This window comes from Odontesthes bonariensis, chromosome 15 (genome assembly GCF_027942865.1).
Source record: "Odontesthes bonariensis isolate fOdoBon6 chromosome 15, fOdoBon6.hap1, whole genome shotgun sequence".
Classification (NCBI taxonomy): domain Eukaryota; kingdom Metazoa; phylum Chordata; class Actinopteri; order Atheriniformes; family Atherinopsidae; genus Odontesthes; species Odontesthes bonariensis.
This window is the reverse complement of record NC_134520.1, coordinates 28,491,805-28,563,893: the sequence shown is the minus strand read 5'-3', so window position 1 is coordinate 28,563,893 and position 72,089 is coordinate 28,491,805. Positions and strand designations below refer to the sequence as shown.

The window sequence follows — 72,089 nt, the reverse complement described above, 5'->3', positions numbered from 1 at the left end:
AACAGAGTCATCTCTCAGGCCACAGGGATTTTCACGGATAGGTGATAAGGTAAGATTTTAAATAAACATGGGGCTTGCAGAGGAGAGAGCTTTGACAGTAATATTAAGTAATAATTCTATAACTGAATGCAATCATCACTGAATAATGCATGCAAATGTCCAAATGTGATAGAAAATCAAGTCTATTTCACATGCTCAAAAACCATTTATGCCAATATATTCTCTTGATTTTTCATGAGCATTCTGAAAGAATCTAGAAGCTTCACCTATATTACAAATATGATATAGATTTTAGAACAGTAGATGTTGTTACTTAATTTTTCATACATTGCAGTTATAGAATGCTGCTGCAGTGCAAGGCAGTTCTTCCTCAGTGTGGCAGAATCATGTTAGCAAAGTGTTTACTTGTCAATGAATCGAACCGTCCGAGAGGCAAGTCACAGCAACCAAACTAACAACTGAATGAAGAAGATTATTGTGCTACGAACCTGTGTAATTTGAGATTACATTTGCAGCAACTGCAAAATGTACGTGCGAACCCAAATGATGTGTTTGTTTTCATGTGATTTTACTGCAGACTTGCTTTTTATAACTGCTCAGGTTGCAGTTACTGCACTATGACCAGGTAATCTGTGTGCTGTAAGGCTCATCAGCAAACTCATAGGTAAAAGGTAGCCTAACTACACACCTGAAGTCAGGTTGAATAAAGCAAAGCTATAGAAACAGAGGTAGCAAACCGAAGCAAAATGTATATTTGAACTTACATTCTGGTTTATTCAGTTTATTTTTGGAGGAAGAAACCAAGGCACACCAGAAGTTTCGAGGTGCAGGTAGCGGGTACTTGTTCACTTCAAAGGGGAAGATACCGCACACTCTTGTCCATCATGCTGAATTTTATTTCACAAACAACGTTTCGGCCAGTGTGGCCTTTCTCAAGTTTTTACACAAGTTTGTGTAAAATTCAGCATGATGGACAAGAGTGTGCGGTATCTTCCCCTTTGAAGTTATTCAGTTTATTTCACAGCTAAATAAAAAAGCAGACATACCAGTTTATAAGTGATAAAAAAAACATCAAAAGATCAAATGTACTGCAAATGGCTATCCTACCAAAAGCTTTCATGAACTAATGTATCAAAAATAATCAGACAAACAAAGAAAACACAGTTTGCAGGTCAGTTCCTCAAAGATAAATCAGAGGCAGACTGCAACATTGTTTTAAAGCCATTATGTGTGTTTTCTGTCAATGATTTGCTTGAGTAAAATAATAAATCAAACATTTAAGCATTAACTTTGAACATTTTCTGCAACTGCCTATTACTTCAACACAGTTTATTTTTAGCAAGAACAAAATGGCAACAGATTTATGTGAGGAATGGGATTTTCTATAAGCATGGATTGTATAATGGATACTTCGCTGCTTGTAGCAAATACTGACCCATAAATGAGCTGCCACCTGCTGTCGCTCACCACTCATGGATCACAATTGCACACTATGCTGTACATTGTACAAAGCAAACAATCAGATCTATACTATTTATCTAATATAAAAGACATCAGTTTTAAATGTTAGTTTGTGGTCGTGATGCAAGTTAAAGGTAGGTTTTTATAAGCGCTAAACAAAGCAGGGTTTCTTTCTTCCTGGATTCTTGATGCTTCTCTACTGACACTTACTCTGGAGCTGAAAGGCAAAAACCAAACATTTGACAGCACCACACTTAAACTATTAAGACCTTGCATCGGTTAAACAAGAAAAGTGCAATAACGTTTTTTTCTCAACGGGTGTGGTGTTCATACTGAAATACTTACAGTATCGGAGTTGAAACATCACACACATTAACAATGTCTCTGCTAGCTTTAATCAACTGTTCAGTTAGATCCTATGCCTATTATCCTTGACAAACATTGGCATGGCTTGACTCCTCCACTAATTTCAAAGAAAGAGAAAAATATAGAACTTGGCAGTGAGATAAGAGGGAAAGAAGGGAGACATGCTGCTCTGTGGCTTGTGAGGATGAGACTGCCCGTGAACATTTCTAAAGTATGGGTATCTGTGACTATTGTAGTCAGGGAAAGAAAAATGTGTTTTGTTTGATTACTATTTTCAATTTGTGAAAAGTAGTTGTTAAAATTGGTATGTTTTTTTTTCATGTTTTATTTAAGCTTCTTGCTTGAACAAAATGACAAAAGTTTAACATAAAATTCTGCAGTATAATCAAATTTGAAACCATAAAACTGCTTACAGGGAGTGTGTCGGCTCAAAGCAGTCAGATCACACTCCATGAGCAGAATAGGATTTTTAATTCAGCTTGATGACAGAACATTTCTTACCCTCTGGCCATTAGTTTCTATAAAATGACACTCGGCTCAAAATTTGGAGCAACGAAACATATTATGACTGAGACAAACTTCCTTCTTGCTTTGATAATCATATTCAACCATAGATGAATGCAGATAATGATGCAAATGTAGACTTTTACACATGTAGGTTGACTCACAAGCACAGACTACAGCAGCAGCGTACATCAACACAACCACATCTGAAACACATATTTCTGTCTCTCATGGCTTACGGTCCCGCTCCGCCTGGTGTGTATATTTTGTTGTGCTTTGCCTATGTGAGGACAGAACAGGAAGAGATAAAGGCGGTACTGTTGGCTTGTTTACAGCTAACACTGCTGGAGAGAATAGCTTGAGAAGATGAAGGGGAAGTGTGTAATGGCTGGTGCTGAGCAGCTGGACCACCTCTTGCTTTGAAAAATCACCTCAGAGCCAAGAAAGTGAGCATGAGTTACAGAAATCTTAAACATGCCTAAGAAAGCAACAACCACATTTTCTGGATCGAAAGAAGTCATAAATTAAAGACAGGAAAAACATTGAAGTATTTGACAAGTCATATGTCGTTGATTTAAACCTTTCTTTTTTACATTTCAGAGCTTCATTATCCTGCTGCTGCAAAAGCCAAGCAATTAAGACATTTAATTAAGCTGAAAGACATTTTCCCAATAGAGACCCTGTTTCAATGTGAGCCTATTCTTCTCGTTCCATTAAAAAAAAAACTTTTACACTAAAACAAGCATGTGTGGGTAATTCAAACGTGGTTAAACTTATTAATCCAAGGCCCTCTTCTTCTGTTGTTAAAAGTATCAAGTTTACCCTGAGTGTAATGGTGTATACATTCCATACTACTGAAATAGATGATAATGGAAGGCATTTGACTATCCATATAACGGTAGTTCAAAACAACCTTTTCATAGTTATGATATTTTATCTGTATATTTATTTTCACTCCCACACCAAGAATGGGTTAACGCGGTTTAACGTAGTTAACAGAACTATGTTTGAAGCGTCGCTTTTAGCTGGCATTAAGCAAGAGGCAGACGTGTCACCAGTCCATCACACATGCAACCTCCATACAGAAAAGGTTACGGCTGGGATTAGAACCAGGAACCCCTTACTGTCAGGTAAAAGTGCTAAACACCACACCATAGGCAGTCCTTATTTTAATGTTAGCTTTTAAAAACTTAAACTGATTCTGAATGGTCTATCAATTGCTGTCTGACTCTTACTGTACATCTCGTCCGTGTTCCTATAGTACGCACAATGCATGCAACCAGAGAAAAAGCCCTTTAAGCTACGTTGTCCTTCTATGACCTCACCAGTCCACTGGCAAAATAGGTTTTAGTTTGACCTTGGAGAAAGCGGTTTGAGTCCCTTGTGAGTCATCTATAAGGGCATTGTATTTCAGTGCTGCTCCTTTTCACTATTTGGTTTAGTTTTGGCAACAAAATTTCTTGGTCACGCTTAGGACCAAGTAATAATGTCAAACAGAGCTAGTCTGTCTAGACTCAGACCTATCTGTTGTTCTTCCATTTCTTCTCTCCACACGGACATGTTGTTCTTAATGTGTTGCTCATTTTACAGAAATGAAGGCAACACATCATAAGAGATTGTGTGTGATATGTTAAAGTTATCCATTATCTTTCTGATGACTCATGCATGCAAATTTCTGGCAAATTTGCAAATAACATTACATAAAGGTCCTCTTTCCTGCAAGCACGAGCTACTGTGGATGACAATATTTGCATTCAGAAAGACACTAACGTCATTATGTCCGATAATACACAATTCATTTGAAACGCAACATCAGGTTGTTGAATCCATATAAAAATTTATTCTATGCAAGCGTGAAGCTATATCTGACAGCAGGTTATAGAATATTAGGACAAAAGTTAGCTTGGCTGTGTCTGAGAGAAAAATGACTTTCTCTTGTTTGTTTAATACACTCTAAATATGCGTGTATGTTTTTTCTTTTGCTTTTTTTGTGTATGTTTGGTCAGTATGGTAAATCAAACAAGATTCAAGATCGTGTTTGAATTTGTGATCTTTGGTAGAGGGAGTTTTGTGATCTTTCTACAAAGCAAGTTAAGCTGTTCCTGTTTCTAGACTTTGTGTTAATCCAAACAAATGTAAGATCCCATAGTACCATTTTGTTTCTAGTATTTTATGGCCTTGCCCATCTGCCCTACTTTGATATGAGATTATCCTCAAACACTTCTACATTTGTTGTTGCAAACAGAAAAATGCCTGCACGCTTTCTTCTATTGTCCTTTGAGTATAACACTGTCTGCAGCATCTATGTTGTAGAAAATTGTGAAATATACTGTCAGATTCTTTCACAAAGTTGTGATTTTGCCAGTATTTTGTTTTCAGCTAGAACTAAGGAAGGTTCTACAGTATGTGGGACTTCCTGTTTGAAACACACTTTCCTGTTGTGGATGAGCTCTTCACAACTCATACTCAATGCTGACTTTTAGAGTCAAGGGACGCCGCAGCTTCCATTTCCATAGCCTCTCTTTATAGATACAAATTGAACCATTTAGGTAATTTGATTGTTGATGTTCTTTCTATGTGGCTCGCTTATGAAATATGCATTGATTGGCAAAACCAATTCAAAGGAATTCCCAGCAACAATGCTAATGAAATTAGAAGTGTTGCATTTTCATTGAGAATTTTAAAAAAAGAAAAAAACTTAGAGGCAAGTGTATAAAATACACAGACTTTTACTAATCTTAGCTTTTTATTTCTGTCTCCCATTTGCTACAAGGCTTTATTGTACTGTTGACAGAGGAACTGGATTGCATACGACTACCGCCTGCGACTGGGGAGATGCCTGCCCTTCAACATTTCCTCCAAGACCAATTGAGCTTTTATCCACTGAAGATAATATAATAAATTCCAGCTAGAGAACGTAATGAACACGAGAAAATCAAGGTTCTTCTGGATCTTGTAGTAAGAAAGTGACACATTTCTATTGACACCAACAATCTGGTGGTTTCATGCGAGAGTTAATGGTACCTATACATCAAAGAACAGGTTTCATTAAGAAGCAGAAAACTTAAAAACCCTTCCAGCGAAATAATATCAAAGTCAGATGGAATCATCAACAAATGAGCCAACTACACAAACATCAACAAAAAATGGTAGGAGTTCTTCATTTTTATTCAGTCAAACTGATTTTCTTCTCCAATTCTGCTCTAAAGACTCTCCAAAGAGATATGTGGTCCACCTGCATTTAGTTTTTATTTGGCTCCCTGAAGGCATCAAGGAGTTTTTCCACACATTAACTGCTTCAAAATTACAACAACCTTTAAAGGAGACCTATGGAAATACAGCTTTTTATTTCTGTTCTTGAGGACATATATTTGGGTGTCTGAGGTCACTACCAACTCAAAAACATTTTGGGTTTTGGGGCAAATATATCTTAGAATATGACATTCAGTGAGCCGCTCAGATTTTTAGCAGTCACTGTGCAAGGTTAGCAAGCCTCCATCTTCTTCTCTGCCCAGTTGCTTTCTTTTTTTAATGATCTTTTGGGCATTTTTTGCCTTTAATGGACAGATCAGTGGAGAGAGACAGGAAAGATGAGCACAGTCAGGACTTGAACTGGTGATTGCTGCAAAATGGGCATTGTTAATATGGGATGTGCTCCTTACCACTCGACCACCAAGCACCCCCTCCATCTAGCTTCAACATCAAATGATGCTCCATTCGCTGTACATTGGTGGTGGAAAGCTGAAACGCTTTTGTTGTTATTTTTTGCTTTACTATTTACATCAAATCTCATCATTGGTTGTAATTGGTGTTCTTTCTTTTTTTTTTGTTTTGAAGTGTCAGAAGTTAGAAATGAAAATGTCTCATTTTTAGTTGAATTCACCATCAGTACAGCACCAGAAGCTGCTGATAAACAAACAAACATCGTTTTTTAATGTCCAGAGTCTATGGAACCCATATGTTAGGGAGGAATTTTGGCGTGATTTCTCACTGGTGTTATGAACCAGCCAGTGGTTCTGTGGTGCATGTTTTGATTACTTAGGTTGTTCCACATGATTTGTGATGAGATTGCACCTAAAAGTTGGATTAGTGGCCTACAAACTGTCCATAGTCAAACTGCAGAGGAGTGCAATTTAAATATTTTAGAATAAAATTGACAGTCAAGTATTTTTCAGTTCACTTTGCCGTGTGGTCTAAGCTCTCAGGCTAATCATTGTAGCTCTCTTAAAAGTGATAATGTGCTCCAAAGTTTATTAAGTACTATGGATGGAGAGACCCTGAGGAAGAGATTGGCAGAGTGGAGCAGGTCACTCCATCCAGTAAAACAATCCAGCAGAATAAAGGTGTTAATAATTGAAAGATAAAGGAGTTGAAGTGTCTGATTTATTTTGACCAAAGTATGTCACAAGCATTTCAATAAAAACTCAGAAAATTGTGTCAGCTTGTGAAAAAAGGGCATAATGATAATGATTTTTTTTTTGTGAAACTTTCTTACAGACACAATCACCGACCAGCCAGTGAGATATACCAGTCATAACTGGGAGTTCATGGTGGCTGTTCTGGTCACAGCCATCTCTGTTTCCATTATCATCACTCTTCTGGCTAAATGCCAGGTGATTCGGCGCTACCTGGCCAGCTACAGACACACACGACTGAGAGAGGCAGACACTGTCAGCCAGAGTGAACCATCAGGTTTGTGTTTTCCAGGAAATCTTACAGATTACTTCATTTTAGTTTTTGCGGCAACGTTGTTTTCGTAAAGTGCAACAATCAACATGCAGTGACAAGCTCAGTGCCTGTTACATTCAGCCAGAGCTATCAACTGCTTTTTTTGTTTCCCTTTGCACGTAATAAAACAAAAATGATTAAAAAAAAGTTCAGATAAATTATCAACATAGACTGAGTGCTGAACATTGCAGATAACTTGGTATAAAAATTATCCCTCATTAGTGAACTGAGACCAAATCAGAGTAAAACAGTGAGTGACTTATATCCATCAAGTAGACAGAAATACAATTCTGTCATGTTCCGAGTGTGTACACAGTGCATTGATGGAAGGTTGTGCCAAATGTTGTTTTCTGTGTTTATGCTGCTCCCAAGTGGCCAAAAATATGAATCGAGGAAGTTAACAAAAATCATTGCAACTAAAAGGTTTCCTGTACTTTTCCTGCCTGCAGGTTTAGATGTGGAATTTGACATACGTAGGGGACGTGAAATGAACCCTCACTCTCTCTCCCCTGTGTGCGAGGAGGATGATGATGGCTTCATTGAAGACAACTACATCCCAGCAAGTGAGAGAGCCAGGGCTGAGAGAGCCGCAGAAAGCTTTGACATAGAGACAGAGGAAGAGCTGGATGAGATTGAATTTTCTATCTCTTAGTGGGAGTGTCTCGAGACACATTATACTGAGAATTTGTTGGTTGAGCCACCAATTCCACTCCTTTTTTTTCCCTTTTGTGTATGTTTAAAAATGTTTTCTCTCACAAAATGGACAATTGTTTAACATTGGTTCAAGTGTAGGAAAGGTACATTTTAATAGAATAAATTAATACAGGTTCTAATTATAACATCAATAGTTCTTAATGTGGGCCTGATGACCCACAACAACACTCTTAATGATTAACTGCTGCATATTCTTTGGGGATTTTACAGTCATGTGTTAAAAGTGAATAATTGGCTTTTTTTGTTATATTTGGACATGCAAACACTTGATCCTATTAAAAATAAAATCTGAGAGATCCAGCTCAAGCCATCAGGGACAGTTAGCCATTTTTGGGTAGGTCATGCAAGAAAGGTATATTAACAGACAGATACTATCCTGACATTATACTGCCTCAGAAGCCAGTAATGCCCAGCAAACAAAAACAAAAAAATTCCTGTTACATCAGCTAAATGACTCCTCTTAATATCTGTCATACATCCTGTAGGGTTCCCTTATAGTTACAGGGACATCATTTGTGAGACATTCAAAATCTGAACATTAAAGGATAGCCCTGGCCAACTCTCTGAGGATGTGTGCACAAAAATACGTTCTCATATGTAACCACTCTTCTGTGCAAAACTCCCCCAGCTGGAAGTTGTTTGAGGGTTTCTTGCTTGTGTTGCCTTCTTCAAATATCCCAACAGTTTCATTGGAATTTAGATTTCAGGCTTTAACTTGGCTATGAGACATTAGTTCCTCATTTGCTTGTGTTTATTCTAATATGATGGCGCTGAAAGGTCCATTTGTTAAGACAGACAGCATCACAAAATGTTCAAATACTCTTTAATATGGTGCGGAATTCAGATTCAAATCAGTGACATCAAGCTGCTCAGTCCCTCAGGCAGCAAAGCAACACCAAACCATCACATCGCCACCGCCATTCTTCACTGTTGGCTTGAAGTTTTTCCTTCTGTATTTGATCTGCAGAAAAAACGTCTGAGGCCAAACAACTAAAATCAAGATGAATCTTTTCCAAGCACATTATTCCACAAAGCCAGTGGTCTGGACTTACAATCAGTTTTGACCCTAAGTATGACCTATGCAAAAAAAACACACGAGTCATTAGTAATAATAACCTTGTTTTGATGAGAAGTATCCTATCTTTAACCAGAGGGGAACTGCAGTTCTGGATGCAGTTTTGGATGCATGTCCATCAAAGTCTTTGGTGAACTTCTCATGAGCTTTATGAGGACTGTAAGAAGAATGATCAATTAACAGTGTGAGGAATGAAAGTGAGTTCTCATGTGTGGCTAAGTCTGCCCATTTGACTTTATCATCAACGAGACCATTATTATCAACAATCACATGTGTTTGGCTCAGTTTGTCAGTTCACTGTTTAATCTGAGGAATAACACATGTTGACTGACTTTATTCTCCTCTATCAACACTGCAATTTCACAAATTAGCATTAGCTTATCTCTTTCAGTTCACAGCTGTTCCTGACAAAAAACCTAGTTTGCACTGCCATAATAAGAGAGGGAATCAAAAAGCATGCTGTCAATTTGAGCTGATTTCAAATTCTGTACATAAACCACAAGTGCATGTAAATATCAACCCCTCAGACTCGCCTTCTTCTATAAATCAATAGTAAGCCAACTGTCAGAAATGATAAGTTCCAGAGAAATATTAAACTATTAATAATGAGGCTTTTGATGATTAAATGAATACTGGAAAGAGCAGATCTTGTGATGAATTTGCATGGTTCATGTTGATTTCGTTTTTCATTTGATGGTTTGCTCTTGGGATGAATCACCTTTGGCAATAGGTGCAGTTTAAAAGAGGATCCAGTGTCTGCTTGTTGATATACAGTGAAAAAGTAAAACACCTCAGTTGGATGTTCGTGTTTCATTTTTTTTGTTTTCCTTTTTTAAGATATCAATTGTTTTATGGCAGTTTGTTTTGCTAATGAATGTCTAATAATCACAGGGAGGTTATTTTGACATGAAAGGCTGAAGTGGTTTGTAAGGAGCAAAAAATATATTTGAATCTATTGACAGTATTGGGCTGAGGTCATTAACTAACTGATTTGTTGAGTTGAATGCACCACACTGAGAAAAAAAAAATCCCACATGGTGAGAGCACATTATATTAAAACCAAAGTTATGTTACATTTAAGCATGACTTCCGTTAGGAAAAACATTTCTTTGCGAAGCCATTTTTGTTGAATGGTTCATGTGTGAATATTTGTGGATGCATAATATTTCAAACTAATCTGTGCTTTTAATATAATTTGTACAACTGTTTAATACGACAAGCAGCAACAAAAACAAGAACATGTCATACCCTTAATGTTGATTTCTTTTGATTTTAGGAAGATAAACTACAATGTATAATAAAAGAGAAAACTAAGACGAGTCTGAGGTAGCCTAACATCTCAGAGAAACAGTTTCTCCAAGTCGTTCGCCTCGTTGAGAACTAACTGGAACCCTAACAGTAGCTTTTTCTTTTTAAACTTTGCAACGATGGTATAAACAACGGTAATTAAGCCTGGCACTGTGTCTTGGGAAGTGGCCTGGGGAGTCTCGGATCCTGTGAGACTACAGAGCTGATGAAAGCGGTCTGACAGGTTTATGTGAAGCTGTCAGGCGAGGCTTTGCCCGGAAACAAGGCGCGTAAAGTTCACACCAAAGCCGGAACGAAGGCGATCCTGTCTTCAGAATAAAAGCAAAGAATTGAACTTCATTAAGGCTACATTACAAGAGTTTCATGTGCTTCAGAATAACAACCATAAACTTGATGAATGGATTTTTTTTTTAAATAATTTAACCCATGATATCACGTCGAAAATAGTTGACAGATTAAAAATGTTTAAAATAAGTAATTTTCCTACAGCAGTGCAATCCTCAGAAATGTGTTAAACTATGAAGTTTTTTATTCTGCTTTGTCCTCCTCTTCTTCTCCATATTATTATTATTATTATTATTAGTGGTAGTACTAGTTGTAGAAGTAGTGGTATGATCAAGGTGTAGTAAGTTAATGTAGTACTAATTTTATATTGTTTATTAGATTCATCTTTAATAAGACAATCTTATCTAAACCTGGTCATCACAGAATTTGGATGGAAAGAAAAAGGAGGTGAAAATGGGGGAAATATTGTAAATCTAGTAGTATTTAATGTGAAACTGTTCAGTGTTGAAGAACAAGCAATAAAATAGTCTGATCAGAAATAATGACACAAGGCTACCATGATCTCTTCTATATAAGTAGATCATTACATTTATCACATGGCCAATCTGTCCCTGCAGTTCACTGGCTGGAACCAGTTGCCTTCATTGAGTCCGTTAGATTGATGCATCTGATTTAGGGCACGTTGTACTGATGCTTACTCCCTAATGTAAAGTAACAGAAGAAAAGTGACAATGTGCATGCGCTATTGAGCCATTTTTGGTCAACTAAATATATACTAAGTACTCACTATATGTCACTCATTCATGACACAGGACATTCATCTTTTGCTGGACTGGCTGCTAAAAGAAATTTGAAATAAACAGTAAACCCACAACTACAGGCATCAAAACACCACTGTTCATAGTTATTTTATTCTATATCAAGAATGATCTTTTATTAGTTGATCATGTATAAAATATTTTCAGAAATTACTCTGGCTACCTTAAAGATATTAGTTAGTGGAGGGCCTGGAAGCCTCACAGCAAGAGGGTTCTGATTCGGATCCGAGCAGGGGCCTCTCTGTGTGTAGGTTTTATTTTCTCTCCGTGCAAGAAATGAGTTTTAGTGAGTATAGTTGTGTCATTTGTGTCTCTGTTGGCCCTGCAATGGACCATGCCTTTAGCCCGATGGCAGCCGGGACCCTGAATTGGATTGAGAACGTATAGAAAATGGATGGAGGGCCTGTGATCAAGTCTAACTGACTCAGTAAGTCTGGGGTCCTCAGGTACAAGATCTTCACCCTATCATGTTACTGTATTAATGTCCTGTTGCCAACCAGCCTAATGAGCTCCACAACGTTAAACAGCTTTTACAATCTTTCAATTTTCATTCTTAAAAAAAAGGACAAGCCCCCCCCCCCCCCTAAAATATTTTAAGAATAATTCATAAACAGACAGAAAAGAAATAAAGGTATATTAAATGTTAAAAAGAACAGGGAGGAAGGAGGCGCAGTCGCCTGACAACCGGAAGTTGCACTTCCGTGATCATGGTGAGTTTGACCGGTCCGGAAAGGCAGCGAGTTGCAGCGAAACGCTTCGACTAAAAGAGAGTGGAGGGGAGGAGAAAGGAGCATGATGGGAGCGACTTTTATCCTATTTATGTGACCCATATCTTACAGTGGACCCAGATATTATCTTGCCTACTTCTTGTTCTCGAGGATTTTTCTCCACCAAGATGTCGGCATCAGCGATATTCATCCTCGATCTAAAGGGAAAGGTAAGTTTGTGACGACTTGTTGGTGGGAAGTTGACATTATCCAGGAAGCACCTGCCACAAGGAAGAGTATGTCAACTTAAGAGAGCGTCATTATTGAAAGATATTTTCCATTTTTGTCGACATGCGCTGTCGCTCCCCGTCAAATGCCCGCATAGTTGTGTTTCTTGACAACAACTTGCTGCTGAATGAGGCAGGAAAAGAAACTCAACTTGCCAAACTCGTTCACTGATGTTCAGTAAACACAGCGTGCTTGTTCTTGTGCAGCGATGCAGCCCTCATTGTACGCCATGGGTCCCATTTCAAAGAGTTTATCACTCTTTGTAGCCATAACAAGCTACCCAATAAAAGTGTTTTATCTAAAGCGATGAAGAAATTGCGTGGAGGATGGAGTGCATTGGAAAAGCGGTTTAAGAGACTGTAGCCTATTGTGTGTATGCATGAGTAAACTAATATGCCATTTTCCTTGATTTGACAGTTAATATTTCAGAATGTACAAAATATTAGAAACCATCCCTTTCCTCATATCAGCAGTGTGTTTGGCCAACGGTTCAAAACCCAACACTGCTTTTGTTTATAATCATCAAAACATGGAAAAACCTGGTAAAAATTCCCATGAATGAGACTGTGAACGTTCAATTTTTCTATTGGTACCGTTGACCGATTTTTCTAATTAGTTTCTAATAGCTTTAATGTGGATCAGTTTAGAAGGATAGCCGTACTACCTGATCCAACTCTAATGTTGAGTTAACAAAACCTTTGAATATGTCATTCATGGAATTCTTACAAATGCATTTTTGCAATTTTTCTGATATTTAAAGCCCTCGTGAAGGTAAGCGTCTGTTTAATCAATGATCAAGCATTTCTGGAGTCACTAGGAGGGCAACATAAGGAATTGCAGAAGAATCTTTATCTGCTTGACAACAATACCCATCAGGGAGAAAGATTCGTCTCTCACAGCCTGGATGTCTGATTGTGCAGATTAAAGGTTTTTTTTCTCCAGCTCTCTTGCTATCTATTTATCTCTGCCTGGGGCAAGTCGGTAGAGCTTCACCTGCGATTCTCACCCTGCCCCTGCCTCTATCCCGACCAGGCTAGGTCCTCTATTACAGAAATAAAAGGAGAAATTAAAATTGTATTACTAAAGTGCAAAAAGTGTGGAATGGAGTTGAAATATTCAAAATGATATCGCACATAAAACTATTCGTTTGGGCTGGCTTGGAGACAGTAATGCAAACCAATCATGTATAAAGAGACAGGCCACTTCAGCACTCAGAGACACACTTGAAAACACACGGGCCACCTCCGCCCTTTACTCCTCCTCCATCGGGCCTGCCCCTTTCCCTCACACCTCCTGGGCACCCGACTACACATGGCTGGCCTCTGGGACCTGCTGCGCAGACCAAAATGTCAGGCTATTGAAATCAGCATGGTGTCATTTGTTCCAAGTGGTTCCCGATAGAATTTTTAAGATGTGAACATGGAGGTTTTGGATTGTCCAGAGAAATGGCTTCAGTGTCGTCAGCTGCAGCCTAAAATGTGATCACAAGTCAAGCTTGACATCATCAGATTTTGTTTTAATGAGCGATAAGTAATCATCAAATAATTGCATTTGACACTTTGTTTTTTATTATGTACTTTTCAACCACAATGAGTTTAAGTTTGATGACATAAGCACATTCACAGCCACCTTTTTTCTTCATATCTAGCAGTTCACCTCCTCAAAGTTACCAGGCTCTTACCTCACTCTGTGAGGTAGTGCTTTTGCTAAAAGTAAGTCTCGGATATAACCTAATCAGTTATGTATTAGTAATGCAGTCAAATGGACAATTTCAAAGTGTTTTTAAATGGAGCTCATACATTTTTGTGGAACACTGTTGCTTCTAGTGGAACAATCTAGTCTGTGGCATTGTGGATAGGCTAATGGTTTTATCCTAAACGATCTTCATGTGATTTTTTTTATTTATTTTTTTTTGGCATGGTCGTCCACTCCTAATGCTAACAATGAAGGCTAAGAAGAACACGTTAAAGAACAGCATGTTAGATCACTGTAAGCATGCTAACATTCTCCAAGTGAAGCCCCAAAGAGCTGCATGTGTGAGTGTAGACTCCTGTTGACTCTGAATCTCAAACTGTTGAGAAAATGAGACACTGTGACCACTCACAAAGTTGAATGGTTCCAAATGATGGATCAACTCTGTGGCATCTTTTCAGTGGGCCATTATCTCATCCACAAGTAAGCTACAGTTAATCCTGACAGCTCTGTCTCTTCACGTCCATTAATCAGGCTGATACTGGACTGACTCGGCGAGATTTGCACTGTGATTGTTTCCCAAAGTGTTGATGGATGATTCAGAGTGACATTAGCTTTGCTGAGATTTTTTTCTGGTCATGCTTGCCTTCGGGATATACACTCCAATGAGGGTTTCCCAGTTGCTGTTTGCCTTTAAAGGTCAGCAGTGAGTGGATCCTATCGATTTCACACACTGAAAAACAGTCACTCGTTGCCGTGTGAATCCCATTAACTACATTCCTCTAAATCCTGACTGTGATTGCATTTGTTTTTCTTTTTTAAAGGCCATCAATAGCTTAAATTTGAACTGATTTAAGCAGCAACGGATCACCACAGTGAGAAAATGCCTTGGAGATAAAATGCAGTTTTGAGTAGCCTATCTTCTTGTACTGGCCTTCACAGGACTTTTTGGAAAAAATGTGTCTGTATTTCAAACCATACTTTAATTAATCTATTTTTTTTTTATTTTGCTGCTAAAACAGTTGATAATTTTGATATTTAAACTCTCTTTTTTTCCTTTTTCATGAAAGGAATTTTATGACATTTATGAATGTCAACTATATTTGTTCAGTGACACTAAAGTCAGAAGGATGCTTTAGAATATTGTTCTTCTGAACATCAGCCTGTTAGCATGCTCACAGGCGTGACCTCAGGATAATTCCATTGAGAAGCCAACAGAGCTCACATTGATAAAGTGTGTTTTTAATAGACAGTGGAGTGACTTGCTCAGATGTAACATATGCGCACTAGATGTTAATGTGACCTGCATTATTAAGTGGCTCTGTTTCGCTTTCAGGAATAGTTATACTGTTTGTGTGAGGTGTTCTTTTTCATGTGTCCTGCTTTGCTGAAATCTCTACACTGTCTGGTGTTTTCTTTTTTTATATGACACACATTTTAACCAGCAAGACACCACAGATGTTTTGACTCTCGCATAAATTTTACTTGAAACGGCAGCCTTTTAAAATCTCCTTTTTGATTGCCGCTATCTACGCTGTAATTGTCACAATGAAGACACTTGTCACATTCGTATTGTCCAACTGAAATGTCTCTCAAAAGCAAGCTGCTGTTTGGCAAATGGCACGTTACATGCAAACAATTATACAGTGGGGAATTAGAAACTGTGAAATGGGGAATAAAGCAGTCAAACCTTTCAAGGCTCATCATAAAAGATGTGTTTGATTAAATTCCAGGGACCGATTGGAGTGAAAGTGTTACTTAATCATTGATCTGCGAATTGTTTCAAAGATTAATGAACTGCACCATGACTGTGTTAGTTATCATTTTTCCTTCCAACTCTTTGCAGCGCTCTTCATGCCCTCACTAAAGGCTGCACGAGTTGAGCATTTTGCGTTTTAGACCAGTTATTTTAGTTTAGTTCTATTTATTTTGTCAACGCATCAGTACAAACACAATTTCTAAAATGGACCACAGCTGATTCATTCATTTAAGTTTTGGTTAATTGATTCAGTCTTTCATTTCTAATGGTAATATTACCTATTTTGTCCATATTGATGCCCAGTTATCTAGAACAGAAGACAAAGCAGCTAATCATCCCATTTGGGAAACACATTTGATTAATGCCTTTGAATGGTCATTGCCAGTGTTATTAATAATTGCTAGCTTTCTAACTGATGGATATTCTACACATTTAAACCAACATTAAACACTGATCCTACATGGATGGATGCATCGTACTGGCAAAGTAAGCCTGCTGGTCTCGTCTCCTTTGTGTATTGAAAGGCACTTACGCATCGGGCTGTCACTCGGCCGCAGGGAACATCTGGAGCGTCTGCATCCGTCTCTCTTGACTTTTTTGGTGTGTAGCCCACTGCCTGCACTGTTGGACCTCGACATCTTTTTTTCAGCTAATGCAGCTCTTTGAATCAGTTTAGCGTCTATCAGTGAAACAGATTAGTCCGACTGGGTTTTTTTTGTCTCTGTTTATGCACACAAATTTCTTTGGCGAGCAAATGAACAAGCAACGTGATAAAAAAGCAAACGCTGTTTTGTTTACATTTTTTTTTTTATCTACATAATGCTCTGGGATTTCTCGTGGAATATTGTTCATAAACTACTGCCCCCTTCTGTGCTGGAGAGATAAGTCAATTTGTGCAGGCGTAGATGGTGCGTTCTAATTGGCTGTTGGACGCCGGCTCTGCAGTGTGTTTGAGGGCTGTTTCTTTGCTCAGACACTTATGACACCACTTTTGCCTTCACAGTTTGGTATATAAGAAGCCCAAACACTGTTTTATCGAGGACAGTTTCCTCAAAGATTCTTTCTGATGGAATAACTAAGCACAACACCGGAGAATGGACCTGCTGTTCAGACTAGTTTGAGGAATACTTTGTTGATGGTTACTTTTATCTATCAAGGTTTAGTTTCAGAACTACAAAGTGAATCACTGGGCACTTTTTTTTTTTTTTTTTCCAGGGCCTTCAATATTGCAGCTCTTTTTGATACAAGGATGTGTCTATCTCATTCTCTTCATCCAGTGACCTCTGAACTATTCGCTCTGTGGTTTCCATCGCTTCACAGTACCTGAGCAGTGGCCTGTCCATATCCCTTTTCTCCCCCAGATTACTTTACTTTGCTGGAATGTCCCTTTTTTATTTCTTATTTCCTCCTGCCTTTGTTGCATCTGCCCCGTGTGACCCCTATGCAACAGACTCCTCTATTAAAGAAGGAGGTATGCATTGTGTGTATGTGTGAGAGAGAGAGTGTCATTGAGACCCCTCAAGCATAGAAGCATTTTCCGAAGTCTGGTAAGATCGCTGACTCATCTAGGCGTGTGCATGTAAGATTGTGTTTCTATTTAAATGAAGAATTTTTTTTCTTTCTCTGAGCCAAATTATGCATAGACTGTCAAAAAAATAAAGCATTGGTCAAACATAATGGACATATCCGAGTGTTTTTTTGCAAATATATACTGTTAGAGTGCCATAAAGTCACACAGGCTTTGACGTACGAAGTGACGTAGTTTTCAGAATTTACAAGGCGCAGGTAAACGCACCATGAAGATATACTTCCAGTTGGCACCTTCAACTCTGCACAGTGTCATTTTCAGCCGACAGAGCTTCACGTTTTTTAGTTTTGACATGGCGATAGATTCATCTCCACATTACTCACAGTCACATGTACTGCTGTGCTGTGAGTGAGAACAATTATTCACACTGCCATGGCTTTAGGGGAAATTGGCCGTTTCATCCTTACCTCAGTATTGTCAGATTATATATAGTTAAAGAATATCAATATGAATGAAAACGGTTTTGTACTGCCCAGCTCTACAGCCCAGTGTCAGTCACGAATGAGGATCAGACCAAAGAATGATGTTATTGCCATCATTCACTTCCATGACAAACGGCTTTGCTAATAAATGTGCCCTGTTTTATTTTACAAAGATTATTTATTTAAAAATCCAACTATTTGGAATTTATTTAAACCATAAATTTAATTTCAAATACACGACTAAGTTAGACAAACTTGCAACACATCAGAAACATGACTGAAAATGAAAAGAGTATGTCAGACGGGCTGAGTCTTTCACATGTTAGGACGGGGAGGGGCTGATCTCTCTGTGAACCTAAGTGAGAATCAACATTTCAAGAATAACATTTTCCAGTTTAAAATTGCAAAGACTTTGGGGATTTCGTTATCAAGGCCGAACAAGGCTGAAAACTAACAAGGGAACAAGGCTCACCGTGCTCCTTAGGCGCTGGGTGTCAAAGTGATCCGGTAAAGGGCCGGTGTGGCTGCAGGTTTTTGTTCCAACCCTGCAGCAGCACAGCTGACTTGTTTCATTCAATCAACTGAACTGGTTAAGACCTTCAGTGCAGACAGTTCAGTTGATTGAATGAAACAAATCAGCTGTGCTGCTGCAGGGTTGGAACAAAAACCTGCAGCCACACCGGCCCTTTACCGGATCACTTTGACACCTGTGCGCTAAGGTGCCACCGCTTTAACGGACACCATTTTGTGGTGGAAAATATTGCACGGGCACAGGAACCCTTCTGAAAGCCATTGTCAGTGAACAAAGTTCTTCACTGAATTCACAAATGGAAATCAGATTTCACAGAACTACCTGTGGTGACACTGGTCCCCAAATAACACAATGCATGTTTTATAAGAAGATCCATTTTCAGTAGTTTATTTAGCAGTGTTAACATCGACATGTCCTAATGTAGCTGACCATCCCACAGCTTGTTTTTATTTCAAATCTTCAATTATTTCATGTTTTTTTTAAGAATTGTTGTGGAAAGCAATTTTGGATGAAATCCCAGAGAAGAAGATGATTTGATGCACATGCCGATATTTACATTTTCTAATTTGCAACTACGACAAAGAACCTCTGAGGAAAGAAATGCAACTGGCCTTTGAGCTGTGGTGCTGGACAAATAGAAATTGTGAAATAATGAGAAATATTTCAGTAATTGATCATGATGGGAAAGCAATTAATGTTGGCACATTGAAATCATGGATCATCCCATTGTCATTTCCCATTCTTAATGTCAGTAGTGAAGTAACCAACCAACCAAGCATCTGCCACGCCGTACGATTACACAACTAGAGTTACGAAGAATAATAGCATTTGCTTTGTTTGACTGCAAGCAAAATACAAAATGGACTGAATATAAGAAGTAGATGTGTTTTACAGAGTAAATTCATCTACATGTTTTCTTTGTACTAATATTATCCAGAACAATCTTTTGCTATTTTGTCTTTATTTGCCTGTTGACCACAAGGGAGAAAATAGAACATGGTTAGGCCAGGGGCAAGACATTAGGGTAGTTACATTTCTCAACTATTACCCTGTATTTTTGTGGCATTGGGCATCACATGGTGTGTTAGATTTCTCAGAGTAATAACCTTATGGACCTGGATAGAGTCGGCTCCAATTCCTCTCTCATATTGAGAAGCTGGTCATTCATCTTTCATGATAAAGTACCTATCAGTCCATTAAGCTACAAAGAAGAGGTTCCAAGCTTGAAACACAGTTTGCACATTTACTTTGGAGCTGAGCTTGGAGAGGTTTTTATTTTCTTTGGTTCCTGAAGCATCTTTAAGCTGGAGTGCAGGTTTTGTATCCAAGCCAAAACCTTTGAATCTTTAATGACTGTCGTTCCTCCGTAATATTGCATTCTGCCTCAGTATTTTCTGTCTTCATGTTATCTATCTAGGTCCTGATTTGCCGCAACTACATGGGGAACATGGACATGAATCAGATTGACCACTTTATGCCCATCCTGATGAAGAGGGAGGAAGATGCTGAGATGACACCACTGGTCAGCCACGGCTCATCACACTTCATGTGGATCAAACACAGCAACCTTTACTGTATCCAAAGAGAGCTCATTTCTGAATTGTGTCCTTTAACGTGTCTGTGCGAAAACAAGCGTTCTCTGCAGATGCTCTGAACCAATTTACCACATATACTTTAGTACAACAGTAAATGTCACCAGAAAACATCAGTACAGTTTCCCAGATCCTCCTTTTTACCTCAATTTGGAAGCACAGGAAGTCATGTGCATCAGGTCTGTGAGGCAGACAGCTTTGAGGCTTCTTGGCATCTGTTTTAACACATCATGTATCACAGTCGGTGATGTGCTTTGCACCGTGCAGAATATCCACCTTTTTCCACTGCGGGACGGTGTAGTCAGAGTTCCTCACACGTTATTAATTCAGCATCATATTGCAGGTGTGAGTAATTACAGTTGTGAGTAACTGGTATTCCCAGGGTACTGCATTATTGCTTAATTGCTTCTTGCCATTTTTAGATATAATGTTGCTTCTTAACAGCCCTCTCTTCAGTGGTGGCGATGACTAAGAAGAATGCCAATGCTGCTCTTGTGTACTCCTTCCTTTATAAGATAGTACAGGTAAGTCTGATATGTGAGACCATCTTTTGTATCTTTATTTTTTAGTAAAATGCTGGAAAAGTTATAAAGTTGGTAACTCAGACTGTTTGCATTCAGATTCTAGGTGCAGGGCCATAATCCATTTCTGCTGTTTATTCTTTGATCTCGTAGCATACTTACCTCTGTCTGTATTGAAAAATGCTTTTCATTGCAATGTAAATGGATTTTTGTAAAAGTGCTGTTATCAACGTCACCTTCAATTTGAACTGTGAACTGGGTTTTTAACTATTGATGTGTATGTAATTACTGTCAGTAGATGCTCACTAACACATATGCAGCACAAAAAAAACCAACGATCATTTAAAAGCAGATGTATCTTTTCTTTGTAGGTCTTTAAGGAGTACTTTAAGGAGCTTGAGGAGGAGAGTATTCGTGACAACTTTGTGACCGTGTACGAACTGATGGATGAAGTGATGGATTTTGGATTTCCCCAGACAACTGAGAGCAAGATCCTGCAAGAGTAAGAAAAGTACAACACAGCCGCAGATCCTCAATGCAGTGGTGATTAGCGTGTTCAAGTCCAAGAACGTATTCGCTCCGAACATGTGGTTATTTAGATATGAGCAGGTAATCCTGACAAACTTTAAGCCAAAGCTGCTTTTTATCATTTGTTTTTTTTAAAGCTTTCACATCAGACAAAGCTTGGCTCAAGTATGTATGCACTGTGTTTTTGGCCTTTAAAAATCAGGCTGATGAACAGACGAGGTTAAAGTTTCAGATTCTCAAAGAAGTAATTGGTGCACTTCAGATTGATTTTAATGTAATGTAACAACATTTGCTCAAGTGGTGCCTGTATCATCCATCAGGGGAAGAGTTTTTCAGTCAGATAACAGCTTCGTATTTCAGGCAGTAAGTGAGCAGCGGAGAGGGAATAAGAACCCAAAATGATTAAATTTGAAGTGATGCAGGCTTATTTGTTTCATTCAGCGGAATACATCTGGGGACTATAGTTGTGATGTATAGCAGAATGTTACTGAGTGAGTAAAATGAACTGAAGCATCCTGGTTCCAGGCATATTTGTGTTGATAGGTGTAAATAGGGTTAAACTTTCACTCTATATTCTGCACACAGTAACATGGGCTCACTGAGCGCATTATCCACTTGGCTTTTAAAGAACTGAAACATTCACTGTTGCAAAGTGCATTGTTAAATAGTATCATATCTCAAGAGTGTTTGGGCTTTGTCTGGTAAAATGTGATTGATATTTTGCTGTTTTAGCACTGAGGCTTGGCTTTGGTAATGTGTGTGCGTGTGCGTGCATGTGTGTGTACGTGTACAGTTTGTGTGCTCAGTGTCTGAATAGTGCTGATAATTACCAGGCTCCTATTGGCACTCAAACACAATGACACCGTCAACTGGACACACTTAAGACTCTCAGACAGAGAAAAGCCCTGCTCCCCTCTCCAAGGAGACACACAATTGTCATCTCTGTCTTGTGCGAACACACGCTCGTACATCAACACACAGTACACACACATATTGACTGTATCTGCCTCTGGAGGCTACGACTCCAGTTCTCTAACCTTTTCATGACCCAGCCATCACAAAAACACCGTTTTTTTTCTTACGTTATAATACCGTGTGCCTGCTGAGAGTTTGAATGGGTTGGTGTATGTGTGGGTGGATGCAAGTGAGACTGCATGAATACATGTGCCAAATGTTGTGTTCATGTGTGTCTCTATAAAGCTACAAATATGCAGATGAAGTTATTTATATAGAGACAAAGTATATCATTACTCATCTTGGGGTATTGTACTTAGTAAGGTCAGGACTGTACAGAGAGGAACATAGCTATTGTGTGTGTTTCTTAAAACTGCTGTAAATTATGTTAATTTGTCAGTTTGCTGCCAAACTCGGTTCCAGATCCCTTCATTAGCATTTCTGAGGAGAAGGGGGCAAACCAGAAACCCAGTAAAGCAACAAAACAAACCAACATCGACCCTCTCGTCATAGCTTTTCATCTCTCAGCACGTGAAGACTTTCCTACATGTCAGCAAGCATTCAACACTCTGTAGGTGGAAGGAACTGGGACAGAAAACAAGGGAAAATCTCTCGCCTTAATCTGTCAATCAATCTCAAACTTGTTTGTGTTGCACTTTTTCTCATCGACATTTCAAAGAAAATTTACGTTTGATGGGAAAACAAGACCCTTTCTGTTAGTTTCTGTCTCTTTGGGAGGATTCGATTGCATTCATTAGCTTCACTTGGCCTGTGCTCAAGCAGTAAAGTTAGTTTAGAGCAGCTACAGCTGACAGTTTTCTTTTAACTTTAGGCGAAGTGACAACAGGGAGCTGTCACGCAAATCAACAATTCATTTTGGCTGCAGATGGCTTTACAGTAGGTTGCTGTTCATTGTTCAGCTGTCCGGCTTCAACTTTATTGTCCTGTTTTGCTCACACCACTCGGAGCATTATTGTCTGTGGCACAACCAACCAGATGTTTCCTTCAGGAGGCATTGGAATTAAAAAACGGAGCAAAGAATGAAGACTTTATATACACCGAGACTTGCTTGGTGAGCAAAAGTAAAACTCTTGATGGGCTTAAGTTCAGCTTAGCTCAAAAAAATGTTCCGTTGTCCCTTTGTACTCTTACTTAATATTCCTAAATTTTATGATGTAAATATTTAAGAAAAGGATGACAGTTTTTCAGATATCACAGTTTTAATTGACTTAGTTGTTATTGACCCTAGTAAGATGTTTGTCTTACAAGTTGGGCTGAAATCAGCAAAAGAGTTAAGCAAAAAGTGATGCTGAATTCACCAGGTGGTCTGAAAAGGACTCAAAATGATGGAATGTCCCAGAACAGCCAGATGTGTAAATGGTAAATGGACTGTACTTGGCACTTTTCTAGTCTATTTGATCACTCTAAGCGCTTTTACACTGCAAGCCACCTTCACCCACTCACACACACACACACACACTCATACACCACGTCTTAGTCTAAATAATGTTACAGACTACACAGTGATGTTTTTTCCTTAATTACACACATTCACACACCGAATTATAAAGGAATTGTATTGTTACCATGTTCTCTTTTGCAGACAAAGTACCTGAACAGAATCCATAAATGTGTGAACACTAGATTAGTAGTGCGGTGTGACCTTGCATTTGGGAAGACTGTTTACGCCACCATAGAAGAAAAAAGAGGTGAGGAACAACTGAAAATAGAAAAGGAGAAGTGGCAGAATGAAAGGTCAGAAGTGAATTGATTGAAGGGTGAGATGAGACTACTTCAGGTAGAGTAGTTGGGACCCCTAACTCTTTCGTGTGCTGGTCGGAGTTTGGAATTAATGGCTTAATTAAAGCAGATCCGAAGCATGTGGCTGCACAACATCTGTATAAAATCCTTTTGTGAATATGAGCAAAATCTCCACTCTCAGATCAAGTACTGCTCAAGAGAACTCCTTCAGTGTGTTTTTAATGAAGCGACTAAAGTACCATTTGTTCCTTTGGTACAACCAGTTTGCATGTTAATGAAATCTGACACCTCAAAATGTACATGATTACAGTACATGAAACAAATGTTTTTAGGCTCTCAAAGACCAAGCTGAAATAACTGATCCAGTCGGCATCATACTCCAGAGAAAAATGATTTTTAAAGAATAAAACCCCCAGACAGGCCTGCAAAGGAAATGAGACCAGTTGAAGTAAACAGTGAGTGGAGGCAGGTGTTTGGATAAAAACAACCCCGGCCACATGCTGTTTATCTGAGTATAGCTCCGTCTTATTCTCATGACAAGTTATTAGGTCTCCCTGGAGAAAGAAAGGCCTGCTAAAATAAATCCTCTCACTAAGAGATCAGGTAACCGAAATAAGGATAGGTGCATCCGTCCCCTCTTTTTCTGAGGGAATCCAAGACTTTATTTAGTGGAGTTAAGTGCACTTAAATTCATTACTGATTAACTTATGGACACTTGTAAAACTAAAAAAATCTATATATATTTTTAAATAATTAAAGGATTGAATGACTCTGTGCAGCTAATGTGAAAGGTAGGAAGAATTTACTCGTAGTAATGAAGCCTGGGAATCATCGTGCCATGGTTATTCTCACCGCCAGTGGAGCAAGGTGGGCTCAGATATGGCATGCTTAGCTGAGCAGCACTTCAGGTTTCAAAGCTCACTGGGCTAAAATCGGGTAGCTTGCTGGAGTCATTACTTCAGTATTACTTAATTTTTTTTTCCTAAAGATGAAATAGTAAGTTCTCTGGAGTGGCTGTGTCCTCATAAATCTGTGCAGGTATGCAAAGAGGATGTGAGGATCGAGACCTCTCGACATGTGTCCTCGTCTCACGTGTCAAGTTTCTGTTGATTTGAAACTAAAGCAGCAGGAAATTTAACACAGTTTGGCCAAGTATTTTTAATAGCAGTAGTAGAGTATTTCTAAAATATTCTAAAAATAGACACTAAATGTTGTTGGATAACGTGATAGGTCAGTTGGCATGTTTATAACTTAACTGTGCATATGCATTCTGCTTTGGGTTTCTCTCCATCCCTCATAAAACGTAAATGAATAAATACAGCTGAATTCCCAATAAAACTGCTTTCATTTGCAATTTGGTCTGTTTCTGTTGTCAGATGGCAAAATGAGTCTGAAATTATTGCTGAAAAAAGTCCCAAAATACTAGGTGTTATCACACTCTGCATATGCTCTGAAGTTCCATCTTTTTGCATCCTTTTGTAAATAGTGTCCGTTAATGCAGGCAAATTCCCAATAAAGCTTTCTGTTGTCAAACAGCCAATGTGTCAGGGATTGGGACTGAAAACAAGCCCATAAGGACTGTATGGAAGAATTTCCAGACTGTTGCCCTCTAATAGATTCTGATTTTATAACCGCAGCATCTTCAGACAGAATTACTGCTCAAGAAACTTAAAAAGGACAGTTGCACAGACTCAAGTTGTGCTGTAACCATCGCTCAACCCACCTTTGCATAGTGGTGGGTTTGCAAAAGATGGTCCAAGAATGTCATTTTGTTTAAATGAACTGCTTGTTGGTGTCAGCTGTTGAAAATAATCAAATACTTATTTAAACGTGTTACTTAGATTTTATTTATAAATGTATGTATTCATTTACTAATTTACTTGGTATGAATCTACTTAGCCTGACAAATATTAGATGATAAAATAATGATAAACAACAGGCTCTGACACCTCTGCTAAAAAAAATTAAGTTCTAATTACATGTTTCAACAACCAACTTTACTATAGAAATAAAGGTTTACAGTCTGGTCCAAAAATGGGTTTTGGTCCCTACGTCATTTTTCTTTTCTTTTTTCTTTTTTTCAGTAGTACGTGGGGTGAATTCAATATAACTTATTCATCTGAATTGTATGTAGGCTTAAAAGTCATGCATTGTTAAGAGCAAGGTCCCTTTGAGTGACTAGTGAGCATCTTAGTTTCTACCTAATGAAAGTGCACAGTGTAGCTGAGTTAGTTGTCAGAGCACATCACATGGATGGTGTTACAGATCAGTTTAAAGTCTGTTACCAATTTTACTTTGTGCGCCTGAAATTGTGTGACGTATGTTTGCTAATAAAAATGTTTAAATCCTTTGAAATTGTAAGCACATTAAAGCTGTTTCAGTGTTTCCTCGGTGGGGTCCACCACTCTTAAAGGTGGGGTCTGTGATGTTTTCTGGAGCATTTTTTATCATATTGTCTGAAAACCTCCTCACGACCCCATTTCACCCACTATAATAGAATGTTTGGAAAACAAACTAAATCTTTTAGTCCATTGTAGAGGGCATAGCAAGAGGAAATGTCTAACCAATAGAAGTAATGATGAGAGTTACTTCTATTGGATTCTGACATGCCAATCAACCGTCAGCCCCCCTCACCCCTCCCCCCTGCGCGTTCACAGACTCGTGACTCGTTCATGTGTTTTGAAGGCGTGGTTTTGAGGGGTGGGCTGAAGGGAGAGGCAAGGTTGTGTATTTTCAAAAATATAGCTTGCAGGAACCGTTTTTCCAAGATCTCAGACCCCACCTTTAAGGGGACGTTTGCTTTAGTTTATTTATTCAAGCAGTACTTAATAGTCAAACAAATGCACATGCCACATTGTTATCCATGACTACAGTCACAATGGATTTATGTAAATCTGTTTTCCAATTACATCCATGAATGGTCTTCCAACAAAAAAGTAAACAAAGCTCCTTTAATCAATTTACAACGGAGCATCTAATTTGATTAAAGTCATGAGGTATAATTAATATAAAATATAAAACATTCCTGAAGAAAGATTATGTTCACATTGCTTGATAAACACACACCCTCTTTATTACCCTCTCCCATTAGATCAGTTGTTTCCTTTCCAGCAGAATTAGGTGTATTAAGTATATTTTTAGTTTATTCATTATATTTTAGCGCACTAGCTTTTCTTGTTTTCAATGTTTTTCTCCCGAGTTTGGAAATGATGTCACATTAAAAACTAATGAAGGCGATGAACTTTCTTTTTTTCCACTGGCGTGATGAATGAACTGGCGCCTCACTCAGCAGGATTACAGACACTGGACACAGCTGAACGGCTTTTCTGTATCTTTGTGTCTTTCAGGTACATCACCCAGCAGGGCCATAAACTAGAGGTTGGCGCACCTCGACCACCCGCCACCGTCACTAATGCTGTGTCCTGGCGGTCAGAGGGCATCAAATACAGGAAAAATGAAGTTTTCATGGATGTTATAGAGTCCGTAAATCTACTGGTGAGGACAATGCTTGCTTCGTCAATGTTCTAACCCCTAATGAAAGCTGTAGAGGAAGAGTGAATTTTGAGCTTATTTTCATATGTTCAGTAGATATACATTTATATAGTTTTTCATACTTTTTTCAAAAGGAAACAAAGTTGCAAGAAGTCAAACCAAACATAGAGTAGAAAAAACCCAAAAAGAGCAATTGACACACCTATTATTTCCCTTAATATCCCTCAAACGTGGTCATAATATTTTGATATAACTGTTGTGTTAGTGTCCAAATCCCCTATGTGAAAACCTTGGTTTGTTTTCTCAGTTTTCCACTTTTTTTAATTGAATCACTGAGGAAATGGTCTCTAATGTCAGTAATCCACAATGCTATTATGTGTCATTGCGTTCTATGAGGAGTCGTTAGATGAAATTATTGGATTATAGCATGTTTGTCTCCAAACAAGCCAGGCATATATAATGTGTCGTAAAAGTTGTTCCTTTATTGTTATTCCATTTTGCTGTCCCTGGAGCTTAAATAGACAATAACACTACATTGTGGTAATGTGGTGTTATAAGGCTTCACAACAGAGAGAGGTTTTATATTTTCTTCTAAGTCTAAAATGTCCTGCAGCAAATGAAACGGAACACACATAATCATGCTGAGTCTTTAAATACAAAATGTTTTGTATCCCAAATGTTTTGTCCTTGAAGGGACAGTTCAGGGACAGCTCAACATATCGCAGCAGGTTTTCATCAGTAAAGAGGAAACGAATAAGGGCAAGATATTTGAACATTGCTGTAAAGCTGCAGTTGCAACTTCCTTTCCTGTAAGCAGGGACTTTTTGAAAAGTGTTTTCTTCATTGTCTAACACATCAGTGCCTCGCTCATGTTTCTCTCCCTGCATGCAAAGAAGCCTCCGGGTTTTCTCCGTAGGTCTGCTCGTATCTGCTGAAAGGTTGATTTGTTGATTTAGATTTTGTCATTCTAATTACTGTGCATTGGTGCAGAATATATTTTTACACGAAGCAGGTTGAGCTTTATTTATATTTGCAAACAGTAAACCCAGCATTCAGTGCATTTCAGGTTTCTCATGTTACTCTTCAAACGTGAATAAAGCTTAATGTTAAAATGTAATGCTTCTGTGTTCTGTCTCAAGGTGAGTGCCAATGGCAGTGTACTGCGCAGTGAAATAGTGGGCACCATCAAGCTCAAAGTGGTCCTGTCTGGGATGCCTGAACTAAGATTGGGCCTCAATGACAAAGTGCTGTTTGAGATCACTGGCAGTAAGTACCATTCAGATTCATTCATACATACAAGCATTTCTGACACTACAGAATGATCACATATGCAAGATCATGATATTTCTCAACTAATTTGTCCTACATTAACAAATCTAACAGGATTCAACCAAAGTGAGAATAGGGACATTTGATGCTAGTTCTATCTTAAACCAACCCATATTCATGTTTACTTTGGTTATCTGTACAGCTCCAGCAACCTTTTGACTACACACTTAAATCATGTGCAGTTTTTAAAAAGGTTACTTTGCTCTATAGATTATGGAAAAATGTATATTGTTGCAATATCAATTGTTAGAATTGTTAATGTTCAGACACTTACTGGTGCTCCTGTATGTATGTTGTCAATTATAACTAAAGCACATTCTGATGTACATGCACCTCTGGTTTGAGCGTAGATATTTTGATAAAATAAATGTGCTGCTACCATATCCAGTGGCATGCATGAATGCCATAGATGATCATAAATGTATAGAAAAGTTGTCTGTGATCTGGCCCTGAAATGATCATTTTACACTTTGTTTCATACAAATCAAACAGTGACTGTTGTGTATAACTGACGTGATGATTTCAAGATGCCCAGATTTGATGTAATGTGACATTGAGAGCTTGCAAATTGTGACGGCCATATTTTTAGTTATTTATTCATTATGAATGAAAACTATTTTATGTTAAAAATGTCCAACTTTCAGTACAAAAAATATTTTCTGCTTGATGGTAGAGCTGTTTGCTGCTTACTCTCACCTTGAATTCACCCTCATACGTTGCCTCGTCTTTCTGACTGAATCCCAGCTCTCGCCCTTCCTCTACCCCCACACACACACACACACACACACACACACACACACACAGCCAACTCATTTCTTCCATCAGTGTTTCCCACAGCTACATCCTCCTCTGACTACCCCCAGACATCCTCCTCCATCTCTTCTTACTCTTCGTAGCCTACATTTCCTCACCCCCCCTACTTTTCCTCACTGAAGGGAAAAGACACCATCACCATCTAGTCTCTTTGCCTCTGATTTAATCCTCACCCCAGGCTACAAGCTTCCAGATGAAAGGTGAGGGTCTGTGGCTATCCTGTGGTTGCAGTCCACAACCCCCCCTGCTGTGTGCTGCAGTGTGGGAAATAACAACTCCACAGAAATGCTGATCCCAAATAATGTTCAAACACTCTGGCAGACACAAACGTGCTCTCACACACTGCATATTAATACAAATATCAAAATGTTTCTCATCTCTAGTAGTTACACTTTTTTACATATCATTTCCCAATAATTTGTAATTATTATTCCTGCACTGCTTGTTCTTCCTATCCCAACTGGATGCAGCCAAAGTGTGAGATTATAAATCATTTAATGCTGCCCTCCACTGGCAGAAGTCCAGAATTGTAACAACGGTGAACTGTAATAGATAACATTCAAGTAACATTCACATTATTTACCATTTCCCAACTAGTGTACTTAATTACAATGGTCTCAAAAAGGAGTCAAATAACATGGTCTACAGTGTGAGATATTTGATTTCCTTCCACTGCTCTCCAAGATAAGTGGAAATTCACACTCAGAGGCCAGAATTATTCATTTCGTCTGTAAAATATCACAGGCTAGCTGATTTTGTTTTTAATAATTATTTGTCATGCTTTTTTCACAACCTTGTAAAACAAAGGACAGCAATAAAATTTTACCCCTTTGTGAAGATTAAATAGCCGCCCAAAGAACGGTTAGATGGAGGTTTACTGAATCTCATTGTAACCTGGTTTATTTTAATAGACTTAATAGACTGGGTTCCAGCTTACTGCTGTGCATTAAAAGCATCGACACAGGTGAGAGTGGTCTTAAAGGTGAACCACCGGGCAGGCTACATTTTCAATCCTCCTCTGACATGAACACACACACTTAGGTGCAAGAAATGACACAGTGTGTCCCATATGACCTTTCCTTCCTTTGTGTTGATAATGCTGCATGCGAGTGATATTTCTTGTATTTGGGACACTTACTTAAAAACAGAATGAAAGATGGCCACATTTCTAAATGTCTTCTCTGCTTTACCTGACAATGAAAGTGTTCTCGCTCATATAGATATATGCAATCATCGGCATGCATAAACCGTTGCACGTACACACACTCAAGAGAACAATGAACGAGGAAGCTACATACGCAAAAACAATTTTGCACACACTTAGACACTCTCTCTCTGGCAGGCCTTAGTGCTGGTCCAGGACTAAATTCAAAGCAGGTAAAGTCGGCTTTAGCTGATTGTTGAATGGAAGGATTCAGCGGAGGACCCACAGGCCCACCATCATCACAGCCGTTTTCCACTACTCAGCATCCTAAATTTTACCACAGTGGAGGTGAATGCCGGGCTTTGTCCAGCAGACTACAGATGTAGCCATGAAAGAGGTCACCTCTTCAAATGTCCGTTGCAGCCTGTGAGAGGAATATTTGGAAAACGTCATATATGTTTTGGGTTCAACAGTCAAAGCAAGTAATCTGAAGATTCTGAGACTGTGAAAAATTTCCTCTGTATTCTAAAGACTGAATTATGGAACTGACAAGGTAAAAAAAATAACTAAATGATCATGAATTAAATAATCAGGCATGGAAACACTTAGTCGGTTGCATAACTGTTGAGCACCTTTTGAAACAAATGCAAAAAATGCAAACCATAGTGACAAATGGATATACTTTTGCCGTTACATTATCAATAAAAAGGGCAAACTAGCATTTTATCTCTTATTTATTCACTGTAGTCGTATTCCCCTCAAACAATGAATTACAACGGTAGTATTTGGTAGACCAATGGCTAAAAAAAAGTGTTTTGTTTTGCTTTTGCTTTGTTTTTGTGGGTTATCCTGCAATATTCATTAATTCCGTTCCATGTGTGTTAGTGCAGCTGTGAGTGTGTTGGTAAGGCAACTGATTGGGCTCCAGTGGGGGGAGAAGATGATGGCAGCAGGTATTGAGAGCAAACCATGTGCATGCGTGTGTGTGGCAGCAGAATTATTCAGTTGGGGACAAGAGGAGGGCAGATGGATGCCATTTCACGCTGCTTCTACAGTGTATTCGAGTGTGTGAGATTGAGTGAATGTTTGTCAGTCATTATTACCTTGACCTTGATTTCCCCCAAGGCAGCATGGAGCGCTCTTAATCTTTTTCGTGTATTTTTGTGCGTGCGTGTGTGTGTGCTAGGAGAGAAGAGCAAGACTGTAGAGCTGGAGGATGTGAAGTTTCATCAGTGTGTCCGTCTGTCACGCTTTGAGAACGACCGCACCATCTCTTTTATCCCCCCTGATGGCGAGAGCGAGCTAATGTCGTACCGCCTCAACACAACAGTGAGTCGGGCACACAAACAAATCTGTCCTCTTGAATAACACACAAATTCCCATGCCCTCTGCATACCACAAGCGCCAAGGACACATGAATAATTTACCCCGTGCACACTGTAAGTCTCAAGCAAATACATTGCAACTTCAAATGTTGATTCTTAAATATATATTTATCCTTCTTCACTTTCCCACACGATGTACATTTGAACTGACGTCCTGTTTTATTTATTAATTGACTTATTTTTGTTTTAATATATGTATTAACTTTTATTACTTTTCATTGGGACTGTTGCTTATCTTTTAACCTTTGACCACAGCTGTTAATATACTGATTGGTCATTACTTTGTGAAGCATCTCCATTTTTGTAAGATTTGTATGATTTTGAGACGGTTCATCTTGTCAGGCTCCAAACCATCCATTTGTGGCTGAAACTCAAAACTTTGGACCAATCAGCATCCTGTACCTGCAGCAACGGGCGGGTTTTAGGTGTGACAAAGTCCCTGACTGATTCTGTTTGGTTCATTGGTTTATCCGATTGGTTCAGTTTTCTCTCATGACTTTGAAGGAGGGATGCTCCACTCATTTTTTCCACTCTTTCCAGATGGTTCTGTGAAATAAGCCAGCTGGTGCATCAGGTTAATAGACACAACCTGCAAGTATTAATGGAAAAAGAAAATTTCAGTTATTGCTGATTGATGAGTTCTGACAATTTAGATATAGTATTAAAATCTCAGTCATTTATTAAGAGCAAGTTGAGGTGTTCAGGCATCTGTCTGGGATGTCTCAAATATTTATATGAAATTTCCATATCAGAACGAGACTTATGCTAATGTGTGTGGTAAAATGCTACCTTTTTAAGGTTGAGCAAACAGCTTTTAAGATCTAAGGGTATTACTGCATTCTAAAACTGTGCTTTTCTTCACTGGTAAAATGATGATCATTTCTTATCTCTTATAATCTCTTATATTAAAGGATGTGTTTTCTTTCTATATACTTGTATATATGATTAGTTTCTTCATATGGTTCAGTTAATAGCTCATTCATTTGTGATCAGTCTTGAGTACAGCCAGGTATCACAGGATGGTCGTTCTGGACCCCCTTCTTGGGGCAAAAAGAAAGGAATTTGTCTGCTTTATTTCATTGTAATATACAATAACTATATATTTTTTTTAAAAAACAACACTTCAAGCATAGAAACAAAGAACATGTTGAACTGACTGCTTTGAATAGATGTTCTATTTGTTCTTTTTTCGGTGCAAAAAGGGTTAGGGTGCATGCTGTCAGCATGTGAGCTTATTAACTCACACATTCACTCAGTTGACCTTTTTTTTTTTTTTTTTTGTCAGCTTTGCTTCCTGCTTTGCCAGCAGCGGTGAGGTTGCTTTTCAGTCCGCTAGAAATATATAATTGGGATTGGTCACTTGCTGTCAACTCTGCCTGTTACACATGAGCACGCACATATCCAGAGACAGAGAGCCTGGGTTGACTTACCAAGTTTATAACCAGCGTTGTAGTACCACTTAGCAAGGTCTCCAGTTTTAGGCTTTGGGAAGCCATATCTCCTAAAGACAACCTGGATATATTGAACCTGTTTTCTTGTACAGGCACCAGGTTGCACCCCACCAACCCTTCGGGGATAATGGAAATAGAAAAGCCAGGATGCAGTGACCAAGTAATGGCAAGCATTGTTCAAGATTTTGTGAAATAGCCCTCCGGTGTTTAAAGCAGAATAAAATGTTTCCAGTTATCTTCCCTCCATGTATGAGCACAGCATCTTGTCCTCGCTGCTGTACTCAGCTCCCCGCTCATACTTCTGACCCTGTGTTTCGATCTGTCCCTGACAGGTGAAGCCTCTTATATGGATTGAGAGTGTGATTGAAAAGTTCTCTCACAGCCGTGTGGAGATTAAAGTAAAGGTAACGAGGAGTGACACACAAACATAAATATGCACACATCAAAACCGCTGTGTCCTATTGCCCTCTTCTCATCGGCTGTAGTCCCTCCACTAAAACCCATTTAGTATTTATGACGCATGCATCTCAAGTGCATTGCAGTTTACCATCTGTTTGATGTCTTGACAGCCAAACAGCAACAATTACAAGCTACACTGCATAATCATGAGGACATACTTCATTTAAATATAGATGTGGTTGCCCTTTTTTATGGTAAAGTCATTTAATGACATTTGAACTTTGTCCTCTGTCACCTTCTGCAGGCTCGAAGTCAGTTTAAGAGCAGGTCCACTGCCAACAATGTGTCAATTCTGGTGCCGGTGCCCAGTGATGCTGACTCACCCAAGTTCAAGACCAGCACAGGCAGCGCCAAGTGGTTGCCCGAGAAGAACGTCGTGCAGTGGAACATCAAATCCTTCCCCGTTAGTGTGGCGTATAAACCAGCTATTACTGTTCATTAAACCAAACCCATTTGAACACTGCTAAATAGCCAATGGCCAAATGACTTGTTCTAAAACTAATATTATTTTTCTTCAAACATTAGGACATTAACTGATTGTGTAAGAATACATTGGGCTTAATACAGTACGTGAGGCTCATGTTTATCCATTTGAAGTCCAACAGCAGGTGGCGCAATTCTTGCTTTTATTTCCAATTGTGTTGCTTAATTTTTGGCTTCCTGCATCACAGTGATGCATGTCTACATACACTAAAATGATGTAATGTTTGAATAAGTATTAGATGGCAGCTATTTATCATATTGTGATCAATCTCCCCACACACATAATAGCATTATATATCTATTATCTATTATCTATCTAGCGTATCTATTTTTTTTCTCCCCTACTCCTCTCAGTTTGAGTGACAGTCTTGGCTCTCATGACTGTTCAAAACAAAAGACTGACTGAATTTTTAAAAAAAAAAGCACATTATTTCAGCCAAGGTTCCTTTTATCTGTCAAATTCTGATATCGCCTCAGTAATTCATTACGCCTTCAGCTTGTCAAGGAGGGTTAAGAATTGTCGATGGTATTTCGTTATCCGGCTCGTGCGTGACTCTTAAGGAGATTCTTTCCTTTCACTCTCCACCTTTGAATGCCGTAAAACTACAAATTCTCATAGGAAGCCGTGGTTAACAAGTAATTAATAATGTAGTTTGAGGAAACAAGCAAAGCATGGCTTGCCATGATAAATAAAGCTCACAGCCAACAAAGCCTGTGACTCCATTAACTTGTGTGAAAGCTTATTCTATGAACATTACCATCCTGTAAACGGAACAGTGTTCAAAACTTTTAGAAATTTATTTACATTTAAATATTGTATGTAAATTACATACAATACATAAATTTGTCATTTATGGCATTTCAGAATGCATCTCAAATGCAATTTAACAAGCATATATATATATATATTTTTTTGGTTATAAAAGTACCAGTTAACCAAAGACTCTGACAGCCTATTATTTATCTATTCATCAGCCTCTTACTGTTATAAACGGGATCCCGCATGAATGCACAATCTTCTGCCAGAGTCGGTCTTTCTTTGACAGACGAGGATTAGGGAGCCTTAGTTTTATAGGCTTTAAAGTCAAAATTCACAGTTACTGATGTGCAGCAAATAAAACCAAAGTACAAACTAACAAATTCAATTCTCAGATGATATTCTGAAGAATGATTAACCTGTTTATTGGTTGTGTTTGGCAGACGCTGAGTCCCATGAATTGATTAACCTTGTTATGACAAGGGAGTTGTCTCGCATTTCCATGAATATGAATATTGTTTTCCGACAAAATAACCCAGTTTCCATGGAAGTGACACATGTAGGAATAGAGCCGAAACAAACTGAAGTCTGTTATCTGAAAGGCTTTTTTTGTACATTACACTGAATTTCTTAGTTTACCAGTTCCAGTAACAGGATCATTGTGACCCTCACTGTGTTCTTTTTAGGGGGGTAAGGAGTATGTGATGCGGGCCCACTTTGGGCTACCCAGTGTGGAGAGTGATGAGCTGGAGGGAAAGAGACCAATCACAGTTAATTTTGAGATCCCTTATTTCACTGTGTCTGGCATTCAGGTAGGACTTTTTCTTTAAAGCCATTACAATCTTGCTTTAGTCTTTCTTCCTTGTTTACCTGCCAGTTAAATATTACACAGCTTGAGCTCTTCACATGGGTGTACAGTGATGAGATAATTAACTAAACACCTGGCCCTCATACAGTCTCAGGAAGTTCCTTTTTTTTTTTTTTTTTTTTTTCTTGCATTTTCACTGTTTAACGCACACTTTGGCCTTGTGCCTTCCAATTCAGCAGATCCCATGAAATTGTAATGAGAAATTGATATTTATGACACAGTATCAGTAACATGTGCCAGTGAACCCAAACTTTGGACAACACTGAATGATGAGTTTTTCTCACCATTCTGAGAATGACGCATTTCATGAGAAAAGGAACTGTTTTTAGCGGTGTAAAAAAGGCATTTTTAAGATCTAATGAGCCTATTTGTGTTCAGTTTAGATTAAAAGATCTAAACCAGTCTCACCCTATAAAAGAGAAACTTTGGTGTTTTAGGGAAATTAATTATTTTTTGTTTGTGAATAAATGTATATATATATATATATATATATTTTTTTTTTTTTATTTAGTCATTTATTATTAGTAGTAGTAGTTAGTAGTAGTATTTTTATTAGAATTGGTATGATTATTGTTGTCGTTGATATACAATCATTGTAACTATTATTAATTTTTTGAGCTACTTGACTAATTTGAATTTCCCCCATTGGGGGATGAATAAAGTATTTTCTAGTCTATTCTTCTATATGATAAAGATGTTTTACATGTTGATGTTCCACAGGTGCGCTACCTAAAGATCATAGAGAAGAGTGGTTACCAGGCGTTGCCGTGGGTGCGCTACATTACACAAAGTGGAGGTGAGAAAAGAAGGCACTTGAATATAACACATCTCAACAGTGAAAACATTCACATTGATGATTACCTACTTGGCACTCGTTTTAAATAGAAGGGGGAGTTTCATGTTAAGTTTGTGGAGAAGGTTGTGTGCATTGTGAATCTACTGCATAAAATAGTGTGATATATATATTTCAATGTTTCTTTAGAATAGTTAATATTCAGCATAATAATAGTTTAAAACTTTGTTTTATTGTGACTGTGTTGGTGTATTTTGGCCACATTTGCTTTGATAGTGTTATCTCCCACAGGGAAGGACAGAACAAGTTCAAACAGCTTTAAAAAAAAGTTAACATGTCATCTCTTTACAAATGATATGAATTGTAACAAATTTTCACAGCACGCATTGTGCAGTACTTAAGAGCTTCAGAGTAGCGTTTCTTTTTTTCAGCTTTTGAATTCCAACTTTTTGTTATTTAAAGCCAGGATGGTTTTGAGCCCGAGCCATTTGGGAACCAGAGGTTACTCTGATGTTAAACATGTCTTTCTTAAGAGATGAGAGTCAGAATAACTTTCTGCATCAGTAGTCACTGTGTGCACCTTGAATGAACCCAGCCACATTACATACATCGTATACATTACCTGTCTGTGACCAAGAGCCAAGGCACCAGAGGTTTAAAATGACTCAGCGAAGGTATGCAAGGACAGAACCTGTACAAACTGTCTGGCTTCGTTTGGGCTTGGTTAAATGTTTCACTGTTGTCCTTGTTTGAACAGACATGGCAGTTAGATTTGTGTAGCAATGCTAACCACCTGGGATTTCGAGATTCAGCCGCTGCCCTGAGAACAAACCCATATCTGTCAAACTCAAGGATGACCTAAAGGACAGCAACAACCAAGAAGTGTCTGTAGGCTCACATCAGCTCACTAACTGGACATGTTATCTATACAGCATGTTTACTTATGTTACACCATCTTTATCTTAAACAAATGCATGATTTAGTTTGTTTATTTTTTAGCATATCACAAGTCATTCTCTGTAGTCACCTTAAAACAATAGTATATTAATGGCACTGCAGCAGAATCCTTCTTGGGCACAAATAGAGATGACTTGGAGATGGAGACCCAAGCTCTCTGCAGGACTACTGCCAAAGTTCTTAAGTTTCACACCTGCCATCCACAGGAATAAACCCAACACCATTACATCAGTCATATTCATTACCTGACTCTGTCAGGTAGGACGTTCAGCTGCAGAGGTTGAATGTTATCCATGAATACCAGGGGGCTCCCAGGGTGGCACTCTGCAAATGCCAAGGTCCCTTTCGTTTTGCTTTAACATCAGCAAGGAAGCAAAGAAGATGGAGAGGAATTGTAAGGAGGACAGAAGTTGAATATGACTCAATGAAAGAAAAAAGATTAATTTAGGGAGACTACAGATAATGCTTTCACCTCTCTTACTGCTGCCATCAGCGACACGGAGAGGGAGACAGGCACGATCAGATTTCACTCAGTACTTCCTTAATTCTGATTAAATAATACCTTGATACTGTGGACTGAAGGTTCTGACTTATTAATGACTGTTGGACAGGCACCCAGTTGTTGTACTATACATCACGAATATCTGACTGCCACTGATCAGAACATTATGAGGCAAACACACATTTTGCCTCTAATTTGGATACTGATGGGGTTTTTTATTGTTTTTTTTTTTTTAATCTAGATGAATTTTTTTTAAGCTATGGATAATTTGGGGATTTTGTCTTTTCAGAGGGTAATATTTACTACTATTTCATTATAATTTCATTAGTGAGTTTAACATGTCAGTTTGCCTCTTAAGGGCTCCTGTACAGTCAGCATCAGTTTGTCCCAGAGGTGTTTGATATGGTAAGGTCAGAGCTCTCTGCAGGCAAGTCCAGTTCTTAAGACCAAACTGGGAAAACTATTTCTTTATGGAGAGCTAAAATCATGATGTCACATCCAGGTTTGCTGCTGTTCTTTTTATTTAAGTTGGTGAACTTACACTGTATGATCCTTGTTCTTTTCTGTTACTGGGATTCAGACCTGGCTTTGTGCTCATCGTGCACAGCTTTATGGTGTAGATTTAAATGTTCATATATTTGTGTTTATTAGAAAAAAATCAGAAGAATTCCCTCTCTAAACACCCTTAAACCAGAGTAAATAATGTGCTATCATGCAGACTTCTCCTGTCATTTCATCATAGAAAGTGAGAACTGGAAGGTTCAAAGAACTACAGTATTAGCATGCACGCATCTCACTTTCAGATTATGATACATCGGTATCATAATCAGTATTATCAGGATCAGTATATCTGATTTTCCTAATTAAAGATAGTGAATTATCTCAATGTTTAGATTAGAATTTATAAACAACCTTCAGTTGTAAGTGTGTTACTTATTGGTAGGTTGTATTATTGGAAAGCTTCTACTTGTGCAAACCTGTGTTGAGAAATTGTCTGTAATAGTTCATCTGATGGCATTGATGTGACGTGCATGGTCGATGAGGGGAAGAAAGATGTGCATTAATTCTCTGCTGTTACATTTCTTGGCAGATTACCAGCTCCGGACAAACTAAAGGGCACAGATGCTGCTAGATGAATGGATATTTTCTCCCTCTGTCTGTCTTCGTCTCTGCTCTCTATTTCTCCAGCTCCCTGTCTGCAGCTGACAGCCGAGAACAGGTGCAGGAGGACATATGAAATTTTTCCCCACCGTGAATGGAAACTGGACATCATCCCCTTCCTTTGTTACTAAGCTCAAACTGTAAAGAGTGTTGCATCACCTCTGACCTGAAGTTTCTTAAAAAAATCCTCAGGATGCCACTAAAACATCTTAGAATATGAATAATGAACTCCCAACTCCAGCTTTATTTAGGGCACAGTTTGTGATGTCAAACATTATTTATGGGGTGAAAGGGCCTCAAACGTTAGAATTTGTACTTTTGCTTCCCTTTTCCCTCAGTCAGCATCTTAAACGATCGGCATTTTCCTTCATCGTATGCATTTTTTTAAATATCTTCATCGTGAAGATGCATTTTACCTTGTCACCCCTCTCAAAGACATGTTTTGCCAGAACCTTCCCATAAGTTCAGTGCCCTAAAAAAGAAGGGGGGCGGGGGTGTCATCACCATTCACACTGTGAGTATAATCCCCAGTGCACTGAAACGAACACCAGCAAGCAGGTCAATGATTAATAAGGTGCAATATTGTCAAAGGCATTGACAGTGTAACAAAATATCCAAGACCCATGGGGCTTGTAACCTTGTCCTTGTTCTAGAAATCAGCTTTGTAGCTTTGAGGCAGTGACTCAAGGAATGAGCATTGTGCAGATCTTTTTATTTTTTTCTTACAATGTGACAATATATTGAGTGGTAACCGTTTTTGTTTTTTTTCTTTCTTCTGTTTGTTGTTGCTTTGGTCTTTTTTTACTCTCTTAAAGCAGCTTTCTTCACCCCCTTTGTTGTCCATACATTGCATCACATCTTTATAACCGTATGTGCTGTTACAACCTTCTATTACAATCATTCAATTGTCTCGTGGGGACCAGTTTAGACACCATTGGGGATTTTTTTTAAAAAGAGTGTGTTATCATTTGTTGTCATTAATTTATCAACCACTGTTTGTCCATAGGAGATAAAGGGATATATTTGGAAATAAAGAATTTTTTTTACAACTTCTTTCGAAATATTTTTGTTTCTCTCTTCATTTGTTTTGTAGAATGAAGTTTCTGTATGTAGTTCCTCATTAGTGTGTTTAGCCAAATTGAAATACATGAGTAACAGGATGAATTAAATGCTCTGAAAATGCTCTCATTGCTGGACAGATCTGCGGTGAGCTCTGAATATTCAAACGTTTTAAATGTTTTAACAGTTCAGTCCTTGTTGAGGGTTAGTTTTACATTTTGGGAAACATAGTCATTTACATTCTGGCTTAATGTCCTTGTTAGAAGAGACGGCTTATAATTCACACATGTCTGTGTGCTTTAAGCTTTGCATGAAATACTGGAAATGGCCAACCAGGCTTATCAAGGTGTAGTAAAATATGTCCACTAGATTCTTTACAGCTCACTAAGCACAAAACGGCGACGAAATGTGGAATTATCGTATAAAATCATGCCCCGTTACTCTCTTTAATAGGCAGTCTAAATGCACCTGCTGTTATAAAAGTTGTTTACAATTTCTTGGCCTTAAATTAGGTTAGAATAAATGTTAGGGTTAGAATAAGAAAATATATGTATTTTAAATACCTTAATCTGCAGAAGACAAGTTAAATTGGATTACCGTACCAAGATACAGAGCTCTTAAGACATTGAAAATTTACTGTAAGATTTAATCATGTTCTATAAGTATTTGAATGCTGAGTTCATTACTTTAGATAAACTCTTTGGCATCCATGACAGCTTTGTTTTTCATCGTTCATGTATTTATTCAGGTGTACAGATCTTCCACACCTGAATTTGGCAGATCATTTCTTCCTGATGTGAAGCGCCTCGAGCTCAACTGGACTGAATGACTGGACCCCTCAAAACAACCACATACTTATTTTCTTCACTGCCCTGTTTTCATTTTTGGGCATCCATCCCTCCCTCAGTTCTGAACCATACTCGTAGTACCAGCATCCCTACATAGCATGACACTACCACCACCATGCTGGATCAAAGCCGTGTTACTAAAGTAGCAAAGCGAGGAGCGGTGGCAGGTGTTTACAAGACCTAGTTCCTGGAGCTTTACCCAAAGTGTTCAATTTTTGATTAATTTCCAACAAACCTATTTCATCATAGGTTATCTTTATTCTGACTCTAGCTTTTAGTCCATCTGCTCCAAAATTAAGGCCTGTTTGATGATATCCTGCTGACGTGGTTATCTTTCTAGCTTTTCTTCCCATTTCTACAAAAGACTTCTGAAACTCTCTTGGTTCACTTCTCTGCCCAAATGCCATCTTACTCAGTTGTTCAGTTGAACAGTTGATAGGTTTATGGTTCCTGATTTCATCCAACTAATTTATATGGAGGCCACTGAGCTCCTGTAACTTTAAAAACTATTTTCACCAAAATTATGCCTCACTACAATTTTGTCACAGAGGTCTTCGGGGAGTTCCTTGAACCTTTGTCCTGAAAAGCAATGTCTACAATGAGTTAGAAATGCAAGACGTGTGCCCTCCCAAACCCCCATCCAAGCAATTAATTTTACCATAGCTGGACTCTAGTCAGATTCTTCACATCTCAAAGTTAATTGAAGCAAACAGGATGCATCTGACCACAACTGTGAGTGCAAAGATTGTAATAAGATAATCATATCGATAGAACGCAATGAGTTGTGCAAAGAGTGAAAAGGTCTTTTCACATTCCTTCCACGGCATAGCAAAACATATTTTGCCTGGTTTCTATTCTTTGTTTTCAGATATTTCTCTGTTTGAACCAACAGACATCTCTGCCTTGTATCTGGCCTGCTCTCCCTTTTGCTCTGGTCACGTTCTCTGGCTGCCATGCATGAATGCACAGCCTGACATTGCTACTGTGTGTGCTCCAGGTTAGAAGACAGATTTATGTAAGTGAAGATTACAGTTTGACTCTGACTTTGTTGTGAAAATGTAACAAAAGCATGGCTTTTTTTCTGTGTGTCAAGTGGAAGAAAGTGGTGCTAGTCTATACCAGTCCCTCAGGATCTCTGCCTTGTGCATTGTCCCTTCAGTTTACTGCCAGTCATCACACCAACAATGGTTAACTGTGTGCCTGCTTTTGTTTCAAGGCAACTGCCTGTGTGTATGTGCAGACAGATAAGAGGTGGGACTTGCATAAACACTCAGATGAAACACAATGCATGACTTTTTCTTTTGTTTTTCCCGTGATTTAATGTGAGAAATTAAATTCTTAAGGTTTTGGAAACATTTCAAGAACTTGAATTAATGTCAGCTGCTAGTTCGGCCCCATTTTTAAAATTCTTTTATATCTTAACGGTATCCAATTAATGTTTCCAAAAGCAAGGGACATTTTTTCATTTCTGGAAACAGTTAGGTTTTAGATAACAATGCAGCTGTGTCAAGCAGCATGCAGATTTATCTAATTCAGTGAGAAATGATTAAGCAGATTGACAATCCTCTTCAGCTCATGCAGGTGCACTAAAATTCTATGAAGAGAAAAAATAATTAAATGTTTTAATTTCACCTTTTCTATGACAGAAACACATTCAATAAATGCAAGCCTAAGACTCCTAAGACTACCGATGTAGCATGGAGAGGGGCATGGTGAAATTGAGAAAGTATTTTTAAAGACTGACTCATGATAAGGGTAGCACAAGACCAGTGGGGAAAAAAGGGGTCCGCAATCTATAATGTCGGTTTGTGTTGGGAACCAGAAAAATGTAGGATCTAGAACATTAACAGTGCCATTGGTTGTTAAAAAATTTTTAAAAAAGAGATTCTGGCAATCTTTTATTGTAATAAATGTCTTTTTCACAATCAAAAACAAGGAAGAACCAATTAGCTCACAAACTGAGTAACTAACTAACTGATGCTGTAACTTGCTGGCTAAATTATAAAAATGGATTATTGGACAGGACAAGTGTTTTGTTTGGAGAATTATCATAACTATTATTATAGAAACTATACTGCTCATAAAAGAAAGTGTAGAACTCAGGAATTTCACAAAGAAATTTACCGATAGAGCAAAGATGAATGGACACTCATGATTCGATACTTGTAACTGACTGGAAGCAAAGACTGAGTGCAGCTCTTGATGAGCATGATCTCTTCGCAAATTGACAATTAACAGTTTTAAGAAGCGATGTGTTCTCCAGTCCAATTGTTTTCATTGATCTCGCCCACTTAGGTTTGGTTCCTGCAGCCATTTCTTATTTGTTTATTTAATTTATTACCTACCTGCTCCAGATGTAATTATTGTGACTTTTACCTAGGCAGATCTTTATAACTTAATGGAAGGAAGGTTGAGTAGCTACGATGGACTTATCCAAACTGTGATGAAACTTCTGACACAGACAAGAAAAAGACTGCTCCTTACAGTAAAAACGGCTAAAAAAGAAGTTTGGTTGATCTTCCCTCATGACTCTCACACGGTGAGCGATCATTTTAAACAACACAGAGAATATTTCATGCAGTGACAGTATCAAAAACATTGATTAACACTGGATTAAAGAAAACAAAGTGCTACATAATTCACAATTAAGACAATACTGTTTGGATGCTCAAACACACAAATTACCCATACATTCTGAAGTCTCATGATATAGAGTAATTGTTCAACAATCATGTTGTCTTCTGTCCCATATACAGGCAACCTGATATTATAGTGACATTTTGACATTCTGTCAAATAAAATAACATTAAACAAAATTAAATTAAATAAATTTAAAATATTACGAGACTTAGGAAATAAATCAATCTAGCTTCACGGACCTTTTATCAATCCCGGCTGAATTAGTCGTATATTTGAGTAAACATGGACAAAGAGAGGGCGGCACACAAAACACAAAGATTTAATATTCTGACTTTTCCCATATTTATGCTTTCTTATCCATGAATCATTTTGCATATTACTATTTGTAGTTCAGACGGTGCTCTTATCCACAACAGCTTACAATCATTAGCAGGTAGTGATCACATGTGTATACAAGGTCACCGTGACAGCACAGATTACAGATGTGACACATACATTATGTTAAATGTGCTGCCTGCAAAATGAAATGAAATGTCGCCTTTAAGACAAGATATATCTGTGGTAGGCTGACAGGCTTCTGAATTTTAGTTTAATCTAAGACAGCAAAGAATTGTTCACTCATAGGCTCAGCTCCCTCCAGTTTAATTTTGTTCAGCTGCAGAGTGCTGAACTATATCTGACTTCAAATCATTACCTATAATTTCTATACATCCTAAAATACCTTAATATAACCTTTTTTTTTTACCTCCCCATTCCGTTATGTTGATTTTTGCCATACAAACACTAACTGAGTAGTCTTGCCATCACATCTTTAGGATTTGAACATACAACCACTGATATGTTTATGCCTAGAGCTAACACACACACACACACACAGTAAATGCTTCAAGTTCACCTCATTTAGTCTCATCCACAGTTTACCCATCTGTTGAGGTATGTCATGTATAAGTCTTGTTTTTTTTTTATCAGTTTTCTTGAAACATTTGGGCATGAAGGCTGTTGTACTCAAAGTGAGCCAGAGGTGAGAGGACACAGCTTTAGTGGGGTCCCATGTCATATAAGGTTAGCCAAGCTGGAGGCAGTCTCTCTGCGAGCCTGACGGTCCATGTGTCCTGACACAGTAAAGATATTCAAAACCCGGTCAACCAGCCTTCGTCCATGCCTTGTCCTCTCAAGCAGGACAACCACAACAGTGTATATCCCTACACCCAACACTGCTGCTCCTCCTCCAGCCAGCAAAGCAACCCCAGAGATGTACATGTCGTTAAGGGCTTGCCCAGGCTTTGGCATGTGGTTAGCCAGGGCCAGACGAAGGAGAACCCCTCCACAAATTAACAGTGACAGTCCTGTAATCAAAACCACCAGAAGGTCGGACAAACCGCCACTCTTTAGCATATCAATTCGCTGTCGGCTGCGGACACAATTCATGTCCTGCACAGCTGAGCTGAGCAGTTGTTTGAGCAGGACCCCCAGGGCGAGTAGGCACAAAGTAGTGCCAACGCCCAGCCGCCATTCGCTTGATACACTAGTGGTGGTAGAGAGAAGGCCGACGCCACCCAGTCCACAGCCCAGGATTAGAAGCACGGCAACACAGTAGCAGAGTAGAGACTTCCCTGGATCTCTAAACCACCACAGCTCCACCTGCTCCTCCAGGATGCTGTGCTGAATCTGGGCTGGGTCTGCTGGGCCATTTAGGCCCACATCAGGGTCTCTGGCTCCATTCAGATGAGGAAAGTTGTCCAGTTCTGGCATTTTGCCGCCTCTCCCAGCCTGCTGAATGAGGATGATGTCCCCACAGAGAAAGTAGAATCCACTGATATCCTTAGTCCCAGATTTCCAAATCGACTTGATTGAGCCCAGTGTGTTGTGGTTTTATTAGCTCTGGTCTATTGCTTCTATATGAATGAAAATCTTTAAAGCTCACACTCACTGGATAAAGTTTGTCCTTCCTGAATCAATATTTAAAGCAGAGAATCCAAGCAGTGGCAGAATTTCCAGTTTAGGTCTTCGTTGAGGCAGCAGTCACCTGGAAGATAACATAGGCATATAAAAAAAAAAAAGTATTTTAATGGACTGTTTCTTTCATGAGCACTGGCGTAGCTCAGTGGTTACTCAATTCAATCTAGAATTCCTTGGCCTTACCCGTTTTTAAACACAGTTTGTGTAATTTTCCGGTACATGTTGAATAAAAATCCCCCAAATTAAAGATACTTACACACCTACACTCACACAGTTTCTCTGAACACTCAAACTTTCTGTTATGGTTGTGTAAAAACTTGTGCTGACACTGGCAACCTTTTCTTTTTCTCATTATAACTATGCTAATGAGTTGCCACTACAGCGGTGGGTAGTTTAAAAAAAAGCATAAACAACGCCCATAAAAGAAACAGAAAATCACTTTTTTCATTTGTCCTTCTTAACACAAACCCAATAGATCTTCACATTTTGAGTCCAGTTGATCATTGTTTCTTCCTCCTGTATGTGCTGTTAATATAATCTCGTTGTACAGTCTGATGTGCTATCATGAATCAGGCTCATTACATATGACACACTGTAATGTGTCCAATCCCTCCTCCTCTCTTGCTTCAGCTCTTTTCTTATCTCAGCAAATTCAGTATCCACCCTGCAGTCTGTAACCTCAACACAACCACTTAATACAATCACGTAAACATATACGCCATGCACATGCATGAACACACAAACAAACATCCTCAAGGTTATGGCAGGTGACAGCTTGTCTTTAAAAACCTGTCATCTGCTTTATGTCTATAAAAGTCAGCGTCATGCAGCACGAGCCTCTGCACCCACAGACGAGCTGACAGGAGTTACAGCTGGTCCTCACCGTTCGTGGATTTTGCAAACACAAACACTACCCTGTCATATTAAAAATATGACACCCCGAGTAAACTTAACATGATCTTGCATTCAGACTTGAGACCGAGCCTTCTTTTTTTTTTTTTTTTTTTTTTTACTTATTGCATCTTTGGAAGTCATTTCAAATGCAGTAACAGAGACACATTTTGTCAGATGTTCTATGTGGCTGTTTAACAAAAACCCAACTAAATGCAGGATCACATTTCTTGTTAGTGTGGACAGGTGTAGCCTTGTACTGAGGCATAGCAGTAGCGCCCTGACAAGGGAGATAAAGGGTGCGTACACATGGTGTGAAGTGAAGAGTGAGGTAATTAAGGCAGGGGAGGGTGTTTATTGGCAACAAGCTGTCTTGGAAGCTTTTCACATCCTGTGTCTGATGGAGGATTGGGGCAATGTGTCCCAACTGTGTGTGCATTTACAAAAATGAACAATTGTAAATATGAACAGAGCATGTGCGTTTTATCACTTATGGTGCATCTGTGTATGGTCCTCACAGAAAGACACAGGTGTGTATTTTGTATGTTTGTTTATGTGTGTGTGTGTGTGTGTTTGTGAGTCACTAATTAATCCCAGCTGGTTTCAGCTCAGTGTCACTGACAGGTAGAGCCACAGAAATAGCACAGTAATTGAAGTTTATGTGTGTGTGTGTGTGTTCTGGTGTCTAGAGGTCAAGGCAAGAAAGGTGTTAAGGTAACAACAACAATCTTTACTGAATCAGCTTTGTCTTTTTGGGATTCTGAAATGATATCCTTGATTCATACGGTGCCTGTTCGTGAAACTTTGCTTTTTGTTTTATCTAATAGCTCCAAGAAACGTGAAGCAAGGAAATTATTGAATGATCGACCTGGAGGCAGCGACACGCAACAAAGATCATAAGATGAAATCGAACCCTTAATGGCACAACTATATCTTACTTCATCTTGTGTTTGTCACACTCTGATCCCCATAGACATATACACAGAGACAAAACTGCTGGACTGTATCTGCCTCTCCACTTTTAACACTTATATGACCTCCAAACTCTTGTCACATCAGCTGTGCCATACTGGCTTCATTTATATCCGTAGAAAAGCACTGACTTACTGCTACACTCTCCACTGGTGCCCTTTTAAGTAATAGAAAACTGTTACATAGGGAAAAAACAATTTACAGAACACAAGAATCAGTTTTTCCATGAATAGTAAAAAGTGATTAAAAAAAAGTTTTTTGTAAATCCAAAGCTGTAATCATTGATATAGATGGTCTCTGCCTGTCTTCACCTCCTTCCTCTGGATGACCTGCATTTGGGTCCAAACCTCAGTAAACCTGAACTCTGACACTGATGCTAATTTGGTAATCATGCTCCACCATTGTGGAGAGGAAAATAGGAAGAAAATTGAAAACGCTTACAAAAGAGAGTTTATCTCACTCTCTATATTTTTTACTTTTTCAGTGACATTACGCCCAAAACATTTGAACAACTTTGGTATGTGTTTTCAGATTTTGTATTTTTTCAGCTAGTTTGAGATAAAATAACTGGTTGTGTCTCTTTTGTCGCTGTTTGTTACAAACTTGTGATTTGCTGAAGGCTTTTTTTAAGGTATTTTCTTGCAGTGTTGGCACATCACTATCAGATGTGTTACGACAGTGTGGCATATCTGTCATCACTGATCTTACAGAAGACCTGATGTCTTTAACGTAATCTTAATAAAGAAACATTTATTTGGTGCTTTTGTTTTAAATGTTAATCTGTTTCCAGTGTTTGGGGTATGGTACTTTGCTGGTATAGAGTGGCTTACAGTGGTGTGGTGTTAGCCCTGTCTTCTCACAGCTAAAGGGTTACTGGTTCAAATCTCAGCTCTGGCCTTTCTGTGTGGAGCTGATGTTAAAAGGTACCCAGATGCCAAGGCGTTCTGACAAATGTATATGTTGAGAGTGAGACTGAATTAATCTAAATTCAACAATGAATCTTTACCGATCATGTGTGTGTTTTTACTCCTTCACTGTATTCTCCATTTCACTAAATTATGTCTTCAGATTTACTACTGTATCTGACTCTGAAAATAAAAACTTGGCAAGTAGTATGATTAATACTCTCCCTTCTCCCTCCATAAGGACTGATAATCCCATCTTCTGCTGTAACCTAAGAATTTGGTACCTACTTACTCATTAAAGACTGTTGATCATCTTATTTCCTGGTCTAAAGTACCTCACATAAGCAATAAAAAGCTGGACTGGTGATCATTATCACAATTCATTTGAATGCACGGTATCTGAAGAAAATCCTAAATGGCTGTCTTTCAAGTGACATGAATAATGAGTGTGTCACAGATGCTCAGCCCTGCACCAAAAACAGAAATGACCAAAGACAAGCTGACAATTAAAGTCCAAACTTTCTCTTATGTTGATGCACCAAGAGTGATGAGGTAAAAGCCCCAAAGACACTGTAATTGTAAACCTTGGACACAGAGTATCATTCTATCTCTCTTTCGCTGCGTCTGCCTCTTCTAAGTTTTCAGCCTGCAAGGTCACCAGAGGAGCTACACGGTAAAAAACTGTATTCTGCGCTCCAATTACCTGGGAAGCTTTGGGATGCCAGTATTCCCCCCTCTGTTATGTTGGCCAGCTGAATTCATATAGACTATTAGTGCCTCAGTTTTTCAGTGATGTGTGGCTTTTTCAAAATGATGTGCTTATCAGAGTGCTGATCAGCAGAGAAGGTTGGAAATGGCAAAAAATATATCCAAAGAATGAAAACAGGCAAAATTCTGCTTTATGTAAAAATGTAGGGATGTTTTGTCAGGAAAATTATACTATCAGTGTTCTACCATTAAATGGATGTTCAAGCGGTCAGGAGAGGTTAAATGCTGGATGTTGCAGCTTGTTGAAGATTAAGGAACACCAAAGGTAGCTTTAACTAGAGTCCCGCAGGCATTTCCTTTTTTGCTGTTGTGGAAGTCCTTTTACTACCTTTCTCAGGTGTGCAGGGTACAAGGCAAAAAAAATCCTCCTCGCATGCTGACTTGCCTTTTGTCTGGCAATTGTGACTTTTAATAATTCATTTGGATCTCAGATGCAGAAGAGAATCTGAGGTGTGTGTTCAGAGGGAAACTTCTGTGCTGTGTGAGAAACTTTAGCTCCAGATTTTGGACTTAGGACCCGGCTTTTCTTCCGCATCGGTGGTTTCCTGTTTCTTTGAAATGGTGTTTGCTACTTTTAATATTTCATACACATACTGTGCGGAGACAAACCAAAGAACAAGATGCCTCTACCAAATAATCAAAGCAAAAACATGTCAAAGGCAAAAAATGAAGTCCTTCTGCTCTTGCGACTGAATTTACTGCTGTGTGCTTTTTATCCAAAAGCCCCGGGTATGTCTGAAGGGGAATACATAGGAGTTTGTGAAATGTGTTGCCGTGGTAACAAAGCAATGCTTCTCCCCTTCCCTTCTCTTCTTTCAGGCTCGCACTCATCCCCTCTCCCCTAGTCAGGCGTTGATTCTCTTGGCGTCCCCACGGGCGAGGAGAGGGGTCAGGGTTGGCTCCATCTGTCTATGTGATGAGCACCGGTGCCAAGCGCCACAGGGGCGAGAGGGAGAGGAAAGAAGGCTTGTGTGGAGTGGGAGGGTAACGGATGTTTCTGAGCTGTCATGTGGGACTCCAAATGGGGCTGAGGCTGAAGCTGAGGCGGGAAAGAGGGAAGGAGCTGAAGGAGTGGGATAAGGGAGTTGGAGCAAAAGGGGCTGAGTTACAGTGCTGAGATTTCACTGCTGTTCCTGGTGTAGCTTTTGTGGCTGGCCAAGAGAAATTATGCTGAATAGGTCTTTATGCAGACAAGCTGGATCTTTCTTTCGTGTCTAGTCACAATGGACAGCTGAGGCACCCGGGGAGCCTCACTCTGTCCGGAAACAGTGAAGAGACAATGGCTGAGTCAGTGTCTCTGTCTTCTCTCTGTCATGGATCATAAGGGCAAACCTAAGACAGAGAGAGAAATACTTTTGTATCAGCTGCACACTCTGATCTGTAACATTGCCAGTATAAACTAAGAACTTTACATATTTATTCCTTCTCCGTGATGACGTCCAACAAGACTGAATCATTTTGATCAAATGTTGAAAATCTTTCAGCTCTAAAAATCCTTGAAAGAAAAGATCCTTGAAAAGCTTAATGAAAGTGAGCTGCTTGCACATTATGAAGGGGGGATGCACAGACGAGCGTTTCAACTGGGATTATTCAGATGTTAAAACCATGGACATTTCTTTTTTCCAATTGATGATTTCTTTCTATCTGTAGGTGGCTGTAATGATGGCACTGTTGCTTGGATAAATTGTCCACAACTTTGGTTCAGACTAAATTATTTCCACAACTACTAAAACATTTGTGCAGGCATTTTTTTCATTTCCAGTAATTGCTTGATGTTCCCATCAAATGGACATTTGGTTTGAGTTATATGCGCAGACTGTTAGTCGCCTGACTTCAGATGTGAAGCCAACAAGCAAGTGCAAATCTCATGCCCAAGAAAAGCCTGTCTTGAATGGAAACACTTACATGTTAGAAAACAACACCTTAAAACATGTTAGGAGACTGTGAACTATGTTGCACTGAATTGTGGAATTAGGTTGTTGAAAGTTTTTCATCTCTTTTTTTCAGATCAGGATTTTTAGGAAGGTTCTTCATTCCTCTCTCCAAGGAAATATTCAAGGCACTGTAATGCTGTGAATGGGCTCATCACAGATGTTAGGGGGCTACACACCAGCTCAGCTCAGAATCAGATTTAATGGTCCCCACATGCACTTTTTAATTTTATAGTACACACACATTATATATATATATATATATATATATATATATATATATGTGCAGCACTTTTTTCTCCACAATCAAACATTAATGAGCCTATCAGAGAGAATTTGGGGGTTTAATGTCTTGTTCAAGGACACTTTGACAAAAAGAGGCATCTGGGGATTGAATCACTGTCTTCCAATTGGAGGAGAACCACTTTAACACCTGAGCCAAGGCCACGCAGCTTGGTGGACTGAACAGCAAAGTAAAAAATCTGAAATTGGAGGTGTTTTGGGACTGTATGTGCATGTACATACAGGAGTTGAAAGCCATAAATTAATTTTGTGAAGAGCTAACGCTGCACGGAGGGCAATGCACCTACTTAGAGAACAGTAGTTGTAGAAGTCAATATAGTCACTGCACACTCGGGTATTTTTACAGACTGCTGGAATTAATGGACACACCTTAGCTACAGCTTATTATAGCAGTTTTGACTCATTCTCTTTCCTGCTTGTGTCTTCACATCGCACCAACATCTCAGTTGCTTTGTGTCATGCTGTCACCATGTCCATGTAAGTTGCTAATTTTAAAAATGTTGGGAACTCAGTCCACAGTTGGAATGTGACCGATATTTTTAATATCTGCAGTCTGCTTTTGTCTTTCACATCCAAGCAGTTTGGTCATGTTAAACAAACTCAACTTGAGTCTATTTGTCCCTTTAGTGCATTTCATTTAAGATTGTCTCAGAAATCTTAGAAATCTGTCAGTCAGTGAACTCAGCAAAAACCTCCCTAGCATCTCAGAGCAAAGAACACTGCTCATCTTCTTATGATTTGAAACCTAATTTAATTTACTTTGTGATTGTTTTAATAATTCAAGTTTTGTTTCATAACACATTTTCTGTGATGTGACAATCTCAGAATACATACAATAACTCTGCTTTCAGTAAGACTTTAAGTATAATACCACTCTGCTGGCTCCAAAATATCTCAAGCTCCAAAAGAATTCTATTCAAAAAGTGTCAACTTCTCTCATGAAGTAATACGCAAAAACATTTTACCTGTGAGTCATTATTCTGTCATTAGCTAGATTCACTCATTCTAATTCATATGCTGGTGTTCCTATGACAAAATAATCCACAAGTGAATGGATACTAGGCCTTAAAGGTACACATTTCTGTCCAGACGGATTTCAGGTAACAGCTCTTGCTTCCATCCTCTTGTCCAAAACGGACAATTGTCGACCCCAAAAGGCCTCGAAGGCGTCGACTGAATGCCAAAGTTTTGAAATAGCAGCCCATAAACTTAATGTGTGTCTACATCCACTTCCCATATATAGTCCTTGATGAAAGGTCACCACAAATATCAACTAGGATGCTGTGATATTTGGTTGAGGCATTCATATACACCTGAAGATTAATTGTTCAAAATTTAGAGATCCCTTGAATTTCCATGTGACATCATCATCAGATCAATTGCTTGTTTTGGTTAATCACCTGTATCCAGCATTAATGACATTATCCTCAATCCCAGCAACACTTTGGTACAAATTGTCTAATATCAATAAGAGCTTTACAACTTTACACCTTATCAGCATCAGTATTTTATTAAGCTGTTGTATTTAACAGCCTCACAAAGCTGGTAGACTTAAGGGTCATTGAAATTATTTGAGACTTGAAATATAACCTTTGCATTTCATTTCACCCTCTCAGGCAGCTTAATTCCCTCCTTCCCGAGTACGGTAAGTTAATTTCTCATTTTTTGGCTCACCACCACCCCAACCAGCTCGACCAGCCCATACCTTTTTCATGTGGAACTCTAGCCACACACAAACACACACGCTCATCTCCATCTGTTTTCTCTCCTACCTCTGCTTATCTCCCCAGCTTTAGGCACCTTTCTCCTGCTCATCTAACCCTCTGTCTCACCACCAGCACGCCTTTTTGTTCCTGCTTCTTATCTCTCCTGTCTGCTGATGTTTTGGTTTGCAGTGAGAGCTGTGCATAGGGTGGGCGAGATTACTCGTCTTTGCCACAGATCCTCCTCTGAGTCCAGGTAAGAGGCTGTCTGACTCAAATGCCCTTGTGGTTTAATGTATGCAAGCACATACGTGCACTTGTTTTCATGCTATAGAGTCAACATTGAAATGCCACATATTCATCTGTCTCGGTAATTCCACCCGAGCAGATGTTAATAATAAAGGCAGAGATAGCCAAGACCCAATTTGGGAAAATGCAGACATTTCTTATCTATACTATGTTTCCATCTTTTTAAACAGAAGTCCCTCCTTACAGTGGAAGCTGCCACTGCTGTTGGCAAAAATGAAGCCTAGCTTGGGGTAGTTCAGTATAGCACAGGCTTTAAGTCCTCGACATTCTGTGTACAACAGGAGCCAAATGAGGCTCTTAAATGCTGAGGGCAATACAAAATGACATGAATATTTCTGCTTCTAGACTGTTTCTGTTACCAAAAAAAGGATCTATAAAGTATGAAAAGGAAAAACTACCTTGAATGTTTTTCTTAATTTTTTTTCTCTCTAGGGGGAAATAAACTAAATGATGTGCATAATGACTAAGCTGGGTAATAACTCCCTTCGTCCCTGAAGTGAAGGAGTGATTGTTGATTAAAAAAGAAAGGAAAAGAAAAAACTTCTGGCCAGCCAGTTTTTTTCCCCGTGTTGTGCACAGCTGCAATATTAAAACACTAATCAAATCACCAATTAACATGCTGGTCTCCTTCTGCTTCACTCCTGCTGACGACGGGAAAGAGGCTGTTTTTTCTCTTTTTTTTCCTATCACTTTTCTAACCCTGCACCCCTCCTGTTGCAGAATTAGAGGTGATATTGAGCAAACTCTAGTTTGATATTGGCTGTCTAGTGACAAAGATTGTGATGAATGAGATGGCTGGCTCAGTATCTGTCCGTCTGTCTTATTTGTTGACCACCTGATGTGAAATCTCTATACTGCCGCCTGAAAAACCTTTAAGCGGTGGATCATGATTTTAAGAGTATGAAGCTGCGATGATCCCCTGACTTTCACGCTGCCATGAGGTTGACATTTGTTCTATTTGTTCTATTTGTGTCTTGACATTAACATTTATACAGATTGAATTGAATTGTGTATTTTACTTTTGGTGACATTTAGTTTAAGTTTCAAAGTACTGAATTCCAGTGGCGGTTTCTCATGTACAGGATTTTTTTGGGTCATTTGCAGATGGGCAATGCTTGTGATCATGGTAAGCTAGAAACCCTATAGTGGTTTAGATGCCTTTCCCTAACCAAAGGACATATTCAATTTAAAAACCTGACAACAGTGAGCGAAAAAAAAAAAAAAAAAAAACTTTTAAAGCACTGATCCCAATTCTGGTCGCATAAACAGTTGTGAGAATAGCACCACCAGCTCACCCTCCTGTCACAAGTATGGGCAGCACTTTCAGCCATGAGACTGCAGTTTTGTTTGTCTTTTTTGCATTTTTTTATTTTCATTTATTCACTTTCTTTTCTTTAATTTCCCTCACTGTTGTCATATCCCCAACTTCTTGGTTGGACAACACACTTTCTTGGTTACGGTTAGGGAAAAAAATCTTCCCTTTACAACTCTATTATTACATCACAGCTCATTGTTTTGTAGGTTGCTGAGGTGATGTGCCAACATGGAAATTCATGATATGAATCAGGTATGACACCCTGTTAAACATACCAGTAGGCAAACCAGATACCTTCTGGCCAATTATCATACAAATGTGCACTGATAACACTTACAGAATGGTCTTAAAACAAAATCAGCTGCAAAATAAACAGATTTACATACTGGGACAGGGGGGGCAGTTAAATAACTAGTTTGGCATTTATTTGCTTAGTTGACAAAGGGAGGATGAAAAGATTAACTCACACATTAAAAAAAAAGGAAAAAAACTCAACATAAAGCTAGGGCCAGCAGCTGGTTAACTTATCCTAAAGACTGAATCAACCATTCTAGTTTTCCCCAAAAGTGACTAAATTCACAGAGCAGTACGTTAGCAAAGTAAAAATCTTGTACAAAGCAGCCTACTGTTAAGATGAGCAATTTGACTTGACTTCAATGGTGATTATCTCTTTTTCAACAATGTGATCTTTCAACAACTCACATTGTGTTGAATGGGATGACTTGAGCTTATAGGTGGATATGTAATATCTCCAAGGACACAAGTGGACATAGTCAATACAGCTGCTATTGATGAAACACTACGTACCTGACTGTGTGCATCTGGTTACTGTGATTCTGAACTCCTCTTTACTGTGTGTGTGTGTTGTGTCCATCTCACAAGCACACACACTCCTATACATGGGTCTCATAACTGCGCCACTGACTCAATTACTGTCTTTGTTTTTCTTCTCTTCTTTCATCCTGCACTCCTCCTTGACTTCAGGCTCTTTCTTAACGAGGTCTATCGCATGTTGTTTTTGGCCTGACTTGTTTTTAAGTGTCTGATTTCACTCTAGAAGAACCTGGAAGTGTTTTTCGGAGTAGCGAAAGCTACAACATGTAGCCTACATCAAATTTTCTGTCATGATTCATCAGTAGTCTAAATTATAGACCATCTATATCAGCAGCAGATGAGGTCATGCCTGGGCAGAGTATTGATCTGTCCCAATCACAATATTGAATAAAGCTTCAGCAACACTTCCTTCATGTGTGTTTTATGGATTTTCCACAATGCCGCATAACTGATATGACAGTTGCTCTGTGATCTGTTATCTACAGTTATGTAAGGGCATCAGTGTTGGAGTACGTTCTTGGTCAATGCGGCCTTCCATGCTGGTACAAAGGTTAGGGTTGGTTCACTTCCTTGTTTTTAATGGAAGCAAAACAGACAGTTTGTTTTAAGAGAAAATCCAAAACTTTAACATTGTGTGCTGCTACTGTTGGGAAAGTGCCACCAGTACCAGATTCCCATAATCTGTTGTTACAATAAATTTCTCTTTGATGTTACAGTTGTGTCAATGTGATGATTAATCTTGAAATATTTGTCAGATGATGTGGTGCTTATTGGAAAGTTCATTTTGGGTCACAAGTTTGGACATTACGCAGCATTTGCTTAATGGAGGTTATGGCTTGAGTCATTGATGATGCTGTAGTTGTTGCTGTAACAGATAATTTAGGGTTCACAAACAGCATAATTTGGTACTTATTGCAGCATTTTTTAAGCACTTTGAAGAGGAAAGCAGTATAACAAGGTCTTATTTTAAAGTAAGTAATTGCTCTTACAAATTCAAGTTCAATTGTAAAGATAGAAGAAACATAATACAGAGTCAAATAACAGCCTGCACACTCACAAAAAAATATGTATTCTATACGTTATTGGTTCCCATTTAAAGAGAAACGTTAATATCATAGTAATTGCTATCCAGTTTGTTTATTACATTATAATATAAATGGAAACGTGGATTATTTGGCACTTAAAAATTCACATTTAAATCTAAAATGATCTAAATAAAAGAAAGAGTTGACTGATTTAAAGAATAGAAATAAAAAGTTTTAACTGGGCAGCTACGTTCTCTGTGGATGCCGCTTTGCCAAAAGCGTCTTACCTGCGCTCTCAGCTTTCCTGTCTGGTTGCCTTCTATTTCGCACCGTGCTGCTCCCTTTCCTTATTATCCCCAGCCAGTATGAACGGCCACAAAGTCTCACAACCTTCTGTCGGCGCATACCTTCACTCCCTTTGGATCATGAGATAAAGAATATGGCATTTAGATATGCTGGAGCTGCTCGATCTCCTGCCAGCACTCTCAGTCCTGCCCCACCGTCTCCCTGCCTGTTCACCGGACGGACTTTCCCCGTTTAATGCAGGTGTGGCCGCGCGCGGCGGCAGGGGACGCCGATGGGAGGGGACAGAGACGGAGAGGCGGCGAATCGTCCGTCGCTCCGAGGCGTGCGTCTACGTAAGGAGTCCAGCACATGAGATAAGCGACGAGTGCAATAAAAAACTAAAAAGCCACAGTGATTGTGATTTGAGCGGGTAGACAGCAGAAGTGGTTTAACCCAGCCAATCAATACAGAGATACGTTTGTGCTAATCAACATGCTGACAAGAGCTTTATTAAGATGTTCAGGTCAGAGAGACTTTTTTTATATATTTTCACCAATTATCGGCTATGATGAAAGGATTTTGGTACTAAAATAAACCTTTATTTTTCATATAAGAACATCAGTCCGTGGTGTTTCTCCCATCAACTGATTCCTGACAACTTTTGTTTGAACTTTTTTTGTGAGAAACCAGAAGAAACTGGGAAACATATTTGTGCAGAATGCAGGCATATGGTTTTGAGCTGTGAATACTGTGAGTATTAAGAGTCTGGATCATGTTCAGCCTTTCAGCAGGTTTTCTTCTGTCAGCACAGGCTTCCAGCTCGTCTTCTTCTGGTTTGATATTTTCATCCTTGTCAGGGCCTCGATCCAAAATTAGATCAAGTATCTTATTCACTGTTAGTCTCTTACTTACTGTGGTGCTACCACATAATGGCAAATACAGACAGAGAAGTATTATTTATAGACCAAAGCTGCAGGAGGTGATTAGTGTACTTGTGTTGGGGGGATGTGTTATTGTGTATGTGAGAGAGTGTGAAATTTCGAGTGCAGCTGAATGTAGAAACACTTTTGCCTTCTTGTTTGTACATTATAGGTACCTCAAAACCAATTTGTGTAGCAATATGCTCTTCTGCATTTTAAATGTCAGAAAAAATGCCTTCACAGTGAATTGTTTGTGTTGATAAATGGCCTCCATGTGATATAAAACATTGATCACAGCATCTCCGACACAAAGGCAGTTATTGATTGGTTCTGTTTGGCTGGGCCAAAGCAACCTTGCATGCATTTAGCTCCTCTGCAGCCCGGCGATGTGCTCTGATTGGACTAATGTAAAAATAATATTCTATGCCTCAGAGGGAAAAAAAAAGTCCAGTAAATTTTCTGTTTCATTCAAAAAGAGCAAGTTTTGAAGGCTTTCATCTGTGTGGTCAGTACTTTTTCGATCATGGCAAAAAAAAAAAAAAAAATTCATTTGTACAACAAGAAGACACAATGTGAAAGAAATGTTGACATAGGAAAACAAATAAATAAATGAAAACATTAGCTAAAATGGTCAAATCAAAAGTGGAAATCCTCTCACAAAAGATTTTACAACAAGAGCTTGACAGTCTGTAAGAGTCGGCAACTGTTTTTTCATGATCACTGTGCTTCTCTCTTGACGCTCCCTCTGGCAGAAAAGCCTCATCTATGTTTAATATATCCCAAACTTCACCTGGGAGAGAAAAGTAGTGTTCTCACGAACAGATGTATTTTCTGGTTTCCATGCACTTGCGATGCAAAGCTGAAGCGATCTTTTGAAAAGCTGATAAAACTAAACATGAAACAAACACATTTCCATTGACTGGTTGAAGAGAACAAAGTAGTCTGCATGGTGTTGCCCGAGGGTGGAGTTACAGGCAATGCTGTCATTCAATAAGATAAGTAGTTGTCCTACTGGAAATAAACCAGAGGGAAAAAGAGCTTTTCTTCAGGAATTACTTAAAACTGTGGGAATATGAGATGTTATGTCTTATCTGGGAAGTTATTGTTTGCTGTCTCAGACCTGAAACAGTCGTTGAGTTACGTCAACTGAATTTTACCAGTCACACAATTGTTTCCATTCTCCTAGAACACATAAAGTTTTCTTTTGAAACAGGAAAAAACAGCACCTTAAGCGAGTGCTTCCAGTGTCTTTGTGTATTAGTGGAAGTTTTTTCATCTTCACCATTTTTATTTACCTTTTTTTATTACCATATTCAAAATACAAATAAAAAGTGTCAGTTGTAAAGGCAGCATGAGGAAAATAAATTATACCATGAGATATTTTTCTGTAAAAATTCACCTATAATAGTTTGTTGCATTTGAACTATGGTTGCACACATTCATCTTTCAGCTGAACTTTGAAACTATTGGGACTATTTGTCTTTGATAAAAAGAGAGGGAATGGTTTGAAGGAATGTGAGAATAGAAGAAAATAGTGACAGTGCCACTGATAAATGGAAGAAGTTAGTGTTGCGGTCAAGTCAAATTATGAAGCACAGAGGCTCCAACTGGAGATACAGCAAATTAGATTTACAAATCATAAAATACCTAGACAAACCCTGTTTCCCATTCTTAGAATGGAACAACAGCATTGTGTATCAAACACAAATAAATGATTCCTCCGAATGAAAATGGTCAACAGTTGATTCATCGATTCATTACTTTGTTCATTCTCTATACCTGCTTTAAGGGTTGCTAATGTAAATGTAACATTTATTTTCTACTGCCTTTTTCTATTGATCTCTTTATAGATTTCACACTTAAATACCCTGTGCAGGGATGCTGGCTAGCTCAACTGCTTGAACAACATCATCATCACAGCAGGCCTGGATTCGACTCCTGACTTGTGGCTCTTTACTAGCCTGGGAATTCCCATGCTGCTTTGCGCTCGATTTCATTCTCACTGCAAAGTCAGCCTGGAAACCACCGCCCTTATTTTTGCCTGAGTTTGGGAACCAATCACAGAACGGGGGGGGCAGCAAGACGATGACCACGTCTATGCGCTACACCGAAGCTTGTAGAGTGTTAATCCAACATGGCAGCGGACACAACGTTACCGTTCGATGCAGCCTTAGAAAGTGTTTCGGAGTAGATTCACCCTAGGGTCATTTGAACCGTGATATCCAGCCAAGTAGCCCACCCAAAGTTTTTCCGATATTGGCTGAACATCAGCTGAGTTACTGAGTTATCCCGAATAGCTTAGTACAAGCGCTAATGGAACCTGGCAGTATCTCCAAAATTACCGCACTAAAATCACTTGCCATGACACCAAACTTCTACAGTAGTACAAATATGGTCTGTACTCACAAAACGATGCATTTGGAAGTTTGTACATAGTCCAGGAGTTTATTATTATCAACACAAGCCTAATAGCTTCTCTGCTGCTAAAGCTGTGTCGACGTCACTTCCTTGATCTGGGAGCTTCAATGTAAGATGAAGGTTGATCTACTACTGTAGACAACAAAGCAAGGCTGCTCAATTTCTCCATTGATAAAATAATTTCACAACTCTACAACATAAAAATTCATGTAGAATATAGCATTTACTTTGTTGTCTACAGTAGTAGATCAACCCTCATCTTACTCTGAAGCTCCCAGATCAAGGAAGTGACGTCGACACAGCTTTAGCAGCAGAGAAGCTATTAGGCTTGTGTTGATAATAATAAACTCCTGGACTATGTACAAACTTCCAAATGCATCGTTTTGTGAGTACAGACCATATTTGTACTACTGTAGAAGTTTGGTGTCATGGCATGTGATTTTAGTGTGGTAATTTTGGAGATACTGCAAGGGTCCATTAGCGCTTGTACTAAGCTATTCGGAATAACTCAGTAACTCGGCTGATGTTCAGCCAATATCGGAAAAACTTGGCTGGATGTCACGGTTCAAATGACCCTAGGGTGAATCTACTCCGAACCATCACTTTAAGTAGCTTAGAGCGCAAGTTTACTTTTATTTTACTTTTTTTTCTTCTTCTTCCTCGTCGAATTTCTGTCGTCATCTGGTATAAGTGATACAATTGGCTATGAATCGCGCGCAAAGCAGCATGGGAAGAACCAGACGCCATTTGATAGACATTCGTAGCACCCAATAAACGGCTCTAGGCATTCGTAAACCACGCCTCAAATACGAGAAAATGCACACCTAGTTCCCAGACCACCATCTCATCGAGATTGTGGACGTGTCAGCCAGGCTAGCTCTTTACTGCATATCATCCCCATATCTCTGACCACATTTCCTGTTCTTACCAAACTCAATTAAAGGCAACACACCTAAAATACACTTGAATAGACGAAAAAATAATGATAATCCATCCATCCATTTTCTAATCCAGTTCAGCGTGGAGCCTATCTGTACGGCCACAGGGCGAAAGGCGGGGAACACCCTGGACCAGTCATCAGTCCATCACAGGGCCACTCAGTAACAAACAGCCATGCACACTCTCACTCACCCAATGGGTCAATATACTTTCCTTTAGCAAACATGTAAACTCCACACAGAGAGGCCGTAGTTGGGAATTGAACCAGGGACACTTTTGCTGTGAGGCGATGGTGGTAACCATCGTGCAGCCCAACATAATTTTTTGAAAAAATATTTTTTAAAAAGCTTTGAGCAGGCCCAACTACTCTAATGCACTCTGAGGTCATTAAATTGATGTAAAGTGCTTTATAAATAAAATATATTATTAATGCAATAGATGTCTGAAATGACCTCAATGGTTATATAACCAGTAATTTGATCCCTCAAACTTTTATTCAGATCGTAACCAAAAACAATATTGAATGTTTTGACAACATGGATACCCAAGATTTTCTCACTTTCCAAACATATTGCCGCTCTTAAGGTGTAAATCTCATGAAAGGAAGAGTACACAAGCACACACACATTTTTACACACAGGAGAGGCTGATCCACCACTGATCATGCACCTGGTCCTCGATCTATAAGGACCAATGTCTCATTTCCATTTAAATGAAAGATACTCAAGTTGTCAAGATGATGCAAACTATCAACAATGATGAAAGATGAACAAGGAATTGATTGTTTTTGTTCTGTCGAGTGAGTGGACAGATATTTGCTGAAAATGCTTCAAATTGGAATAGATTGTAAAATACAGTGATAACTTTTGAGATTGAAATAGATTACAATCAGTTTTATGTTTTCATGAAAAAAGTGTGTGAAGATAAAACTGCATCTTAATTGTCCTGAAAGATTTTGAGACACTGAACACAGTGTACAAAAATTGGATAGAAACTTTATCTGCAACCTGGGCTCAATTTAATGGCTTATATAATATAATTCATCTAATCAACCCTCTTGGTATATGTCTATTAGCTCCAGATGGGTTGTGTTCTGCTGCATCTTACTTCCAATAACAACTAGCTGACAACCAGATTCCCCACAATTCCACCTTCTTACAGGTGAAAACTCAGCTGATAACTGCATAGAGCATACATACATTTAAGAATATTGAATTGGATAAAATTTTCATATATTTCACATGAAAAACATTTGTGACTGATTTTCAATTAAGTACAGAAATTAGTTGATTAATTGTGATTAGCTAGAGCTGTTCCTGCTATCAAAAGAAGATGCACACATTTCTTATAAAACCGGTGCACACTCTGAACCAGTTGACAGCAAAATGATGTCAGCTTTCTTTAATTTCTTTTTTTTTATTCTAAGAAATGTGAATATAATTTATGGATAATGCAACATGGAAGACAGTTAGGTCAAACAGCACAGAAGAACGGGATACAAATGACAAATGAAGATATCCACAGATTTTGCCTCAGTCGTGAATAAAACAGTGAGGTCAACTCAACATGTTTCAGTGAGAATAAAGCCCAAACTTCATACCGACATAAAACCAATATGAAGTAAATTGGTCAAAAAAATGCAACTGGCATTTCATTACTGTGATGCCTGTCTTTTAGTTTATAATGTGAGGAAAAACAGAAGGATAAATCTTCCTCAGGTACCTGAGACTGTCAGTACAGGAAGTGATCAGTCGCTCAACAGTTACATAGCGAGGAATGCTATAGCAGGGCAGCAATACATACAGTAATAAATCCTCATTTCAAAGATTAATGCCCATTTGAGAGTTAAGTGGAACTGGTCTACAGATTTGTTGAAAAAGATATGCTGAGATGAGTCATCCCTCATCAGTGTGAAGCTGATGTAAATCAACTATGTAAATTCAACATTTGCCAAAGAAAAGAACATCTGCGAGATATGTTATGCTGATGTGTTAGACAGTATTTTCCTTCATTAAGACCTAAATATGAAATGAGGAAATATGGTTTAGATTTATACTATTCCTTTCATCTAGTAGATAACTTTAAGTTGGTGATATGTCAAAAGTTATTTGTCAGTATTAAACTTGAATATTTCTTATTGAGAGTTGTTAATTCAAATGGTCATGATGTTTGCTGTTATATCTTTATTATAACAAATACATCTGCAGCTTCATTTGATGGTTCATGTTTCCAAATAGTTAGCTGGCTGGGATAAATATACTAGCCACATTAATACCATTTACTGCTCAGCTCTGATATAATGATCATTCATAATTAGTTTATGTTTTATAATGGAGCATACTTCCTTTTAAACCCATTAATGCATTGCTTAAGATATCCAGATGTGTCGTGAAAGTTATGAGCAAGTAGAGATGAAACTTATCAGCCTTTTCTTACATGCACCTTTAAAATGTGCTTTAAAAAACCTTAAGGGAAACTCGTCATATGGTTGGATGCATGATGGGATTGTCTACATTAAAATCAGTCCATAATTTTAACCTAAAATGAATCCAAGTCCCTCCATTAGCTCACAGGAGGATTTAGATCCGGACAGCAACTACGGGAAATTGGGAAATAGCTTCATTTTACAAAAAGGAGGTTGCCCAATGTGCTCTGACACTGTCTCCCTGAGTCTGTGGGATTGAATGTAGAATTACTTGCAAATTAGAGTTTTGCTTTCAGCCTCAGCAATGAAACTAAATGAATGTTTTGTTATTTCATTACATCAGTGGGCCATTGAGCATGATTGCAAGTAGCTTGGGGCTTGAGAAAGTGTGAAAACGTTTTCTTACAATGACTTTTTTAACCCTCTAAATTGGTGATAAATGTACCCAAAACGTGCGTCATTTAACGTTTATTCCTTTTTCACAATTTCATCTTCTTTTTAAGTGGAACCTTGTGGAATAGGAAAAGAGGGAAAAAGCCATAAACATGATGTCATTTCAGAGGTGTACTATTACAGAGCAAGCTTTTAATCGTTTTATATATTCAAATAAAGAAAAATCATTACCTCCCCTATCTTACTATTATCAGAAGGTACAAATCCAGTGATATCATGCGAAACCTAACTGAAATGTAAGCAGTGGTGTTCTGATGGATGATAATTAGTGAGAACTGCAAACTAGTCAGACAACAGAACTTGTGAACAGCAGCTGCTGCACTCCGAGCATATCTTTATTCATGAGTCGGCTAACACGCACATGCACACATCCATGGGAGCAAAAACACACCTCCTCACATTCAAAACACAAAAACATAGACACATTTATTTTTTGATGCAATTATTCATTGTATTCAGAGCCTTGCTGTTGAGTTTGACTTCAGCAAGCAGCCTCACAAGAAAACGTTCATTTTATATGTCCAAATAGTAGTGCCACTATGAAGGTTGATTGACAGCAAATTTGAAAAGTGAAAAGTTGTTGGATAATAAAAGCTCAGATGGGGCTTAAGCTCAGTTTCCTGGCATGACAGTCCACGCTGTGACATCTTCTTCCACACCATTCCTTACTTGTTTTTGAACAGTTATAGTTGAGCAACCCTACTTCTGTTACAGTTTCAAATGTTGCAAAATGTAAGTGTGCTTGCAAAGAAAAATACTGGAATGTAGTGTTTTGCCTGAAAATGTTGTTGTTTTACAATTTTGTGCTGCAGACCAACTTATCACTTACCCATTACCTATATTTTCTGTGACACTCAAAAAAACAAGTCATCATTGGCCTGTATTGGCTCTGTATCTCGTCCAGACTTAAAAAAAAAGAATTACAAAGAGACAACGGATAGAGTGTAAACTTTTATTCTACAGCAGTATGGATAGTGATGAACTAAGGAGTTGCTCTTTCAGGTAAGAACAAATTCCAGACTGTCAGCTCACTGATGGCAGAAAGCTTTCTAACCAAGGATTCAACTTCAGCAGAGCTTGTGATGAATGAGTACAAGTTTTGGGACAGTATAAATGAATTGTATTGAGTAAGGAGTCTACTCAACACAGCAGGATTGCTTGAAGATGTTGTTTAAATGCAACTCTTGATGCCAGAATCAATTTTCACCTTTTCCTGTATTAGACTTTCTCTCTTTTTCTTATCCCCTCAAGACAGCTGTAAAGTCAGTTTGTGCACAAGAGATTGACTTTTCAAAATATTAGCCCACCTAGATTTAAGTACTCTAACTTTAGTTCTCTGGCTTGCAAAACTAAAGACATAGACAGGAGGTGGAAATATTCCAGTTAGTTAACGTTAAAGATTTAGTGAACACAGGAAGATGTTTTAAAAAGACCGTAAATCATGGTGAGCTCTGCATGCATTAATTTCCACATCAGTTAGTTCATCTTTGGGTGTTGAATTGGTGTGATAATTCATGACTTCAAATGCAGCTTTCTATCTTAGCACCTTGGCAGATGTGATGTATGAGACTGTGGCTTATGAAGCTCAAACAAGGTGAAAACTTGATGGAAAATTTAGAAAGGCTCTGCAAAAAAAAAAAAAAAAAAAGATTCATGATGAGCTGATCAGATGAGTAGCTTTCATTTTAATGACACCATGGATCCTATGCATCTTTGGCTGACCTCCGACCCATTCATTTCTTTTTTTAATACAAATCTTTGTCATAAAAAAAAGTTGAATAAATCTAAACATACTGTAGAGGGTAGAGGAAGAAACTCCTCAACCAAGTGTTTCTCTGTGCACCAGACATGCTCATATTTCATTAAATTGGCAACTCCACAGGACTTCAGAGGTGATGGTGGTGAGGATGCTTTAGAAGAAATTACAGTACAGTGTCCAGATAATCCTGTAGGGTTCATCTAGGGCACAGTTGCTTTTTGTAATAAAAGGCCTGATCTGTCAGTCTTTCTCCCCAGAGTCTGGATGTTTCACCCCTGTGACTTTATTATTTTTGCTACACCTGGTCACTCTCTATGTTTCAATCCTCACTGCCCTTGAATTGTTGCACACACAAGGCTTATGTCAGTAGTATTCAGCCCATGTGACTTAACAGACTAAGTTATAACAAGACATCAATGTTGAACATCTCAGCAAATGTTGAAAGTATGCCTGGCCAAATGTTTGGAGGCTATACAACAACATCACATAAGGTGTTGGTGGCACAAGGGGATGTAGAGACCCAATTTGCAGAGCGGTAATCAGAAAGATAGGGGGACAGGAGATAAATGGGTCGACAATGAGGCAGTGAGGAAGGCAATTACTTATTAGGATGAACACTGAAGGGAGGAGAGGCAGGACAGAGGAGTGAGAGCAGGGAGAGGAGGACATACAGATAAAAAGAAGGCACAGAGAGAATGAAAACAAAGAAAATGAAATGAAAGTAATAAATGGAAGAACAGATAGAGAGTAATAAGGTAAGGGAGACATCATGTAAGAGGTGCTAAAGAAATAGGAAAATGCCAACAGCAAGTCCCAGTACTCATACAATATCTGATATGAATGTTCCATTTGGTTCGTTAGAAACACTTCAAATGAATACAAGCAGATTATGGAAAAAGAGGGAACAAAAAGCAATAAATTCTAAAAGTTAGAAATTAAATCCTAACTGCTCAAGTGTGGCATTGGGTAGCTGTGTGAGTTAAAGTCGCACCAGGACACGAACAAGTAACTCTGCACAAGTAAAAAATATCTATTTGCTTGTTAAGTGAGCGAATGGAGCACAGAAGGCCTAAGTATGGACAGATGGACTAACTGGCTGGCTGGCAGGAAGTAACAGGCTGTACGCTTCTTTTTGATTGGCTCTAATTATGATCTACTGCAGTGCCTCCTAGAGAATTGCTGACTGGATGATGTGTGTTACGTGTGTGTCTGTGCATGCAGGTTTTTCTCTGGCAAATCCAAAGTTTTTACAGGAAAAATAGGACAGTCTATGGTGTTGAACACGAAAACAGTTTGTGTTGATGCAGGGTGGCCATATGGTAATACAGTAATCTGAGGTGACTCAGCAGTTGAATTTCTTTCAGTTTTCCAGTTCCCGAAGTTCCGTTTAGAGTCAATTATTAACAATTATTTTGAGTTGAAAAAAAAGAATAAAAAACAAGGAAATTCCATATGAAATTCTATTCTTTTTGGTTTCATTGTAAAGCGTTGGAGATTATTCTCTTGTCCAATAATTTGGTGGTTTGCGTTCACGTTTAAAACACCTATATTTTAAAATATAATAACTTTTTAGATACCAAATATGTCAGTTTTATAAGAGGATGTGAAAAGGTATATAAGACTTAAATGGGAGGTTTCAACCTTTATATCATTAAATTCATCATGAAAATTTCAGGAAACATATAGTTTGATTAACAATGAACAAACAGTGAGTAAATGTCTTTGATAATGTCAGATAATGTGGAGTTAAAGTTATTTTTCTGACCTTAGTATAAACAGAAAGGGAATCATATTGAAAACAAGAAGACACAAAGATTCTTCTGTTCCTCAAAGCTTTTTTAATCTTCAAGAAAACATTGATATGACAGAACCTGATATTAGTGCATTTTGTAATGTTTTGGGGCACAGTTTGTACTTTCAGTCGCTAAACTAAAGATCTGTTTGGAATTGTCCAAACCAGGTCAGTAAAACTGGTTTGTTTGTTATGTCACGCTTTGGTCGATGGTCTGATGATGGCCTAATTGAGCTAGTTACACATCCATTAACATTCTGAATCTCGTATCAGCACTCAAGTAGCTTAGCATGCATGTGCACACAATCAGCAATGTTACACAGTTGGCTACCTTAAAAGCTGTCTCTTCATAACCAACTCAATTTCCAGACAAGAAAAGGAGTTCAACATGGAACTTAATTTCTTTCAATCCTTTATCTGTTGCTACTTTTGCTACCAGTTTCTGCCTTATCGGCCTTTGTACACCAAATGTTACAAGGAGTGAGAATGGATCTGACTGAGAACACAAGGACACGACCCAAGAATTGGTTGCAACCTGTCTGCCCTGAAGCATTATTAACTGTTTTGCTCTTAATAAGAGCACAATTTACTAATTCAACATTAAGTTTTGCCAGAGAAAATATTAAACTAGTAATTTGATTGTAATATTTACAAATATATTGACACTAATTTCTCATGAAACCTTTGTACAAACTCATTTTCAACCTCAGCCTTGCTTCTTGTTGGTCGTTTAAAACAAAGCAGGTTTAAGGTGCATCTGCTTGGGCTTTATCTATAATGCATTTTTAGAAAATATGATAATCATCATTTTAGATGTAGCAGACTATGGATGTAATGTTTAGGTCATATATATATATGGTTTAAAAGCTGAAGTTCAGATTTATGTAATTCTGTTTGTGATAAAACAAAAGTTATGGTGGAATTAAATCAAATTGCTATGAATAGACAGGTGTTTAAAAAATTGTGTTATAGTAATTTAATATGATTTAATATAATATAATGTTCATACCTTAAATTATTCAGGTAATATTCATATCTGTTAAGGTACTCTACTTAATAAATGGCTTCTGGTATAAAAAATGTCTTGTATTTTATTTGTGGAATTCAAAACCAGACCAAAATAAAGCATGTCTACATTAAGCGATTTCATAGAAAGGAAAAACTTTGTAAATATAAAATTCACAACAAACCAGACATAACTGAGAAGGAAGACTGCACAAGGAAATGGGATGTTTCAGTACAGCTGATGTTTGATAGGTAAGTGAAGACTGGTAAATAAGGAGCAGGTAAGACGAGTGACAAGTAAATGACATGAACATTATATAATGATTAATTCTGTTAGATGAAAAATGTCAAACAAAAGAACAAGTCAAAACTGAAGTAGTAAGTTCAGAACCAAAGACTATGACATGTAGCTACATGCTGTTGTCCTGCCCACAGGAGAAAGGTCAACCTGCAGCTTTTCACCAGGATGACTCATCCATCACACGTGCAGACACTTGTGTAAATTTTAGATAAGTTACTCTTTATGTCTTTTTTGTCAACCTTTTTTACACTGACTTGAGTACAGTTCACTGTAGTCATTGTACTTTTGGAACAATTTAGTAAATTCTTTGTCAGTGCTTTTTCTTTCTATTTTTTTTCCTTTGTTTTTGCTTTTTTTTCATAAATTAGTGTCCTAATCTTTATCTTTTATCCGCCATTCCCTTTCCTCTTTTTTTCAACTGTTCATCTTCCCTTTCCTTTATCTTCACTTTTTCCATCCCCCATTCCCCCTTCCCTCCTCTTTCCTCATCTTTCAGTTTGAGCTGCTCAGCATGCCGGGCTTCTCTTCTTGCCTTCTCTTCTCCTCCACCCTCTAATCAGATCAATTCTCTATTCCATTCACAGGGATATAATACGGTGATTATGCATGGGTCCTGTGCTGCTCCTACCCGTACTTTCCCTTGTACACACACAAACACACACAAACACACACACACACACACACACACACTGCCCCTTTAGCTATGATGGAAGTTGACGTTGCATCTCCCCTAAAAATTCTGTGAATGTCCTCTGTAAGAGAAAGCTGGCAACCTGGCGCTCGCAGATTAATTTGTCTCTTCACTTCTAATCAGTGTCAGGATAGAAGAACACAGAGGAGGACGACTGAGGTAGAGGAGGAGCAGCACAGGAATGAAGAAAGCAAACAAGGAAGGAAGGAAGGTTCCTCTAAATGTTGGATTAGAGTCCACCGGCAGACCTCTTTAGATTAAATCTTAAAAACTTGACTCACAGATGATCAACCGAGGATGAATTATCTCTACAGCTGCAGCCAGCACCTAAGACTATGCTCATCCCAACACCTGTAACATCACATCTTAAGACAAAACACTTGGTCTGGGAAGATTGGTGTATTTATCATCTTAACTCCTATACAAAAACAACAACCGTCACCTTTGTAATTGAGCATATCTAATTTATGTATGTTTTAAATAAATTGTGTGTATCAATTTTGGGTTAAGGTGAAATATCAAGACTGTATGGTAACTGCTGTAGCCATGCTGAGACTAATCTTGTATAAAAATGTATAAAATGTATAAAAAGACAACAACTCTCTTAACCAGACAGACAGTTTAGTTCAGAGACAGATGTCCTGAATTTTAACTTTAGAATTAATTGGTATCATTCAGAATATATTGTTCCATTAATGATGGCGAATCTTGGCTCAAATCCCAAATGCAAGCCGACAGGACACTTGCTGATGCAGGATAAAAAAAAAACAGACAACATATGACTCCCTTCTTTGCACCCATGGTAACGATGACTGTCTCCAGGAGACTGAATATAGCATGTGTTGTTTTGGGGTAATTGCTGAAAATGACTAATGTTGTCTTTCTCCCACTACTGCACAAGGTCATTTAAAAGTTAAATGTACGTTTGACTTTAATGAGAAATTACCCTCTATGTCCACTACCCTGAACTTGATTAAGCAGGTATAAAAAAAAGAATGGATGGATTTTTTATGTTTTCATACGGGAGGACAGTCTATACTGAGAGAAGAGGGAAAATAGCAAAGCACAGCAAAACAGGGAGGAAAACAAATCCCGTTTATAATGCCATTCAACAGATTTTCTACAAAAAGTTAACTGATTTTATGCCTGCGAGGCTATACAAAGGTTTAAAAGCAGCCTTCTGTGATTTACCTTTATTCAGAGCATAAATGACCTTTTCTACGGTATTGATTATCACAATTTCTCTGTGCTCACATGTGTGTCGATGTATTTTAAAACAGCATTTTAACTCAGCCAATTCCTTGTAATCTTTTAATATAGACTTCATAGCATAATAACTTCTATCTTTCCTACTTTGATTACTTATTGTTTTTCAGCTGCTTTTTTTTCTGCAGCAAGCTCAGTCCAGTCCTTGGACATGTCACTGGGATGTGAGATGCCTTTAATTGCCAATCTCACCCAGAACTCACGAGTGCCTGTCTCTACCATCAGGAACCAAAGTTTCTGACAAAATACTTGATAAGCATCTGATGATCTTAAGCTTCTAATTTTAAGCTCTTTGTAACCTGGTCAAGGTATAATTTTTTATCAGAGTGTGAACTGCACTAAATTGGAAGCTAACGCTCCAGCGAGTTTGTAATTTGCACAGATGCACTTTGTTTTTTTTTCATTCTGAACAAAACGTGTGAACTAACTTAATGGATGGTTGCATATAGTGTCAGCAATTTAGACTAAACCCACAGTCAGCGCTCAGGGCAAGAGGATTGTCTGAAATTTCGTTTTTTTGGTCTAGTAGTTTCTGGTGAGGACACAATTGAAAGCATTCCTCATTTACAGCTGTTTCTTTAGATAAAAAGTATACCCAAAGTGGTCTGTCAACAATTATGAAAACTGGTGCTGAAATATGTTTGCAAATGTGCTCTCAACAACAATAAACCAAGGTGAAACCAGTTAAATCTGTTCCAATATGAACAATTTGACTTTTGTGTACATCAACAAAAACTGTTTTAACAGGTTTACTAAAACGTTTATTAGATGCATACTGCATGCTTCCAAAGTTAGTGGGTAAATACCTCAAATAATCATGATCTCCATCTTGAACATAGTAGTAATGATTTCCCGAGAAAAGCCATTGTGTGAAACTTATTCTTTAATCACAACTGGAGCCCCTGAAGAGAGCTTAAAATGTACAGGGCACACTTAAATTCCATTATTCTCACTCGATACCGACAAAACATGGAGTCTCTGCAAATGAGCCTTGATGGCATGAAAATCAGCTTCCCTCTCTGCTCACTGTCTGCTTCGCCATGGTTAACTTACTGGAGGTAGTCCTATCAGTGTCTCCAATAAAAGACCATTAAGCCACAAGGTGGCTTTTAACCATGTATTAAGCTGAATCAGCATTCAGCTCAATACATGCTCTTTTGACCCACTTTTTACACC

The 72,089-nt window shown here is 38.5% G+C and overlaps 3 protein-coding genes across 5 annotated transcripts in view; 2 read left to right on the top strand and 1 right to left on the bottom strand.

The window, feature by feature from the left end:
• c15h1orf210 (chromosome 15 C1orf210 homolog) overlaps positions 1-10,162 on the top strand; it is a 10,276-nt gene extending 114 nt beyond the window's left edge. Inside the window, exons 1-4 of one of the 2 annotated variants that reach the window (XM_075485856.1) lie at positions 1-49; positions 5,105-5,480; positions 6,829-7,023; positions 7,509-10,162. The exon at positions 1-49 is cut by the window's left edge and continues 114 nt beyond it. In XM_075485856.1, the coding sequence (XP_075341971.1) occupies positions 5,432-5,480; positions 6,829-7,023; positions 7,509-7,711 (447 nt within the window). In that variant the 5' untranslated portion in view covers positions 1-49; positions 5,105-5,431 and the 3' untranslated portion in view covers positions 7,712-10,162. The remainder of the gene's footprint in view (positions 50-5,104; positions 5,481-6,828; positions 7,024-7,508) is intronic. The other variant, XM_075485857.1, reaches the window with a different exon arrangement.
• A 1,810-nt stretch (positions 10,163-11,972) lies between these two features.
• Positions 11,973-40,250, top strand: ap1m3 (adaptor related protein complex 1 subunit mu 3). The gene is made up of 12 exons (XM_075485854.1): positions 11,973-12,196; positions 19,665-19,821; positions 20,296-20,363; positions 20,732-20,862; positions 26,951-27,098; positions 28,235-28,361; positions 31,568-31,710; positions 33,550-33,621; positions 33,921-34,079; positions 35,603-35,728; positions 36,505-36,580; positions 39,127-40,250. Exons 1-12 carry the CDS (start codon positions 12,155-12,157, stop codon positions 39,147-39,149), a joined length of 1,272 nt encoding a protein of 423 aa, XP_075341969.1. The 5' UTR covers positions 11,973-12,154; the 3' UTR covers positions 39,150-40,250.
• A 2,253-nt stretch (positions 40,251-42,503) lies between these two features.
• Positions 42,504-57,196, bottom strand: tmem125a (transmembrane protein 125a). 2 transcript variants are annotated; one of them, XM_075485853.1, is made up of 3 exons: positions 56,947-57,196; positions 49,175-50,571; positions 42,504-45,770 (listed from the first exon to the last, which is right to left on the bottom strand). In XM_075485853.1, exon 3 carries the CDS (start codon positions 45,494-45,496, stop codon positions 44,798-44,800), a length of 699 nt encoding a protein of 232 aa, XP_075341968.1. In that variant the 5' UTR covers positions 45,497-45,770; positions 49,175-50,571; positions 56,947-57,196; the 3' UTR covers positions 42,504-44,797. The 2 variants fall into 2 exon arrangements, with proteins under 2 accessions (XP_075341968.1, XP_075341967.1); XM_075485852.1 differs by lacking the exon at positions 49,175-50,571.
• Between the last annotated feature and the right edge of the window lie 14,893 nt (positions 57,197-72,089).

Excerpts from the sequence above, each read along its gene's own strand:
- tmem125a (XM_075485853.1), bottom strand. The coding sequence starts at position 45,496 with ATGCCAGAACTGGACAACTTTCCTCATCTGAATGGAGCCAGAGACCCT.
- ap1m3 (XM_075485854.1), top strand. The coding sequence starts at position 12,155 with ATGTCGGCATCAGCGATATTCATCCTCGATCTAAAGGGAAAG. Across the intron at positions 31,711-33,549 it reads CGTACCGCCTCAACACAACA|GTGAAGCCTCTTATATGGAT; the intron begins GTGAGTCGGGCA and ends TGTCCCTGACAG. Across the intron at positions 33,622-33,920 it reads GTGTGGAGATTAAAGTAAAG|GCTCGAAGTCAGTTTAAGAG; the intron begins GTAACGAGGAGT and ends CACCTTCTGCAG.